Consider the following 71,799-nt stretch of genomic DNA (forward strand, 5'->3'; position numbering starts at 1 on the left):
ATAAAATAATAATAGTGGAGCCGGGCGTGGTGGCGCACGCCTTTAATCCCAGCACTCGGGAGGCAGAGGCAGGCGGATTTCTGAGTTCGAGGCCAGCCTGGTCTACAAAGTGAGTTCCAGGACAGCCAGGGCTACACAGAGAAACCCTGTCTCAAAAACCAAAAAAAATAAAAAAAATAAAAAATAATAATAATAATAATAGTGTCTCCTGGTTCCTTGAGAACACAGCCAAGGGGGTGTCTATATCTTACCGCAGCTGTGCACTATAATATCAATAATTAAATTAACCATGTGTTCTATTTTTCTCTTTGTTGCTGTGATAAAACATTCTAACCAAAAGCAACTTAGGGGAGAAAAGTATTTATTTCATCTTATGCTTCCAGGTCATCTACAAGGGAAAGCAGGATAGGAACTTGAGGGAGAACTCCTGGAGCGATGCTGCTTCCTGGCTTCTGCCTTCCCATGTAGCCTAAGACCACCTACCGAGACATGGTACCACCCACAGTGGGCTTGGCCTCCCACATCAATTAACAATTAAGACAATCCCCACACATGCCCACAGGCCAATCTAATCTAGGCAATTTCCCAATCAAGGCTTTATTCTCAGATGCCTCAGGCTGTGTCAAACTGACAAGTAAGGCTAAGGTGGGCACCATAGGTAGCAAGAACCTATTTGTTGTTTGACTGCTAAGACTGTTGGCCCAAGTATCATTAGATGACAGCTTCATGAACAAATAGAACAAGCAAGGGCAGCATGTGTAACCCCAGCCAAGAAGCAACAGTGAGGTACTAAGAAGCCGTGCACCTTTGATTTTCCCATTACACTTTATATAACTCATCTAAATTTAAACCAAGATGCTCAGACATGTCTGGTCACCATATTGGGCTGTCCTGAATTTCACCTTCTGATCGCTCTCTAGACTGAGATCCCAAACTTGGCTTTTAATCTAGTGTTGTCGAGTTCTTGCTTGTCAGCATCTTACAATGAAACCAGTGTCTCATCCTTCCTTTTGGAAAGAACAAGGACAGCAGAAATCTCATGACCAACCCAGAGAGTCTCGTTCCAATGCCAGGCAACAGAGCCATCACTGAAGATATATATGAGAAGCTCTGAGACCAAAAATAAATAAATAAATAATTTCCTGATTGATCCCCAAGGATCAGATTCTCTGAAGTGTTGGTAAATAGAACAGGGAAATGGAATAGGTTCAAAATCCAAATAGGTCACAGACTACCATGATTGTTCTTGAAGTCATGATAGTTAGGTCAGGCTGCATTAGGAAGGGGCACATATACAAAAATCCCAACAGAGGCAGCTGAGTCCAGAAGCTCAGAATATTGGTTTTAGATATTCCCGTGTATTCCACTCTTCTCTTCTGGCTCTGTAGTTAAGGTCCTCAATTTTTCTTTCCTATTATATTTTATCTATCTATCTATATCTATCTATTTATCTATCTATCTATAATTGTTGACTTTTCCAATTCATTCCCCACACTTCTGGGGCTCTTTCTACAGCACAGATATAACTACATCATTTCCTTAAACATGAAAACTAGGCAGGTTGATGTGCACCTGCAACCCCAGGTCAGGAGGCCAGGGGGAAACCGTGCAAGGCCAACATAGACATAGAGATCTTATCTCAATTTCTTCTGAAAAAGGGAGCAAGGCCTCCTGATGTCTCTCAGTTAGCAGAGTCCTTTCATAGTATGTAAATGCACAGCACAAAAAGTATCAGTACTAATAATACTAATATCAATAAAGCAGTTAGTTCAATGCCCTTCCTGTGCCCTCAGGAAAAGGCCCCAAATCTGCATCACCTACAAAGGCCCTTTTCTAGACCCTGATAGACCTTTAAATCTGATCTCTCCTCACCCTCACTTCCTCCACATTTCCATTGGCACTACTGTACCCAACATCCCCAGAGGCAAAGGAGACTTTGATCTTAGAGCCTAACTCAAGTGCTGGCTCATCAATTAAATTCAGTCTCACTTGCTCATTTCCCCTCTGGAAGGCAAACTTAGTCTCTCCTGTGCTACAAAAAGTGCATTCGCATTTCATTTATTACTACAGCTTATATTTAGAGACTTGGGACACCACTGTAGCTGGGGAAAGGAGGGGTTTTTTCCTTTATGTAACCCTTCTACCCTTAGCACAATGAACTGAAGGTGATTTTAAGAAAAGAGAAAAAAAGAGTTAATGTCCTTCCTTCACGGAAGCAGTAAGCTCCTGGCAGAGCCCAAGTAAGAAAGGGAACTCCTTTCTAGGTAGCTGTCTAACCGCGTGGCCCTCGCTGCTCTGCACTCTGACCCACCTGAATAGGGACCCAAGCTGCTATCTCTAAGGAGAGCCTTCTCTGTCTCTCTAGAGAACTGTTTTGACTCCCAAGTGCTTTGAGCCGAACTGTAGGCGGTGACAAAAGCAGGTGACTCACCCCAGCCCACACCCATTCTCTGCCGACGGGGCCCAGAATCTATCTGTCTTGGGAATTGGATAGTCTGAACTGACTCAGGCCCCAGAGAAGGAGAGGTGCAGTTATGGGCAAGGCCTACCTCACCCTCAGTGATAAAATCAAGAGAGATGCTTTTGCTATCTTTACAAACATAAAGGAGATTGCCTCAGAAAAGCTAGTGTGTACCTTAGGGTGAAAGGTTACAACTACCGCACTGTTGCCCTATCTGCAGAGGAAACAAGCAATCTGTTCCTCTTGCTGGCCCACTGGTGTCTCTTCATCCCTCCAAATCTAAAGCTCTCAATAAAAGTACAAGGGTCTTCTTCCCTTCTCTCACCCTAGTCGCTACCAAGGCATTCAGTTTACAGTTGACTGTTGTTTTAAGCAAAGTTACCACATTAAAGGAAACTCTTCACTTGGTAAGTTCTCCTGAATTAAAAAAGAAGAGGAGGAGAAGGAGGAGGAGGAAGAGGAGGAGGAAGAGGAGGAGGAAGAGGAGGAGGAGGAGGAAGAGGAGGAGGAGGAAGAAGAGGAAGAGGAGGAGGAGGAGGAAGAAGAGGAGGAGGAAGAGGAGGAGGAGGAGGAAGAGGAGGAGGAAGAGGAGGAGGAGGAAGAAGAGGAAGAGGAGGAGGAGGAAGAGGAGGAGGAGGTTGCTGTCCCCAGAGGTCCCGAGTACAATTCCAGCAACCACATGGTGGCTCACAACCATCTGTAATGGGATCTGATGCCTTCTTCTGGGTATATATGAAGACAGAGTACTCATATAAATACAAATAAATAAATATATTTTTAAAAAATGATTCAGATTTAGAAAGAAAGACAGAGAGAGAGAAAGGAAGGAAGGAAGGAAAGAAGGAAGGAAGGGCAGACACAACCCTTAGGTATGGTGGAGGAGAAAGTTTATTATAGACATGGGAGAACATAGCCAGATGGAGACATCTGAGAGAGTCCAGAGTGAATATGCCACGTGAGGAAAGGGGGAGGGGATGGAAGGGGGAGAGAGGGGACATTGGCTAGAAGGGCAAAGGCACAAAAGGGGCAGGTGAGCAAAATGGCTGGATTACTTAGGGAAGAGCATCCCAGCCCCGTAGGCCAGAGAGTTCGGGGTAGGGGGTGGAGTATGCCAGTCATGGACATGGCACAAGGAAAGAGTTCTGAGTAGCCAGAGTACAAAATGATGAAAGACACACACTGCTCTGAATTCAGATCCCTGTCATGGAGCTTGTTCCAAACCGAGTCTAATAATTTTATTTTCTGATGAGGATGTTTGTGCATGGGCATGCAGGGACTGAGGGATGCTGGAGGAACCTGATGGCCAGGTCCGCTTTGATATGTTAAGTAGGCACCTCAGCGCTTTGTCCCAGGTTTGAAACTTAACACTGTCCACTACAAAAAGCTGAATGCATTTATTCTCCAGTGCTTACAAAGTGTAAGATCCTCTTTTAGGAACTGGAGAGATCCACTAACAGTACATTCCCTACTTCAGCCCAACAAAGGAAGTAAGTTGCATATTCAAATTGCTGTAACAAAAGGAAACTGCAGTAAATGCAGAGACGGCCCACAAAGCCGAACTCTCGACATTGGAAGCACATTGTCTTGTGCAAGGGGTCAACTGTGCTCAGTTTTGGAGAACTAGTTGGATGTCAGCATTATAAATAGGTGAGATGGCCTGTAAACTAAGAAGACACTGCCAAGAACGGTACATAGTAGGATATACAACATACAGACCACAGACGGAGTCAAACATTAGGCAAACCCACAAATAAGGTTCAACAGCACATGCACTGTGCCCAAGACTTAAGGACACAGGCAACGGCACATGGCATAAGGAAAGAGTTCTGAGTAGCCAGAGTACAAAATGAAACCAAACTCAAGTGTGCAACAGGGTTTATTCTGAATGAGAAGTGTGCCAGGCTGCGCCTTGAAGTAGCATGAGATCAATGCTGACTGTATTAACATCTGTGGTTTTCAAATATTTCTATAACGAACTCAATAGGGTGTGCCTGAGGGGTGTGTGTGTGTGTGTGTGTGTGTGTGTGTGTGTGTGTGTGTGTAAAAAGTGGGGAAGAGGCAGAGGAGCAGAAAGAGGAGGAGGAGGAAGGAGGAAGAGATAGTCATTATCAGTCAGGTATCCCAGTAGGAGAGAGAGCAGGAAACAGGAGTTAAAGGGAGGGAGGGGGGGGTAATGTAAGTACAGTACACTCATGAATGAAATTCTCAAAATCATTTTTAAAAAATTAAATTTAACAGTCTTAAATTTAGCCGTGTGGCGGTGGTGGTGAACACCTTTAATCCCAGCACTTGGAAAGCAGAGGCAGGTGGATTTCTGAGTTCGAGGCCAGCCTGGTCTACAGAGTGAGTTCCAGGACAGCCAGGGCTACACGGAGAAACCCTGTCTCGAAAAAACAAAACAAAAAAAAGTCTTAAATTTAAATTAAAAAAAAAAAATGTTCTATAGGCAGAGGCTGGCAAGGTAGACAACTTAGCAGTTAGAGCAATTACTGCTCCTGTTGGGCAACTCCCAGCTCCTTGTAATTCCACATCTAAAGGATCCAATACCCTCTCTTGACCTCTCTGGGCACCCACACATGCATATGCACATATACTCACACAAATATGTACAAAGGGGACACAAGTAAATAAAAATGTTTAAATATAAATCATTTGTAATTATTTATATTTAAACATTTGCTCTCTAGGCAAAGTCCCTACTTTCTGCATAATGGACTGCTGTGGAATTAAATAAGTAATAGACATGAAGCATCTAGCACAGGGTGAGGCTTGAAGTACACAAACTGTAACTTCCTTTGGTGAGGGGCTTAGATGGGGGGAAGGTTAGTGAACCCTCTAGGAAAGAAGCAGTCAATAAAGATTCTGAAGAAGCCTGGGGGAAAGGGCCCAATGATTTTAAAGCTCTTGACTCTACAACACGCCATTTTAGGGGTGTTGGTAAAACTACCCACCAAACTGGTTGTTGCTTATCCCTGAGGAACTCAGTGTTCCTCCAGCAGCACCAGAAATGCAATTAGCAGAACTGAGCTCGTGGGTGGAACAGGGAGTCAGAGCTGAGCTGAGAGGAGAGGCAGCACCCTGGGCCCCTGCCCAGAGTGTGAAGGATCTCGGGAATGAGGAGGTGGGGAAAGATGGCTCCAGACAGAAGCACTTCAATTCCAAAAGCTCTCTTACACTAGGAAAACCAAACAGAACTCCAAGATACCTTTTCAGCTTCCCAAACTTACTCTTTTAACCTAAAGATGGCCTATTCAAGCCAGCAGGGGAAATGCCAACCCACGTGGGGCTTCATGCAGATGTCCTGTAGCTGCCCCTAGACAAGTCCCACGAGTAAATAAAAAGAAAAGCAAAAGTCCTTTGGTGAGCGCTGCCATGTAATGTGGCTCTTCTGTTCTGCACAGAGCTGCACAGGGACGCCACACTTGTCTCTGTGCTGGGGAATCTCTGCCTTTTAGAGCTGAATGAGCTACTGAACCCTGATGGAAGACACACACGGCTCTCAATTCAGATCCCTGTCACAGGGCTTCTTCCAAACACAATCTAATTAATTTTATTTTCTGATGAGGATGTCTGAAGGAGAGGTACCTCACACATGGTAATCAAGTGCTCTGCCTATATTCCAAGGCTATGACTGTTTGATTTGTTTTTGGTTTACCTACTTATTTTGAAACAGGGTCTCTATGTAGTCCAGCTGTCTTGGAACTCGCTATATATACTAGGCTGGCCTCAAATTCACAAAACTCGGCCTGATTCTGCCTTCTCTTTCTTTAATTCTACTGCTAAAGGCATGGGCTACCACAGCCAGTGCTGGCTTCTTGAGGAAACTACTACAGAATCTCTATGTCCTTTCAGATCCTAAAATTGATGATTTGGGGAACAGCTCAAAGAATTCCAATGCAACCACAGTATTACCCCTGTATATATATCATATTACGGTATCCACAGTATTGCCCCTGTATATATATCATATTATGGTATCCACAGTATTACCCCTGTATATATATATCATATTATGGTATCCACAGTATTACCCCTGTATATATAGCATATTATGGTATCCACAGTATTGCCCCTGTATATATAGCATATTATGGTATCCTATAGCTGCCATTTCCATCTGTCTCACTGGGGGCAGGAGGGGCGGTGATCCTCTCATACTAAAGTGGAGGAAAATAGCAGAGTTAGGGCAGAGCTTCATTGTTTTTTTATTTGGTTTGGTTTTTTGAGATAAGAGCTTCTCTGTCCTGGAACCCTGTCTTAGTCAGGGTTTCTATTCCTGCACAAACCTCATGGCCACGAAGCAAATTGGGGAGAAAGGGTTTATTCAGCTAACACTTCCACATTGCTGTTCATCACCAAAGGAAGTCAGGACTGGGACTCAAGCAGATCAGAAAGCAGGAGCTGATGCATAGGCCATGGAGGGATGTTCATTACTGGTTTGCTCTGCCTGCTTTCTCATAGAACCAAGACTACCAGACCAGAGATGGCACCACCCACAAGGGGACCTCCCCACTAGATCACTGATTGAGAAAATGCCTTGCAGCTGGATCTCGTGGAGGCATTTCCCCAACTGAAGCTCCTTTCTCTGTGATAACTCCAGCCTGTTGACACAAAACTAGCCAGTACAAACCCGATCTGTAGACCAGGCTGGCCCGAACTCACAAAGATCCACCTGCCTCTCAAGTGCTGGGGTTAAAGGCATGCGCCACCACTTTAGGCTAAAGCTTTGTGGCTGACAGAGGAGGTCAGCTTAAATTTCAAGCTCCTAGGATCATCTCTTAAAATCCTCACTTCCTGATTTAGCTGGGGGCTGGCCCAGGAGAAAATAGCCCTCTAAAAACAGCAAGCACCAAATTCTCTAGATGTACTGTCCACAGCATATAACTCTGAGCAAGTTCAAGGCCTCCCGGGTCCTAAATCAGAACTTTGCAGATCCTCTCAGGGCTTCAAAGTTGTCAGTACCACAGCTTCCGAAGGGCAGAGCCTCAGCAACATCAGCCTTCAGGACACAGCCTTGTCCCCTGGGTAACTCGGCTGGCTTCAGGCTCCTAGACGTCCTCCGGCTGGAGGGTGAGGAGGACTGCCTGGAAGGGCCAGGTGCATCGGCCTCTTTAGCCCCACGGCTTGGTCCGGGAGCTGCGAGGCGCCTGGCGCTGAGGTAATGGCGTGCAACTACCTCACGTCCCACTAGATCTCGGATACAAAGACAGAGCTCGACCGGCTGCCCAGTCACCGCCCTCTCGAGACTCAGTGTAGACTCAGGAAGCACGGCAACGAGGTTCCACGTCTGCGCATGCGCTGTGCCAGCACGGCAGCACCGAGAGAAGGCCGCTAGGGAGCGTGATGGAGCAGTGCCGTCGTGCGCATGCGCACCAAGACTGCTGCCTTGTGAACTGTTTCCTGTGCCTGAGACCCAGCTTGTACCCTCTCTGTGGCTGTGCCTGTAGGGCCACGGCCAGTGACTGCACCGTAGGTGGTGACCCCCCCACCACCACCTCAGGAAGACAAATTTGAGTGAATGAAAAGCCTGGCTTGAGAGACTGGCCACGTTCAGTGAGGAGCTCCACTCCCCCCACTTTCAGGACCCGGGTTCAGAACTGGCCTCACTTTCCTCATTAAGATCAGGAGCCGAACTGGGGAAGAAGGCCAAGGCCAGGTACAGCCACAGGGTTTCCGGCAGTTATAAAGGAACCAGATTTGGCCACAGAGAGGATGCCAGTTGCAACCCTTGCATTTCAGAAGTGCATCTCTCCACCTGTGGCCTTGCGGAGTGGGGAGGTGGAGGACCAACAGCAGTCCCATGTCCTCACAGGGCTGCAGGGGCAGAAACACATCATAACATCGCATCCTTGCTTTCGTAAACACTGCCAGCTGTTAACTGGCTTCGTGAGGTGAAATATGCCAAAATGTCACAGGGAACCAGAGATGGGGCGTGGACTGGGCTTTTGGGCTGCAGGGGCAGAAACACATCATAACATCGCATCCTTGCTTTCGTAAACACTGCCAGCTGTTAACTGGCTTCGTGAGGTGAAATATGCCAAAATGTCACAGGGAACCAGAGATGGGGCGTGGACTGGGCTTTTTTAGTGCCTATGTGGATGCAAGGTCCAACCAGGTCTTACAGACAGGGCCAGGCTGACAGACTAAGCTTCTCTTCCAGGTCCTTAGCTCGTAGGAATGGGACAGAGTTAAGGGAAGACAGCAGGCCCAGGGGCAGGCAGGAAACTCCTACTGGATCTTCGGCTTCTTCATGCTGTCCTCTGCCCAGGAACTTTAAGTGGCCTAGACTCCCTGGAGTTTTTCATCTGCCCTATTCATCACCCCCACCACACAAGCGTTCACCTTCCTCATCTCCCCCAGGACCCTGTCCTATACTCATGTCCAGCCTTCAACAAGTGAGTAGCTGAAGTAGCACTCCTCCCTAAGTCTGACCTCCTTTTCTGGTATTCTAGTGAAGAGTCCTGACTCTATGGAAATACCCTTTTCAACAAAGGTAATACATTACTGTTCAAACAAAAATTTAATGATTTCAGTTCATTGGTTCTTTACAAATGAGCAAGAGGAAAACTACTGGGGGCCTGCAGCAGAAAAACCACTTTAATCCAGGCATTCCAGATCAGCCTGGCGACATAGCAAGACTGCATCTCAAAACAAGTGGGTAAGAAAATCTTCTGTACTGATGATAATATGATTTGGAAAATATCATCTTATTCCTGGGGTCCTTCCTGATAACTGCCCCTCCTATGCCTTGAGTCCCCACTACATAGTTACTTCCCAGGTCAGAAATGATACCCTGTAAATCTGAAAAGTTCCAAATATTTTGAAATAGTACTGAGAAAGTCACTAGGACTAGAATTAATGGAAATATAACAGATATTTTCATACTCTTCACAAAATCATCTTTTGTTGGTTTGGGTTTCTGTTTTGTGATTTTTTGTTGTTGTTTTATTTTTCTTATGTGCTGTTTTTTTTTTGTTTGTTTGTTTTTTTTTGGTTGGTTGGTTGGTTTTTGTTTGGTTGGTTTTTGGTTTTTTGAGACAGGGTTCCCCTGGCTGTCCTGGAACTCACTCTGTAGAACAGGCTGGCCTCGAACTCAGAAATCCACCTGCCTCTGCCTCCCAAGTGCTGGGATTAAAGGCATGCACACCATGCCCAGCATTTATGTGCTGTTTTGTGTTTGTTTTTGAGGTAGTCTCAAACTATAGACTCCTGAGTGCTGGGCTTACAGACACAAGCCACCACACCAAGCTCAAAATCACCTTTACTAGTGTTTGCGAAATGCGTACTATGTACCATGGGGTAATGCTCCAGATGAGCACACATCAGCTACAGTAGAGTTAGACCTAGTGGTACACACCTGTAATCCTACCCCATGGGAAGCTGAGGCAGGGGGACAGACCATGCATTCGAGGACAGACTAGGCTACATAGCAAGTTCAAGGTCAGCTTGGGCTACATAGTGAGATTCTATCTCAAAAAGATCTTTTTCTAATGTACATGTTTCTTAAGAATTTTCTTTGGCTCTTTTTTTCCGTGTTTATCTGTTTTCTCATATTCTGGTTTGTTTTTACTTTATCTTATTATTTTAGATGCTTGTTTGTTTTCTAATGAGAGAGAGAAAAAAAGGTATATATTTGGGTGGGTTGAATATCTGGGAAGAGTTGGGGAGGGAGAACTATAATCAGAATATATTGTATAAAATCTATTTTTAATAATAACAATAGCAACAAGAATAAAAGAGTATAGTAGGGATGGCAAGCTGGCTCAGCTGGTAGAGATACTTTATGCTGGCCTAATAACCTGAAATCAATCCCTGGAACCTACTTGGTGGAAGGAAAGAACAGACTCTCAAAAGTTGTCCTCTAAACACACACACACACACACCAAATAAATACATAAAAAACTTAAAAAAAAAAAAAAGATTCGAAGTACTGAGTGACCACTTAAAAACTCAGTCAAATCTTCTCCAGTTTGAAAAAGGCTTGGAGTCAGAAAGTCAGCGTAACCTAATGTGACCCTGAGCAGATAACCCAGCCTGAGCCAAACAGGGAGCTGGGCATTGGGTAGAAGTTTAGCTCTGTCAGTACACATGCCTTCCTTCTGGCCACTCTGACAGTGACTCTCATCGGTGAGATTCGACTAACGATAGAAATGATGACTAAAGTTTACTGAGTACTGTCAGTTGGTTGGTCCTATGTCAAGTCAAGCACATTCCATGTCCGAGTCATTGATTCCCTACCACAATTTTGTAAGGGAGAGACTGACAGTGTCTCCATTTTATGAGTAAGGAAACTGAAATGCAGTTTAGTCATTTGCCCAAGGCCATCCTGTAGCAAGCCCAGAATCGATTCCAAGCAGTGTGACAACCGTCTGTTTTCTGAACTCTGCTGCCCAGCGACCTCCCTACAGAGAGTTGTGGGGATTAACTTAAACGGTGCACATAAAGCCTCAGGACACACAGATAGGAGGGTCAGCCCATCTTTGTTAGATGTGTGGTTTGTTTACAGGGCTGAAGCCCAGTTTCTGGCACAAAGGAAATACTCTATAAACACTCTTTTCTGCACGGTGGATCCTATACACAGTGTAGACAAACAGACTGCATGCCAGATTGCAAGCAGGTACAGGAAAAGTCCCTTTTTATGCCTGAGAATTTTCCTTTAAGACAAGACCTACTGATCGCACCTTCTCTGCATACAGTTCTAGGCCACTAGTCTCTTTCCTTTCTGTTGTCTCCTCCTTGTCGCCTTTATGATCTTCTAGAGAACAATTTCTTTTTATTAGAAAAATCCCAAGCTTTGTGTCATGTCACGGAGGGGGAACTGGCATTAAATATTGCCAATACCTGTGAGATTAAGGCTAAGACACACCTGCAAAGCCAGGAGCTGACAGGGCATTGCTCTTTGAATGCCTCTTCCTGGATCTCCATCCTAGGTGGGCCATCAAGGTACACACACACAGTCACACAATCACACACACATACATACACAGAGTTATAAACACATATACACACAGTCACATACACACACATACATACATGGAGTTATAAACACATATACACACAGTCACATACACAGTCTCATACACACACACACACACACACACAGAGTCACCAGTCACCTTCTCCTTCAGCATCTATTTATTCATTCCAGTAGCATACAAATGTGTGTCCAACACTGTCCTAGATACTTAGGCATCACACACAAAAAGCACACATCTCACCAGCTTCTCAGTTCCTTCAGACTTCGCTTGAATGCTTTTTTGAGTCCCGGGTGTGTGCATGTGTGTGCACATATATTTGTATATAATGTGTAACCACATTAGATAATATGTATATATGTCCTTACAACGATTTTCCACCTCCATCCCTCACATTTCCTGACTATGTTTAGAATGCCCTCTGGTTCTGCCTTCTTCACTTTCTGTTTCTTTCTCAACTCCCATAATGGCAACCCTGAGTTGTGAAAGAACAAATTTGAAGGAGAATTTAGCCTATTACATGTACTTCTCTTTGAAAAAGACCTTGTTACTTGCCTTCCATCTTCCAGGACAATGCTCTGTATTTCTGGCCTAGGCAAGAGAGAGAGAGGCCAGGTTGCAGCAAGTAAGCAGGTCAGGTTGTTCAATTGTTCAGAGCAGACCTACATAAGGTGAGCATGGGAGAACATGACCAACTTGTCCAGCCCTAGCATCAGCTGCTCCTAAGCCAGGGAACCCATTGATCTCAGCCACTGACTGGCACCCTTCCAGGGATAACTGTGTGGATGTGGCCTAGACTTTTGGGTCCTGATCTCCCTTTTGGGTTCTTTCTAACCATCTACCTCTTCCCCAGGGCCCACAACTTTCCCTTTCAAACTAGCTCTTAAACCAGGTTATAAAACCTCTCGGGAGGATCCTAGAGCAGAAAACTTCCAAATTAAGGAATTACTGCACCAGAAACTATAAAATGTGGTAAGTTGGATACTGGCTCAGGGAGTTAAGACATGTTCAAAATACACATGTCCATTCCTATAGAGGGAATGGTGACTTTCTGGGATAGCCAGAGGAAGGTGGCCATCCTTACCATCCCAACAGATCTTACTCCACAATAGCCACAGAGATCATGAGATAGCTGTATTATAAAGGGCATAAACCAACTGGTATCACTATCTGTGCTGCTTCTCTGAAGGATCTGGGGGATACAGAGATCTTGAGTTCAATTCTCAGCAACCACATGGTGGCTCACAACCATCTATAATGGGTTCTGATGCCCTCTTCTGGAATGCAGGTATACATGCTGACAGAGCACCCATGTACATAAAATAAATACGTCTTTTTAAAAGAAAGAAAGAAAGAAAGAAAGAAAGAAAGAAAGAAAGAAAGAAAGAAAGAAAGAAAGAAAGAAGAGAGAGAGAGAGAGAGAGAGACAGAGAAGGAAAATGAGTATACTCTACTTGATGAAAGGAAACTAAGAAATTCACTTGGCTGGAGTCAATCAAGAAGGCCAAGGCATTGTAGAGAGATTGGAACTTTATTGAGACGTTCTCCCTGATGAAAGCAGAATGGAGAGAACACTGGAAAGGTCAGCCACTGCTCAGGCACAGACATCTCTGAATCCCATGTTTCCCCTGGGATGAAACGCCCAGAGTCAGAATCTTGCTCAGAATCCATCTCTGCAGAGCTGGGCAAAGGATACGTGCTAAAAACCTGTACTGACAGTCAGTGGCCTGTGGGCAGGAGAGGAGCAAAATGGAGACAGAGAAGAAATAGATGGAGAAAAATCCAAAAGGAGGATACTGCTAGTAAGGTGCCTTCCCCCAAACGCAAATCCTGTAAGAATTCATTGGCCTTACGTCATCTGCTTTCCTCCAAGCATGCAGGCCCTGACAGCCAGGTCAAGGTCCATACAGTTCAGCCTTTTCCCTGGTTTCTGCAAAAACATTTGCCACACAAAACCCACAGGCATGAGGGGCATGAAGGAGAAGGGTGGGAAAAACAGTCTCTCCAGAGAACACATGATGGAGAGAAGAGGAGAGGAGTTTGGGAAGAAATATCCAAGACAGATTGCAGCTCATCTGCCCTAGTCATGAATAACTGTGACAGGAGGAACTCACTCCTTGGAAACGGTGTCCTGGCAGCTCTGGGGCTTTTGATTTGTCGAAGATCCTGGGCCCTACATAGAGCCAGAGCAGTAGCCTCCCTTAGGAGGGGGCGCCAGACTGCCAGGAATTCAGAGAAACACAAACTCCTAAATTGAAGTTCTCTATGTAGTCTCCACTGATTAGTGCTTATGCTACCTACTTGATCCTTAGGAAGAATGACTTTGGCTCAGCCTTCCAACCTACTTTCCTTCTGCTCTAGATGACACCCTGGTGCTGGTGGATCGCAACCCATGCCTCACAATTAAGGCCCCCAGGAGAACTTACTCCCAAAAAAGCAGCTGGCTGTGCTCAGAGAAAGCCCTCAAGGCAGGCTGAACTTCACCTTGCCTGCTCCATCAAAAATCTCTTCATCCTCCCAGAGCTTCTCACTCCCCTGCACTTCAAGGTGGCAATGTATGTGTGCCATGCAAGACCCTCTGGAGTCCTCTCTCTGTGCCTTCAAGTCTGACGCCCTCAAGTGCACATTCACTGGTGTTTGAAGGTCCTGACTGTCCTGACTGCATTCGTTGGGCATCTGCAGAAGTTCAGGTTGAACCTGAACCTCAGGTCTTATCTGGCACCAGTGCCAATGCCAAGGGCTGGTACTGGTTCTGATTCAGGGACTTTTTTTCAGTTGGAAGTATTAATGCGTCAGGGAATGGAGAAGAAAGGACAAGAGAAACCACGGCTCTGGGAACCAGAGGAGACATGTCCTCTCTCAAGTGCTCCCACAAAGAAGCTGTAGAAACAGCTTCCCCTGAAACTTGGGAGAATGTCTGTCCAGAGAAGCCTCCAAGGACTAGGAGCAAGATCTCCATTGTCCTCTCTGAAACCCAACACCTCTGTGATCTGAGCTTTCAAAGACATGCAACATACAAAGACACACTGCAAACCAATTAACCCCATGAGTGCTTCCAGGACCTTCATGTAAGTCACATAAGGAGGGAAAGTACCTGAGTACATCACCTGCTCACTCTCCTTTTAGGGACAACTAAGTGTCTAAGCTCTCCAACTGGGACATCAATGAAATTATACTTGGGGTGGCAGATCAGCATCCTAATTTGAAAACTCATGTTTTAGTTTTCTGGATGCCCCACCCCTTGGGAAAACAGGGAGAAGATTCCAAGGTTGGGCTCAAAATTTATGAAGATCAGACTCAAGAGTCTGTCCACTTCTGAAAATCAACCCAAGCTTAGGAGAGAGCCAAGGAGGGAAAGGGATCAAACAGAAGATGTATGTGTAAGGAGTTGACACAGACCTGAGAACCCTCTATTACTCAGGAATTTTTCCAGAGTTTAGCTTATTTGACCCTCGTTATCTTATTCATTAGAATTTAGCTGCTCTCTGTCTCTCTAAGACAGGACCCAGAAAAAGCAAAGGAAGCCTTGTGGACTGACTTGGCCTGTGTCAAGGCCTTCTAACTGAAGCAATAAGACAAGCACACTATAATTCACAGTTACCACTCTCCTCCCTAGAACCTTCCCTGATTCACCAGCCTCAATGAACTCCCAAATCTCCAATGCAGACTGATTGTCACCAGTATGGCTCAAAGGGTTAACAAACCAGGACTTCTCAGACAGTTAGGACACAAGCTTATTCACCATTGGGGACCCAAGAATAGCTACACAGAAACTAGTGCTTCTTGTAGCGATTCTTTGGGGTCTCACCACAGCCTGTTTTATCACAGTTAGGAGCACCTGGATTCTTCCCAAGCCCAATGCTACCCAGAAGGCTGGGAAGCTCTTGGGTGATGGCTCGTTCAATCTTCTCCAGGAAGCAACCCCCCATGTAGGAGCACTGCTGAGAGAGGAGTTTGAAATTGGAAATGGGGTTGATGCCAAAGAAGTCCTTATAAGCCTCACGGTTGGGAAGGTCAAACTTGCTGACGTTGGTCTTTGCCAGGATGGTCTTGAAAATATAGAATTTATCAGGATCTTCCACAATGTCCTTAAAGACCAGTTCCCCATCACTGAAGAAGGTCATTTTGTCCTTGTAAGTCTGCAGATAGCGGTCAACTAAAAGGGCATGAATTCGGACTCGGATGGCATGCTGTCGAATAAAAGCAATCTTGTTCTCTAGCCTGTTCTCAATCACCTGGTTCAGGTCTTCCAAGAGAGAGATCTCTTCTTTGAGGAACAGTTCCCGGTGGGTATCAGGCTTATAGTCCTGTGGCCAGAAGGAGCTGACGTAAACCCGTGGTGGTTCCGTGACATTGATGAGAGGGGCCAAGCTCCAAAAGAGAGCTCCATACACCCGCATGAGCATTTGCGTGGCCAGGTTGTCAGCCTTGTTCAAAATGATCCTTATCTGGGACTCACGGCCCTTCAGCTGGCGGAAGAGCATCTCCAACTCCAGCCCCACATCCAGCTTGGTGGGATCGAAGACAACGAAGATGAGGTCAGCTCTGTCGATGAACCACTGACACACATCGTTGAAGGGGTAACCTTGGGGAGACAGGAATGAGGAGTCAGGCTGAGTGGGGCACACACAAAGCCCTTTGCACCTCCCCTTTAATACCAAACCATTATATGGACGAAACAGAGCCATAGCACGGCTATTTTCTGGGTTTCTTTTTTTTTTTTTTTTTTGGTTTTTCGAGACAGGGTTTCTCTGTGTAGTCGTGGCTGTCCTGGAACTCACTCTGTAGCCCAGGCTGGCCTCGAACTCAGAAATCCGCCTGCCTCTGCCTCCCAAGTGCTGGGATTAAAGGCGTGCGCCACCACGCCCGGCCCATTTTCTGGGTTTCTAAAGATCAGTGAACATTAATTATCTCTTGCTTTTTTTTTTTTTTTTTTGGTCAACCTTCAGTCAAGAACAGTCTGACCCATGCTTTAATACACAGCGGCTTCTGAATCCCTAGAAAAGGGAAGGTTTTATCCACAGTGGACATTTTTATGCAGTGTGTGGTAGTATACTCCTGTAATCCCAGCACTCAGGAAGGCAGAGAGAGGAAGATCTTCAGTTTAAGGCTAGGCTGAGCCACATAATGAAACTATGCTTCAAAAACAAAAACAGCAACAAAAAGGGGGGGTGGAAATGAGACTAGAGAGATGTCTAATGGATTAAGAATGCTGGCTGCCCTTTCTGGGAACCCATATTCAGTCCCTAGCACCCACATGCTGCTCCCAATTGTAACTTGAGTCTCAGAGGAGCCAGCTCCCTTTTCTGGCTCCTCTGCACACCAGGCATGCATGTGGTGCAAACATACATCTGTTAGCCAGGCTGGCCTCAGATATGTGAGTGATCTTCCTGCTTCTACCTCCCAAGGTTAAAGGTGTGCACTGCTACCACCCAGCTAGGAAATAATAAAATTTTTAAAGGAAAAAAGCAAGTGATTTTCTAAAAGTGTGAAAGATCTAGGATAATGGCAAAGATATTTAAAGGAGGATATCAGGAAGCCAGAAGAGAGAGGATGTGTGTTTAAGGGGGAAAATTGTGGGGAGAGTGTTGAGTGTCTGCCATGACCTTCATTTTAGTTTTTGCTATAGACTAGCCAGATGGTACCTGCTCTTAATTTCTTGTTCATCAGCTGTAAAATTACAAAAAGAACAATAATGCCAAAGCCGACTTAGAGACTACTGTGCTAGGCTGGCTGTGGTGGTGCCTAACTATTGTTCCAGCACTCAAGATAATCCCAGTACTCAGAGGCAGAGGCAGGAGGATCTTTGTGAGTGTGAGGCCAACCTGCTCATAATGGTAAGTTCCAGGGGTGGGAGGGAGTTACTGTGTTGTGAGACAGTAAAACTCCCAGCTAAGTCTGCAGTCACATGGATGCTCATCATATATTAATTCTTCTCACCTGTTTCCTTGACTTTCTTACTTTCTAACAAGAAGACACAGGCTACCACTCTGATGGCTATTCTTGGTTGTCTCCTTGACTGCATATGGAATTAACTAAAACCTGAGCTGCTGGATTCACCTGAGGGACTTTTCTTAATTCAATTATTTGAAGTGGGAAGACCTGCTTCTTCAGGATTCCAGTGTATAATGAATACCAACTGAGACAGACAGCCTTGTAGACTAAATTACTGGATTCTTAGCCTTTCTGTTGGTAGACAGCTATCATCTGTAATCCACTCTAATAAATCCCTGGTAGATAGGTAGGTAGGTAGATAGATGGATAGATACATACATACATAGGTTCATTCTATAATTTCTGTTCCTCTACAGAACCCTGACTAATACAACAGTTTTGAGAACACTGATTTTTTTTATAATTACCAAATAATGTATAAAGTTATCTGATTGATAATAGGGCATAATAAGGTTATCATTAACTGTAAATTACATTGTTATTACTAAACCAGGTCTAGTTGTAACCCAAATGCAAGGCATAACCATACATTGAGATTTGCCATTTAGTTATATGTTACTATGACTGCCCTGTTTAGGACACATGAGTGCAGATATCCCTGTGCCATGGCAGTATATCAATGACCTATGATAGGCTTCATGCTTGCCAGGCCTAGGATAGCAATCACCTGCCATCTAAAGGTAAGCAGGGTTCTGGGACGACTAATAAAGGTTTAGGCTAAAAGGCCCAACAAAACAAATATTAGGAGTAAGAAGAGATGTAGGCCATGTTCAATGGAGAGTAAGCCCAAGCCCAAGCCCCAGATTAGCCAGAATTCAAATATAATTCACAATTAGTGCAGGCCTCCACTATGCAGGAAAGACTTGGAACCCAAAGACAACTTTTCCACAGCTTGGACATCTCTGAGATCTTACAAGAGAATACCAGTACTCCCTCTAGGAAAATACTGGCTATCTCCAAATTTAGTCAGCCCTTTAGGAGGCAGAGAACAAGACACTCCAAACCCCAAAGTGTCACCACAACCACAGTGAGAAGCAGTGGAAAAGAGAATGCATCTCTCTGTCTAGACCAATGGTCTAACCATCTTTTTTTCTCTGCTGGCCTACCACCCTCTGTTGATCACAGTGTCCAAAAACAGAGCTCTTGCTATTCAGAAATGGCTGTGTGCGCTCTCTCTCTCCCCCTGCCCCCGTGTGTTTGTGTATGTGTGCATGTGTTATGGGAGGGTGAGTGTGTGCCCATAAGGAGGATGGCAGGTGTCTTGCTTTACTGCCTACTATCTTACTTCTTTACAACAGGCCTCTCATTTTGTTTGGCTAGGCTTCTTGGCCACAGAGCTCCAGGGATCCCTATAACATGAAGGTACGGACATGGGCAACCTTGCCTGGCTTTTTACATGGGTGCTAAGGATTTGAAGGGGGGTCCTCATGCTTGCAGAGCAAGTGGTCTTCCCCACTGAGCATATCCCCTGTCTCCTAAATTACCTCTTTCTTGTTGCTTGCGGTTCTCAATGATGCCTGGTGTATCCACGAATGTGACTCGTTCTAGAAGTTTGTGGGGAACCTCAATGCCAATCAGCTTCTCCAGAAAATTCTGGCCAAACTTTTCCAGTGGTGAGAAGGATCGGGCACTATCAGCAGCCATGACGATGCCCTCAATGGTTTTCAGCTTGGGCCCATGCATAAGGACAGTGAACTCAGAGGTGGTAGGTTCAGCACCTGCATGCATGGGAGGAAAACAGCAAGCACTGAGGAACACACTACTGGAAGGGGTGTGAGCAAGCAAGGTGTCTTGGGAAGGACCCCCACAAAGATAGGTTTGCTAGGCTCCTCTCACTTTTTAATTGTGCCAAATACACAGACCATAACATTTATCATTTTGATCATCTTTAAACCTATTGTCCAGAGCATTAAGTATATTCACGTTATCATGAACCAGTTATCCTCGCTCTCCATTTCCAGAACCATATCATCTTCCCACACTGAAACTGTCTCCACTAAGTAGCACCTCCCCACCCCCCTCCCCTGGCAACATCCCCCATCCCCACCCCCCTCCCTTGGCAACAGACTCTCTTTCTGTCTCTGAGTTTTGCACCTCATATGAGTAGAATCAAACCATATCAGCTTTACTGCTTGGCTTGTTTTGTTTAGCATATTGTTTTCAAGGTTTATCCTTGACAAGGATGTGTCTGATGTGTTCTGACAGCAGGCAAGGTTCACTCTTCTGTGTGTGTGTGTGTGTGTTGCATAGCACAGGGGTGGAAGTCAGAGGATAGACAACCGTGGGTATCCTCAGTGTCACTGCTGCTAAGCTTTCAGGGGTGCCCCGATCTCCCTATAGAAGTTCTGCAATCTCAGATGCATGTGCTACCACACCTGCCTTTTCTATGGGGACTAGGGAACCTGACTGCCAGCCCTCTCCTTTCCATTGTGTGTGCAGACTACTTCATCCAGCCGTGGACCCTTGAGGTGTTTCTACTTTGGGCTTTTATGACTAGTGCTGCCATGGGGGTGACAAAGTTTCCGGTTCTTACATGTTATCTCCACTAATATTATAAAGGCATACAAGTGCTTTAATTTCTCATCTGCTTTCACAATTTATAACCCCCAAATGTTCACCTGTATAAAGTTGGTATCGAGTATCTTCTAACCCAAGGAGGTAGTTTATCATGGTGGATTTGCCAACACTCCACGGTCCCAGGAACAGCACCATTGGCTTGGAAGTAATCTCCCCGTCTGCAGACAACAGGAATCAGAAACAGACGTGACCTAACATCAGTTCTTACTTGACAGGCACAGCACTGTTCTCCAAAGCACTCTGCGTCCCCCCCCCCCACTGTCATCCAGAGCTTGTGGGGTTCTGTGTGGATCAAACCCTGTCAGGGGCTTTATGAAAGCATTCACTCCAAAGACACCAGGAGCCATTGTTTTGACCTTTTCCAGATCTTTGGCACATCTGCCTGCACCAGAAGGAGGAGTTGGGTGGATTGATACATACAGGCTCTGTGCTCACGCTGGGAACAGTCTCCTGGCTTAATCTAGAGAATGTCTCACAAAAAGGACAAAACTTCCGCATTGCGAAGACTGAAGTTTGCTACCTGAATCAATAGTAAGAAAGGACATGGGAGAGACAGAGACAAGGTTGAGCCATCTGAGCTCCAGGCTCTGCCCATCTGCAGCTTGCAGCTCTCCTTCCTTATCTCTTCACTGGGGCTCTCCACATCCTCCCCTCAAGCTCAGATTAGTCTCTTTAGTCCATGACAAGTCTTCCAGGGTCTGAAACCAAACACTGAAAACTGGGAATCCTTAGATTCTTAGGCCCTGAGGCCAAGGTCCTCTAAGACACCCTGCTAGGAATCGTACCCTGTCAAGGCTACTGGAGAGGGGTGAGAGAGAGAGAGAAGCAGAATTCTCTAGTGTCTTCAAAAAAAGGATGGTGGTTTAGGAGGGTGCTCACTGGCGGAGCACTTGCATAGTATGTGCGAGGCCCGGGGTTCAGTCCCCACTACTGCAAAAATAAAAAACAAAACCAAATCTGGGCAAAGAAGCAGGTAGAGGCTGTAGACAGAGATGTGGTTTCTTATTGCTGCTTTCTGGTCCTCTAACTTCTTTTCTGAACTAGCTGCACTGAGCACCTGTGCTCTCCAGACTTTTGTCTTCCTGAGCCTGCAGATAGACCTCAAAATACAGTCTTCCTTCTTAAACTTTTTTTTATTTATTTCTTATAATTTTGTATACTGTCCTGACTCAAAAGTCTGAAGTACAAAAAGCCCCAGTCTGTCTAGGCCACAACACACTCTCTATTAGGTAACTAATGCTGGGCCAGTTGGGGTGGGTTTTTTTTTTCTATTTTCTTTTGAGATGAGGTTATATTTCCCAGGATGTTCTCAAAGTCCTGGGCTCAAGAATCAAGTGATTCTCTTGCCTCAGCCTCCAGGGTAGCTGGGACTACCTATATTTGTGTACCACTACCCTGGACACTAATGCTAATTTCTGGCATTTTTCAGCTGCCTTACTGTGTATACACCGTGTTGTACATACCAATGTTGTACATTCATTTTTGTATAGCATGAATCCCTTCTGCACCTGGCTTTTGGATATACTGGATTTGTTCCTTTGAGAGTAAAGCAAAGTCCTAAAAGATGATGGCTTCTATATGGTGAGCACAAGTCGTGGTCTGGCCCTTCCCTCTTGTGTGTGAACACACATGAGAGGCACTCAGCTTGGGAACAGGGTGATTAAACATCTCAAGAGGGTTATGCCAGTTATGGATTTTTCCAAAAAGCCAGCGCTGGTTATGTGAGACAGAGCTTCGAGTGTTGCTGTTCCAATTCTGCACAGCAGGGGGCATTGTGGGCATATGTGGGAGACCAATAATAAGCTTGAAGGATAGGGGGCATGCAGGAACTGGCAAGACATTAGGACAGAGAAGCCAAGTCCAGAAAGGGAAGCCAGAAAAGAGCCAATTGGCCTTTGCTGAGAGCCAATCCAGGGGCAGCTGGCAGCCTCTTGGCCACTGAGGCTTTAAGTTTGGAGTTTCCCTGGGAGGGTCATGCCACTCTTGGTGTCAGAGTAGGGAGAGAAGACAAGTACAGAGGACAGAAGAAAGCCAGCCATTGGCTTCTGTAACCTCATACCAGGTCTGCACATGCTCTAAGGTGCAGGAGAGGGTGACTGGCTCTTAGGCTTGTAAGAATGGTCTAGGAACTGACAGAACCGGATATTTATTCCCAGGGGAAAGAAATGGGATCATGATCCTGACAGTGGCCAGGGCAACCAGCACTGCCTGGGCATTAGGTTCCTCTTCTGTAGAGTAGGAATACATATGCCCTCAGATACCACAGCTACTCAGTAGGCATTAGGGTAATATGGAAATTTCCAGGTAACACAGGAAGAGATTTGTGATATGATTTACAATTAAAACAAGGGCTGGGGTTATAGCTCTGTAGTAGAGCACTTGCCTAGGATGCTCAGGGCCCTGGGTTCCATCCCCAGAACTGAAAAGAAAAAAATAACAATTATGAAAGCTTTAAACCAGGAGTTAGAGTAGCTGTGGATATAGCTCAGTGGCAGGGCACCTGCTTAGCATATCTAAAGTCTGGGGTTGTGTCCCCAGCACTGAAAAATGAGTCACACTTTTAAAGATGGCAAACCATGGTGGAACAAGAATTCTCTGGTATGTTCTTGTGAACATACCAGATTGGAGTATTTCAAGGCAATTTTCTAACAATGATTAAAGTACCTAATTCTAGTGTTCTATAATAATTTTTAAACATGTATTTGTGGGGCTGGGGTATGCCAGAAGATAAATGATGGGAGTTGGTTCTCTTTTCTTACCATACAGGTCCAGGGATTGAAGTAAGGCTGTCTGCGCTGCAGGTACATTTACCTACTATACCATCTTGTCAACCCCTTTGCTGTACTATCTTAAGGACAAACAAGCAAGCAAAACATGTCTTACAAATATCTGTACACAAAATATATGAATTATGCTAGTGTTTGGAATGGTTTAATTTCATTTTGTTTAGATAGCATCCCACTCTAAAGCCTATGGTGGCCTAAAATTCATTCTGTAGCCCAGGATGGCTCTAAATCCTTAGTCATTCTATTGCCTCAGCCTTACAAGTGCTGAGACTATAGGCATAGCCACCATGCCCAGCTTTGGAACATATATATGTGTATGTATGTATTGGGGGTGGTGCACAGCTTGGTATGTGTACAGAGGCCAGAAGGCAGCTTGTGGGGCCTGATTCTCTCCCACCATGTGGAGTTCAGGAACTGAACTCAGGCTCAGACGCAAGTGCTTCTATTTGCTGAGCCATCTCACTAGCCCCACTTGTTTGTTTGTTGTTGTTTTCAAGAGAAGATTTCTCTGTGTAGCCCTGGCCATCCTGGAAGTCACTCTGTGGACCAGGCTGGCCTTGAACTCACAGAGATCCACCTGCCTCTGCCTCCTGAGTACTGGGATTAAAGGTGTGTGCTACCACACCTAGCTTTTCTGCCCCCTCCCCCCAAAACAAAACAGTTGGTTTTTTTTTTTTCTTTTTGAGCTCTGGCTGCCCTCGTCTCACTATGTAGACCAGGCTGGCTTCAAACTCACAGATATTTGCCTTTATATTTTAAAATTTAGAAAGTGTACAGCACTTATTGTGCCTCAGAAATTAGATTCTGGTTGTATAGAACGTGCTGTATTCTTAGAAGACAGGCAAGAAGCTTCAATAAAGAATAATGGCGAGTCATGCATGCATGCACATACATCTATATGTACACACACACATGTACATATACATATGCACAGTTGGTATAATATGATCCCATGTATGTAAGAAGAAAAGGACATTTCTATATTCATAGATATAGAAGAAATGTCTAGAAGAATCTATTACATCCTATAGTTTTGAGCCAAAACTGTGATAGTGGGTGTCTCTGGGAGTGGAACTGGATAAATTGGAGATTAAGAAACAAATTGTGTGTGGGAGGTGGCAACATGGTGTGATGGTGTATTTTGGGGACAGGGCCTTGCCATGTAGTAGCCCAGAACTCACTGTGTAGCCTAATCTGTCCGCACAGCTACAACTCTCCTGCCTGTGCCTTCCAAAATCTAGGCTTACAGCTCTACACCGTCATGCCAGGCTTTATTATTCAATTTATATTTTTTATATTATTTGAATACAGTTGAAACAAGTATGGTTTTTGTTTGTTTGGTTGGGGTTGTTTTTTGGGGGGGGGGTTAATTAGGTATTTTCCCCATTTACATTTCCAATGCTATCCAAAAAGTCCCCAATACACTCCCCCCCACACACTCCCCTACCCACCCACTCCCACTTTTTGGCCCTGGCGTTCCCCTGTACTGGGGCATATAAAGTTTGCAAGTCCAATGGGCCTCTCTTTCCAGTGATGGCCGACTAGGCCATCTTTTGATACATATGCAGCTAGAGTCAAGAGCTCTGGGGTACTGGTTAGTTCATAATGTTGTTCCACCTATAGGGTTGCAGATCCCTTTAGCTCCTTGGGTACTTTCTCTAGCTCCTCCGTTGGGGGCCCTGTGATCCATCTAATAGCTGACTGTGAGCATCCACTTCTGTGTTTGCTAGGCCCGGGCATTGTCTCACAAGAGACAGCTATATCTGGGTCCTTTCAGCAAAATCTTGCTAGTGTATGCAATGGTGTCAGCATTTGGAAGCTGATTATGGGATGGATCCCTAGATATGGCAGTCTTTAGATGGTCCATCCTTTCTTCACAGCTCCAAACTTTATCTCTGTAACTCTTTCCATGGGTACCCAAGATATAAGATACAATTTGTTAAACGCATGAAACTCAAGAAGAATGAAGACCAAAGTGTGGACACTGTGCCCCTTCTTAGAATTGGGAACAAAACACCCATGGAAAGAGTTTTTTTGGTTTTTTGAGACAGGGTTTCTCTGTGTAGCCCTGGCTGTCCTAGAACTCACTCTGTATGTAGACCAGGCTGGCCTCGAACTCAGAAATCCACCTGCCTCTGCCTCCCAAGTGCTGGGATTAAAGGCGTGCGCCACCGCCGCCTGGCAACAAGTATGTTTTACTTTACTATTTTAAAACCAAGTTTTAAAAAGAATCCAGACCTTGTCTGGATCCAGTAGCATACACGAGTAAACCCAGCTCTCAGAAGCCAAGGCAGGAGGTTCTAAGGTTTAGGAAATTCAAGGCCAGTCTGAGCTACATGGTGACACTCTGCCTCAAAAATTATCATCATCTTCATCATCATAGTCATCATCATCACCACCATCATTGTGATCATTGTCATTATCAGCCAGGGCCACAGGAGGCCTTCCAGGAGGAACAATAAGGAGGCAAGGAAGACTCTAGGTCATATGGAAGCCAATGTAAACAGGGACCTGAGATGCTTGAGCTCAGGAGGGACCACACTGCCTTTCTACCCTGGAAATCAAAATGCCTACTGCTGACCCTGGAAATTAAAATGCCTACTGCTGAGACAAAGTGCTTAGCAATGAAATCACTCTGACAAACTCCTACAGTACTGAGCACTCGCTCCAGTAGGAGAGGCCACTTCCCGGACCTGAGTCCCAGTCCTCCACCCCTCAGGAAAGCCCAGCTCCTGGAGGCCAGGCACACAGGGTGGCGTGAGTGGGGCCATGATGCTGTACCTGTGATCTCATGCTGCCGAAGCTCATTGTACTTGTAAGACTGCTCCAGGGGCTTGATGGATGTATGATAGATCTTCCGAAGTCGCTGCAGCACCGCTGGGGGAGAGGGGCAAGGAGTAAGCTTCAGACAGGGCCATCCCAGGCTGCTCCTCTGCCCATACACAGAGAGAGTCTACCCCTCACTGGTGAGAAGAGCCACTGGCAGCCAAGACTGTGGAGTGATTGTGTTTGGGAAGCAGCTGGTCTACAGCCCACCCTTAGAAATCCTCAACTCAAAAGCGTTTTCCTACCCAATCTGAAAAACCTCCTGAGATACTTTTAAAACAAAACAAGAAAGTAATTCTTGCCCAGGCACTGTGTCATACACTTTCAATCCTAGTACTCAAGAGACAGAATAACTGGGTTTCTGTGACTCCACGGGTACTGTGGTCTACATAGCAAGTTCCAGGCCAGTCAGGCTACATAGTGGGACACTGTCAATAATAATAATGGTGATTATAATAATAATAACTATTAATAATAATAGTTATTAATATTATTATTGGGCAGGGATATGGCTCACTAGGTAAAGTACCTACCTAGCATGCACAAGCACAAAGCCCTGGGTTCAATCCCTAGCACCATAACAATACAGGTGTTGTGCTTCACACCTATAATCTCCACTAGGGGGATTAGGAGGTCAAGGTTATTTATTCCCTGCTACTTAGGGAGTCTGAGGACAACCTGAGACAGGTCTCAGGAAAAATTAAATTAGAACCTTATAACTTCCTCACTTCAATGCTGTATCCAGAAAAACAAGGCTGCCTTCAGCCTGACTGAAAGCTCTCTCCTTGGGAGATGAGAATCTTGTCTTTGCCTCTGTTTATGCTGCTGCCTATATCTAGAAGGTAAGGAGGCCAGGTGCCCAGCAGGCCCATGGCACAGTGATCCTGGGAGAATTCAGACATGCCCCATGTTCTGGGGGAGCAGAAACCCAGGGTGCTACTGAGAGCTTTGGGATGTCCTCCTTACAGGAGGACAGTGAAGGAGTGATAATCAGGTCAGTGCAGTTCCAATCCTTGCACTGCTATTCTCTGGCTGTGTGCCAAGAGCAATTTGCCATATTAATCTGAGCTTGGCTAGTTAATCAGTTAAGAAAGGATAACAAGCCCCCACAGAAATCCTTGGTTCATCATAGGGGCAAAACAGAATAGGAGACACAAAAGAGCTTTGTAAACTAAAATCCAAAGCAGTTAGGATGAATTCTTATTAACCATCCTCCCCGCCAAAAGGCGGTGGTGGGTGCGTCCTACAGGTGACGGTTCTGAAGTTCTCCTTCTGCTCTGATACTGTGCCCTCGGCTTGGTTATCTTCTTCCTCTCCCAGCCTGAGTCCCTTACCTCCACATTCTCTTCTTTGTGGTTCCCCTGGCCCTAGAAGTACAGAGCTCTGGTGCCCTGGATCCCAGCCCATCTCCCTTCCCCAGTTACCTGAGTAATCGTCAGCTGGCTTGTCCTCATTCAGCATCAGGGTTTTGTCAATGTGGGAGCGGTCCCTCAGGGGAGCTTCTTCACTCGCATCCTCCACCTCTTCTGGGAAGAGAAGCAGACAATGTGGAGTCAGCACAACTAAGCCAGTAGTGCCGCGAGCCTCACAGAGACAGGGTAGGGCTGGCCTCAAGGAGATGCAGAACAAAGTTGCCAAACTGAATGAACTTTAAAGGTATACATAACTTTTAAGACCCGTGATCTGTGTGTTTGTATACGTGCTAGTGTATGTGCGGAGGTCAGAGGTCAACCTGTGGTATCATTCTTCCAGATCTATCCACCTTGTGTACTTATCTGCCTTTTACTTTTGACAAAGTCTGTCACTGGCACCTAGGGCTCGCCAATTAGGCTTAAATAGAATAAATTAAAATTATTTAATTAAAATAAATTGTGAGTCTCTCCTCACCAGTGTTGGGATCACAAATGCACAACATCACACTCGGCTTTTTCTGTGGGTACTGGAGATCAAACTCGGGTCCTCACAGTTGTGAAGTGAGCATTTTACTGTCTGTGATGGTTGGTTTTAGTGTCAGCTTCATGTATCAGTGTCACCTGAGCCTCATTCATTCTCATTCCCTTAATTAATATAAGGGCACTGCCCACTGAGGGTGGTGTCATTCCTAGGCAGATGGGCCTGGGCGGTTCCTGCCTCAGCTTCCCTCAAGTAGATGGACTGTAACCTGTAAGCCAAGCAACTCTTTCTCCTCCAGTTGTTTTTGGTGTTCTATCACAACAGAAAGCAAACCAGGACGCTGATGACCTATCACCCCACCCCACTTACTATATTGAGCACAGAAAGTGGTGTCACACGCCTATGATCACTTCTCTTGCACCTGAGATGCAAGAGAAGTGAATTTTAAGGTCTGGGCTGACCCAAGCTGGATAGAAAGACATTGTTTCAAAAAAGAAAACAAATCAGACACCTGTCACATGCCAAGTCCCAAATGTCATGCTGGCAATGCAGTAATGCCTACACAGGCACAGCCCATGACCTTAGGGAATCGTCCTCCCGTCTAATGGGAATGAGCTGATGAACTGTCTTTAAAATATGTGGTCATTTTGAGTGGTAAGGAAGCTATAGTAGCTTGAGGGTCTAGGAAGAATATTTGCAGTTTTAGCAGGGGAAGCCAGAGAACACTTCTCTGACATCTGCTGTTGAGCTAGAGTTAGAAAAGAAAAGAAAGTAGTTTTCCATGATGGGCCGCATAGGTTGCCTGATAAGGAGAGGGCTAGGTGCTCCAGGAGCTGACAGACATCTTTAAAGACCAACACTGGGATTTGCACTTTATTCCAGGGCAAAGAAAGCTATTGGGAGATTCTGCTTACACACAAGACCAACTGGCTGAACACCTTATCAGAATAACACTGACTGGAAATAAGTGGAAGGAACCCTTGCAGGCAGGGTGTATGTGTATGTGTGTGTGCTGACAGTCACCAGCAGGTCAGCTGTCCCACTGACCAAGCAAATGAGAGACGCCCATAACTGATGAATCCTGGGAAGGATGTCATTCATGTTCCCTGGCTTCTGAGGTCACTTGTTTCTAGCAAAGCTGCCTTTTCAAGGATCTAAGATTAGTAGAGTGTAACAGGCTTGTGGATAGAGGGAGACCAGTGTGTCTGCATGTGCAGTGTTTAGGCAATCCCTGCTCGCAGATCCAGATATGATAAGGAAAGCTTACTGCTTGCTGTTCTACCTCCTTGTAGAAAGAATAAGTGTATAAAGAGTACACAAACATTAAGATCTGTAAGAAGCCAGGTATGTGGTAAATGCCTATAATCTCACAGCATTCTAGAGGCTTAGGCTGGAAGATCAGGAGCTCAAGGCCACCTTGACCATTATAATAATGAGTTCAAGCCCAGCCTGAAATATACAAGCTCCTATCTCAAGGGGGGAGGGAGTGGCTTTAAGGAAATCTGTAAGGAATCCATCTGGAAAAATGAACAAATGACCCAGTCTCTGTCCTGAAAGCCAGTTTCTTCTCTCCACACACATATCACATGAGCTCTGCAGGTCCTAACCACATCACCCCAGATGCTGACCAATGGCTCAGCCCCTCTCCTTCCCTGTCCTCAGAGGGCTGCTCCACTCTAAAGGAGCATTTGAGAGCAGTTGGAGGTTGCAGTCAGCCTGAGTTCTCACATCATGATCCTGGCCGCTTGAGTTCTGACTTTTACACTTCACGTAGGAAGTCTTCAAGAGCAGACTTGGCTTCTGGCACACAAGAGGAGTGCTATGGTTCCTAACCTGCCCTCCCACTCCCTACACTCCCCTCCACCAGCCAATCTCAGGACCATAAACCGACAATCAATCCCTTGTCCTTAAGACTGATCCACACCTAGCAGGCCTAAAGAAGAGTATCCTTGACCCTAACTCGCGGTCTTTCTGGAGCCTCGTGCTAGACCCATTTAAACTGAAGGTAAGCAGCTAAGGAATTGTCTCAGTGGACCATCTGGACTGATCTAAGAGCCAGAGCTAAGCAGGGGGTTTCTCCCGCCCACCCTGTTTGTCCCACAATGTGCAGGATTTACATAAAGAATGTATGAGCTGGACATGCTTTGCCCTGAGGAATTAATTCCTACCCCATTGAGCAATTACGGGATTCCCTCTCTCCTGTTGTCTCTCTTGGGATGCCTCTGCTTCTATGTCCTGGGTCTTGCCTCCTTCGAACCCTGTGTTCAAATCTTCCACATCAAGCTGGGGACCTTCCTCCTCATGTCCTGTGGCTCCTGGTGTTTTCTGGGGCTCTCCAGCCTCCCCAGAGGTGCTCCCCTCTTCTTCTGAGCTAGCTCCATCACCACTGTCTTCTCCAGACTCTTCTTTAAATGGAACTTCCCCATTCTCACTTCCATCTTCTTCACCACCCTCTTCTTCAGAGGAGGCCTCAGCCAGGCCCTCCTCCGACATCCCTGACACCTGGCCCTCAGGAGAGTCGTTCTCTGTCTCCCTTGCCTGGGTGTACTCAGACTTTTTATTGGCCTCTATAGCTGAACCAGCATCCAGGCTAGATCTAGGCTCCCCCTGGTCTTCAACTTTCTCCCCAGATTCTGTATCTACCTCAGCCTTTGATTCCTCTGCACCTTCTTCTGCCTCTACTCCAGAAGATGCCGTGTCAGAGACTGCATGTAGGTCTGTGGGCTGGTGATCAGGCCCTGGGGTGGCTGTATCCTTTGACTGCAGGGAGTAGTCCTGGGGCTTGTCCTCTGCTCCCTCCCTGGCTTCTGATTCATCTTCAGCAGGTATGGCATCCTGGGTTCCATCTAGCTCTGTGGATTGGTGATCAGAGCCTGTGTTGCCCTCACCTTCTGCCTCTTTACCCTCTATGGTGGGAGAGAACTGGGTGACTACAGACTCTGCTGTCCCTGCTGCTTCATTCATAGGCCCATCTCCTAAGAGTCTCTGTAATTCCTCAGGGACCCCACTACTTCCCTCTTGCACTTCTGCCTCCATACTGGCAGCCCCCTCTGTGGGAATCCCCACCCCAGCCTCCTCCTGCCCTGGTTCCTTCCCAGAACTGAACTCTGGCCTCTCTTCTTCTGGCCCTTCAATCCCTCCTGGAGGAAGGGTGCCTGCTGCATGTGGGCCCTCCTCTTCCTCCCCAGGCCCTTCAACATCCCCAGGCGGAGCTGACTCTGCAGCTGAGGTATTGGACAGGCTAGCTTCGGTTTCGGAGCCCTGGCCGGTGGCAGTAGAAGGGGCCCCTGCAGGAGTCTGCTCCAAGCTCTCAGCCTCCCTGCCGTCTGGGTAGTGAAGGAGTAGGTTCTTGTCTCCAGGGGCCGCATCTGCATAAAGCGCCCTTTCTTTCTCCTCTAGACTCGCGTCTCCAGCAGAGAAATGATTCTCCAACAAATTGCCAACATCTTCCGTGCCACCCGAAGCAGAGACTTGCAGTTCTAAATGATTAGAACATGATTGGTCAGTTCACAGGGTCGGCACTGCCCTGCTTCTCAAGAGTCTCTATCAGTATAGCTTCCACTGCAGGAAGCTCCGCCTGTGCCTGCTATCCAGGGCTATGCCTCCCAGCTAGGGTCCTCTGGATCACCTGCCTCCCTCCAAGCCTATAGGACCTGCAGAGTAGGGAGTTAACGGATTGACCTGCTGTCCACCACTGAGGGTGTTAGTTGCTGTCGTAACCCAAGAGCTGCCAAAGCTTGACCCTGACCTTCAAGTCTTCCCCTGGGTCCTAATGACCATATATGGATAGAAACTTGTGTGAGCCCTTCCAGTCCTTCCTCAACCTTGGAGCGGGCATGGCACGTGCCACCTGGCTCCTGAGGAGATATTCCAAGATAGGACAAAGGCGAGTGCATTCCTTTCCTTGTCGGTTCCTAGAGTCATTAACCAGCATGCTTTTTATACTACTATCAGCAAAGGAGTGAAAACAGGTGTTTGTAGGCCAGATAATCTTGGGTTACAAGGCAAAGTACTTAGGGATTACTCACGGCTCTCAGCTTTATTAAGTCACACATCTAACTCTGTCCCCTTAAGGGCAGGCATTTGCTGGCCTCCCTACCTCAGATTAAGAGGAAACAGGGCCTGAGGAGGAGACATCCAAAATGGGCAGGGCCTGGGCTTCCCAGTGGCCTCAGCCAACCCCTTCAGAGGGGATCCCCTTCTAAGGTCCTGCAACTGTACCCACAGAGCAGAGGGCACAGGGAGAACAGAACAAACAGGGGCCCAGTCTATGCCAGAGACTGCCACCAAGGGTCAAGTTAGGTGTTTTTGGAAAGGGATGTGAAGCAAAGTTTGGGCCTAGCCCTTCTGATCTTCTCTCCCAAACTGGGATGTGCCTAAAGAGGAGGCCTGCGGAAGAAACTGCAACCCCATGGGAAGGGGTGGGATATAGACTCCCCACTTCAGTGTGACTAAGACTTCTCCACCTCTGTGCTGGAAAAGGACACCCTCTCTTAGACAAAGACTAGTGCTTGCATTGCCTCCTTCATTGAAGTAAACAACCTTCATCTCCAGGTATCTCACCCCTTACCAGTTCTCAGAGGCAGAGGCAGTCTCCAGCCTTCGGGAATGAGCGTTTTCTCATTAGTTCCCATGATTAGTCAACTGTACCAGCTCCTGAAGGACCGGAAGCTCCTAAAGAGGAGCCCTATATACAAATGTATAAAACTTTACCCCAAGCACACCAGTATACACAGCTATGTTTGAGCTCACTCATCTTGTCTGGAAGATTCTAGACCTAAATTGGTGATGGTCTTTGCTTTGCCACAGACACATGGCCACCATGTGACTAGAACACAGCGCTGCCAACTCCTGGTCCATGATGTATTCAGGGGACACAGGAACCTTCTGATGGCAACCCCAGCCCCTGACTGCACTTATCCACTTTCCAGGACTATATACCTGGCTCGTGGGTAGCAGAATCAACATTTTAATTGTGTGTTTCCAGTGCGTATGACCCTTGGATTCCCTACAGAAAGTTCTAGAAGTCTACATTTACATGTAGGTACCAGTAAGAATTCCTGGTCCCTTGGTCACAGCAGGGGGAGCTAAATATTACTTGCCCCAATTCCTTCTCCTGCATTTCTAACTCCCTAGTCCCTGAGAAGAATCTGGGAAGGAATTTGGTTTAACCTAAGGAAACTGACAATCCTGTGGGCAACAAGATGTATAAATATATCTGAAAAACAGTCACATAATTATTTACCATGCCAGGCAATAGGAAACATCTCAGTCTCCCTTAAGACTTAGAGTTACTTGCTTCTGAAAAACAATTACTTAATGTCTCTTTCATAGGTGAGAAGACTTATATGCTGGGCCCTACCAGTGTCACATAGCTAGTAACAGACTGAGGGCCTTTGGAAAGGACATTGCCTGACCTCTGAGCAGGGTTATCACTACTCAAATTGTGGCCCAGAAACCAGCTTCTTCCTCAGCATTGCCTCAGAGTTCTCTGGAGACAGAGATCTCAGGCACCAGCCAGGACACATGGATCCATACAGATAACTCTGGATCAGGAGGCTCTGGTCTCCACCACTTCCTCTCCATTCCTTATGGTTCTCAACACATGGAACCACCTTGTTCTTCACTCTTAGTTCCTCCCCTTCACATGTAAATTATCCAGGGTGCAGCCCCAGCAACAACAAAAAATATCTTCAGGGCTGGTAAGATGGCTCAGTGGGTAAGAGCACCCGACTGCTCTTCCGAAGGTCCAGAGTTCAAATCCCAGCAACCACATGGTGGCTCACAACCATCCGTAACAAGATCTGGCGGCCTCTTCTGGAGCGTCTGAAGACAGCTACAGTGTACTTACAAATAATAAATAAATAAAATCTTAAAAAAAAAAAATCTTCAATAATCCCAGCACACAAAGTATGCAGCTCAAAGAAAAATAATTTTGACCCAAGGCTTCTGCTCCCAGCCCCTCTATATTGAGCGGATCCCCACTAGGAGCTCCGAACTTGGGGTAGGCCTCTGAAACCTAGCATCTTTCCTTGGAACAGCAGTAGTTACTAGTTGTCTCTCTGATGAGTATAGCCCTTTCCACAGGCTCCTGTTGCTCTATGATGATGAAGATGGTAATGACGGTGACAGTGGTGGTGGTGGTGATGATGATGATGGCTAGAGTGATGATACCGAGCTAAATAGATTCTAGGACTGGCTTTTTATTATATTTCAGAGAAACTCTGACTCCAGTGAGAGTGGCATTATCCAAAAGAGCATGAGAAGCCAGATGTTGTGGCATTACCTGAGGCCTTTAGACTGCTGTGTTTCCACTTTTAGATACCTTGATATCTCCCATATTTGGTTTTTACCTTAGAGCCAACCTGCTCCTGAATGTCTGCTCAACAGTTTGAAATGAGAGACTGATGCCCCCATGGCCTTCCTTCTCAGGCTAAAACTAACTGCTCTGGCAGAAAGACTTTCAATGAAGCCAGCTGTCCTGTTGGGGCTCCCGCATCTCACACTCAGAAAGCACTGGACCCGAGTCTGTTGGGGAAGCACATCTGATGCTCAGTTCCTTGAGACCCAAGGCCAGTGTCCTTCCTTTCCTCCCTCCCTGGCTTCTTGCCAGAGCCCCTGTTGGTGCCTAAGGGAAGAGAGATGAGAGGACACAAAGGATCCCAGGTGGGCTGAGTTCTACTGGAAAGAGTGTGATTCCCTCTCAGGATGTGAAGTATCATACTGTATGAACCACTGCCAACACAGCCATCTCAGCTCTGGCCAGGCCTGAGCACTGACGTCAAGGCACATGAATAGCAGGCCTCCAGCTCATCCCCCAGAGGCCCATGAGAGGACTAAGCACCTGATGTGCTGGGCCCCAGCTCACTCACACTCAGGCACAGCCTGGCACAAGCAGTACTACCTCCTTCTGGGCACCCCCCCATCAACCCTCTTGAGGAATCTAAGCTTTTTGCTGCTTTACCAACCCTCACGCCATCAGTTGCTCCCACATACTGCTGGGCCTTCTCTTTCCCCCCCTGAGGCACCCTCACTTTACTTCCTCTACCCCTCCCTGTTCCACAGCGCCTTCTATGGACTTGGAGAACTGATGAGTTTCCAAGGGCCTTATGAATCCAATTGGAAAGGGAGGGGCTTAAGGGCTGGCCAGAGGACAAGGTCAGGCCGGGACAGAGCGCTGGTCTGTGGCCTTATGTCTAGTGCTCCCACTGAATATCTGAGGTTCACCTGCTTGGGTTCCAGGAAGTAGCTAAGGGTAAAAGGAGACGAAATAGCTTAGAGATGAGGCCTCCTTCATGTTCCTTGCCTCCCTCAGATGTTTATAGAATGGGGGGTGGGGGGAGAAGAGTAACGATCACAACCCTCCCTTTCTGGTCCGGATAGCAGTCCTTCACTGGTCCGGATAGCAGTCCTTCACTTGTCCGATCCATGGGTGCAAAGTTCTGAGATAGATCCTGTCTTGCCCTCATGGCTCTGAGAGAATTGGGGGTCCTCACAGCCCTCTCAGGTAGAAAAGGCAAGGTTTATCAATCTCTCTTGAAAGGAGGAGGCAGACACAGGAAATATAAGATATCTGTTTCATAAGCCATCCATGCAGCCTTCTTCCTGAGAATGCTGTGACCATACCTGTAAAGCTTTTCAAACACTGAAGCCAGGCTCTGGGGTTGGGCCAGTAGATAGCTGTGTTTTATAAGATAATTCTACATAACACCAAGGCCTGAGACCCTCAATGTTAAATCTTCCTTTTGACCATGAAGTCAAAATACACATATGCAAATGAGCTATCAATAGTAATAAAGATGCCAAGGGAAAAGTCTTTCCTGGTTCTACACTTTATCAGGACGTGCTGGCCTTGGAGCATACAGGAGTTCCAAGTCCCACCAGCCGTCCTTGGCTCACATGTCAGCTTCTCATGGGTTGTAAATCCAAAGTGACCAGGGAAACATTAGAACTCACGATGCTGATGCTGTCCTCTTTCTTTCTATCTCCTGTCTCACACCCTCTGCCTTCCACTGACCCGTGTTCCACATCTTGTCTCTGGACACTGCTGGGCTGGGCAGACACAGACCAGCAGTCTCTTCTCCTGTCTTCATCAATGTATTCATTTTACTTATTTGTTTATTTATTCTACATTATTCTACAGAGTGACTGTTCACCATTCCAGGTAAAGACTTTATCAAACAATGTGGCTGCCAGCTGATGCCATTTACGGTTTCAACAGAGAAGTTTCTGCCAGAGGAAGGTTGTCCACATCCTCCCAGGACCCAGAACCAGTCTTTAGCCATCCTTTGGCCTTTAACCCTTCCTCCAGACAAAAGAGACGAGGTCTAGTAGAGGAGGCAGTGGGGGTTTTCTTTGGCTTCCTGGCCAAGTCTCTAAAGTCAAGGCTAATCCCACCAGTATGGCTCATCCCAGGCAGTACTCTGGTCCCTCAATGATTTGGTGAAGGAACAGGACATAGCAGCAAAGGCAGCTATTACAGAGAATCATCTGAGTGACCAACTACTTATTCTAACTTCACTAAGCAAAACTCTAAAAAGCACCTGCCTTGAGGCCACAGGAGTCATTGGCTTCTAGAACCCAGCTCCCTGCAGGGTCTAAATTGTCCCTGTCCAAGCCAAATCTTCACTCCTACCTCCACTTAGCCAATGACAGAGCTATGTTTGGCTTAAAACTTCTGCTGCTGCTGCTGCTCATTCTACTTCCTCTTCCTCCTCCTCTTCCTCTTCCTCCTCCTCTTCCTCTTCCTCCTCTCTCCCTCTCTTCCTCCCTCCCCCCTTTTTTTTTAATTTTTACTTTGTGAGACAGGCTTTTTCTGTGTAGTTGTGGGTTCTGGAACTCATTTTGTAGACCAGACTGGTTCAAACTCAGAGATCTACCACCTCTGCCTCAGAACAAGGAATTCTTAGCCCACCTACATCTCCTCCCTTTGAAAAAGATCAAAGACTTCAACACACTTGTTTTTTACCTATAAAGTACACAGAACTGACATAATATTTTGTTTTCCACCTCATACCTAGTTCCTATGAATATCTGGTTTGAGATATATACAGAGAAATTGCTATAAATCCTCTAACCATTGGCAGATATGTAGGGCTTATGGTAGATGCCAGGGGGATTCATAATGTAAATGATGTTTGTTTATTTTTGGTTTGTGGGTGATTAGTTGGCTAGTTGGGCTTCTTATTTTTGTTTATTTGTCTTTGAAATAAGCTCTCAGATAGTGTGGTGTGGCTTCAAACTCATTATGTGGCCAGGGGTGGTCTTAAGCTCCTAATCCTAAGCCCCCATCTCCCAAGTGCTAAGATCACAGGCATACATCACCTGGCCCAGACAATTGGTTTTTGAGGTTTTGTGTGGTTTTTTTGTTTTTGTTTGTTTGCTTTTTTGTTTGGAGTCTTTTGCAGCAGGGTTTCTTTATCACCCTGGATGTCCTGGAACTCACAGAGATCTTCCTGTACCTCCTAGGTACTGGGATCAAAGGCATTTGTCAGCACTGTCCAGCTAATTGATTTTTTAAGCCAAGGTCGTGCTATCTAGTTCTGAGTGGCTTGGTACTCTATAACCCAGCCTGGCCTCAAGTCACAGCAGTCTGGTGCTTCAGCCTAAGTGATGGTATTAAGAGGATGTGTTACCACACCTGACTTGCCCACTCATTTTGAAAGATGAGTATCTCTAGGGGAAGCACAACATCATCAGGTCCTTAGCTGGGAATGTAGCTCAGATGGTAGAGTGCTGGCCCAGCACACACAAAGTCCTAGGTTCAATCCCCAGGACTGCATAAACCAAATGTGGTGGCACATGCCTATCATTCAGGTACTTGGGAAGTGGAAACAAGAAGATCTAAAGTTCAAGGTCTTGGAGTTTGAGGCCAGCCTGGTCTACATAAAGACCCTGTAATAAATAAACAAAAAAAGATTAAGTCCTGCTGCCTAGAGTGAACTGATAGAAGAGATGCTCTATTGAAAGCTGCTTTTCCTGAGATCAGCATAAATATCCTCACGAGAGTCGGTGGGTAATAATGTCCTCACTTTGGAAGTACTAAGCCAGTAGTCCAGGACAAGGGAGGAAGAATGGATGCAGGGTGGAGTCTGAACAAGCCTGGGGCTGGAGTCTGGTTCCCCTGTCTCCCCACCTTCCAGCCTGAAGAAATTGCACCTCCCTGGGGTCAACATGGAAAGATCCTGATAGAATTGAGGATTTAATTCTTGAGTGCTAGGAGGAAAGACCAAGTGGGAGCCAAGGGAGTGCATTCCCTCCAGAGGCCTTGGGTTAGAGTCACTGGGGCTTCACGGTGAAGGAGGCAGTGAGACCAGACCCGTCTCTTTCCCAGTCTAAGGAGGCTAAAGGAACTCTGGTAGGTTCTCCAGCTTGGAACGTAGATCTAATACCTTCCTGATCTGGGCCTGAATCCTAGTGATGCCTTGCCACATTTCACAGGCTGGAAGTGAAAAGACGAATCTCTCATGGCAGTTGGGAATCTAGAGTCCTGTACTAGAGGAGGTTCTTGTCACCAGGGAGCTCTAATCTGTTACATATCTTGTTTTTGGCCAAACAGAGCCACAGATGGCCATATATTCCTTAATTCCTAAGGGGATCACTCTAGGGGAGAAAGGTCAAAGCCAAGGGCAGGGCTACAGTGAGTGCATGTTCTATACTTTCTGATCTAGTTCGACCCTCCCCAGTCAATCCTGAAGGCCGCAAAGCTGGATTTGAGGGGCTAAACAGGCTAAAACAACAGGTTATAGCTCAACCTGCTATTAGGGTCCTCTCAGTACATCCTGGACATCAGCCAAATCCCTGCACCAAAGCCTGAATACAATCCTGCAGTTGTTCCAAAGGTCACCAAAACAAGTACCACAAATTTAGCAGCTTCAGAAGGTAGAAATTCAGGCGGCAGTGACATCTCAGGGCCTTGTGCTTGCCTAGAATGCATGAAGTTCTAGACTTAATCCACAGCGCTACATAAAATCAGGGGTAGTGGCACATGTCTGTAATCCCAACGCTCAAGGCAGAGGCAGGAGGGTCAAATGTTCAAGGTCATCTTTAGCTGTATAGTGAGTTCCAGATCTGTAAGGGCAACATCAGACACTAACTCCAAGACAGAGAGAGAGAGGAAGAGAACTCCAGAGATGGCTGTGTGGTTAAGAGTGCTTGCTACTATTCCAGAGATAGCCTGAGTTGAGTTCCCAGCACCAGTACTGAGCAGCTTACAACTGCCTGCTACAGTTCTAGGGGATCTTACATCCCTTTCTCTCTCTTTAGATACCCACCTAGATGTGGAATACAATAACACACAGACACACATGAATAAAAATACACCTTTAAAAAAAAAAGAAAGCAAAGGAATAAAAATTCATTCTCTAACAGTTCCAAAAGTCAGAGTCTGAATCAAGGCACCAGATGGGCCCTGCTTCCTCTGAGCTCTATAGGAGAGAGCCTGTCTCACCTCCCCAGCTCCTTGCTCTGCAGGCAATCCCTGGCTTACAGCTGCCTCTTTCACCTTCTGTCTCCATCTTCACATAACCTCTCCTTCTCCTCCCAGAGGGAAGCCACCATATTGAACATAGAGCCTACCCTTCTCCAGTAGGAATGCAACTAGCAACAGCCACAGTGACCCCACTTTCAAAAAGACCAGTTACTTGTGTTAGGGCTTAAACATCCATCTCAAAACAGATGTTGTAACGACCTTTGTGCCTGGAACTCCTGTCTACTTTTCTATAGGTTCCAGCCTTACCTTTTCCTCTTGCTAGCCATATCTCCTACCACACCCCTCACAATGTCTTCAGGCCACATGGATGTCTGTCTCTGGCCTCAACTACTCATGTCTAGACTGCAATGAGGGACATGACAAGACATAAACCCTGCTCCCTATGGTAGTGTATTAGTTAGGGTTTTACTGCTGTGAACAGACACCATGACCAAGGCAAGTCTTATGTCTTATAAAAAACAACATTTAATTGGGGCTGGCTTACAGGTTCAGAGGTTCAGTCCATTATCTTCAAGGTGGGAGAATGGCAGTATCCAGGCAGGCATGGCGCAGGAGGAGCTGAGAGTTCTATGTCTTCATCCAAAGGCTGCTAGTGGAAGACTGACTTCCAGGCAACTAGGGTGAGGATCTTATACCCACACCCACAGTGACACACCCATTCCAACCAGGTCACACCTATTCCAACAAGGCCACACCTTCAGATGGTGCCACTCCCTGGTCCAAGGATATACAAACCATCACATTCCACTCCCTGGTCCCCATAGACTTGTTCAAAAACATGAGTCTATGGGGGCCATACTTAAACATAGCATAATGCAAAATGCATTTAGTCCAACTTTCAAAGTCCTCATAGTCTATAGCAGTCACAACAATGTTAAAAGTACAAAGTTCAAGGTCTCTTCTGAGATTCATCCAACTTAATTAACTGTAATCTCCAAAGCAAGGCAGGAAACCAGCTGGGCAAACTCCAAACTCTGCATCTCCATGGCTGATGTCAAAGCAGTCTTCAGATCTCCACTCCTTTTTCATCTTTGTTGACTGCAACAAACTGCTTTCTCCTGGGCTGGTTCCACTCCCTGTTAGCAGCTTTCCTCAGCATGTGTCCCATGGCTCTGGCATCTTTAACATCTTTGAGTCTCCAAGGCAATTTCAATGTTACAGCTTCTTCTTTCAATGTCTGGGATTCCACTTGATCTTTTGGACTCCTCCTAAGGTCTGGCATTACTTCTCCATCTCTGTCCTCTGTAGCACTCTATGCTCAGGTTGATCCACTCCATTACGGCTGCTGTTCTTGGTGATCATCCCATGGTACTGACATCTCCAATACACTGGGGTGTTCCACTCCAACTAGGCTTCACCAATAGCCTCTCATAGGCTCTCTTCAGGGTGCCAAGCCTCAAATCCTTTGCATGACCCCTTCAATCCTGGGCCATCAACTACAGCTGAGGCTTCACCTTCTCCAATGGGCTTCCCTGGCCTCTCACAGTGCTAAGCCTCAGCTTCTCTCCATGATCCTTTCATTCCTTCACAAGCAGTACCACCTGAGTGACTCTTACACATTACCAAGTCCAGCCGCAGCATGAGGCACAACCTTGGTTATCTCTGGAACACAGCTTTTTGTGCTCCCAGAAAACAACTTCCAGAAGATTTCACCTCAACGATGCTGGTCTCTTCTTAATCACCGCTAATTCCTTAGCTCCAGCTAACCAGCATCAATTTTCCCAGTAGTTCCTTCCATTCTTAACTCTAGAGCCAGAGGCACATGGCTGAAGCTGCCGAGTTCTGCTGCTTACAGGAACTAGAACATGATTCCCTTGTATTTTTACATTATCACTAGCTTTATGTTTTCTAAATCCTTCACTGCCTAAGCTTGGCTATCCTGGTTCTTGCTCTGTAGATTGAGCTTGAATGTAGAGATCAGCATGCTTGTCTCATGGGATTAAAGGTGTGTACCACCATGCCTGGATCTAATTTAGCTGGGTAGGATCTTGCCCCAAGGTCCCACTCCCTTAATCTTTATCTCCTAGAACACAAGATTTTGCTCCATTCACTTCCTGGTACTCCTTTAATACTCATATATTTTATATTTTTCCTTTCTAAGCTTGCTATGCTTGTTCAAACTTTTCTTCATAAGACTTAACCAGAGAACAAAGTCTTTGCTGGGCTTTTTTGAAACTTCTTTTGTCAATGCAATTAATCCAAGTCTCTTCACCTTAGCCTCAGGCAAACTTTTCAGACAAGGGCAAAAAGTAGCCACATTCTTCACCAAAATACCACAAAACCAGTCCTTATGCCACATTCTGAAATTCTTCTGCTTTGAAATCTCTTGGGCCAGGTCAACACAGTTCAAATCACTCCCAGCAACAAAATCTTCCATATTCCTACTAGGATGACCCATTAAGCCCCATTTAAAGCATTCCACTGCTTTCCAAATCCAAAGTCCCAAAATCCACATTCTTTCAAATAAAAGCATGGTCAGGCCTATCACAGCAATACCCCACTCCTGGTACCAATTTCTGTATTAGTTAGGGTTTTACTGCTGTGAACAGACACCATGACCAAGGCAAGTCTTATAAAAAACAACATTTAATTGGGGCTGGCTTACAGGTTCAGAGGTTCAGTCCATTATCTTCAAGGTGGGAGAATGGCAGTATCCAGGCAGGCATGGCGCAGGAGGAGCTGAGAGTTCTATGTCTTCATCCAAAGGCTGCTAGTGGAAGACTGACTTCCAGGCAACTAGGGTGAGGATCTTATACCCACACCCACAGTGACACACCCATTCCAACCAGGTCACACCTATTCCAACAAGGCCACACCTTCAGATGGTGCCACTCCCTGGTCCAAGGATATACAAACCATCACAGGTAGTGACCCATCTTCCAGGTTGATGTCCCCAGGAAAGTGTCCACATCCAGTATTTCTTTAGATTTTTGTCATCCATGCCTAAAGAGCTATTATTCAGATCACCTGCACTTCTAACCAGGCCCCTGTCTCACTGCCACTCCTTGTCCCAAGGCCAATTCCTGATCATACTTCAGAGTTCGGCTTTGAGGTTCATCTCTTAGGATTTTCCTCCCTGATCCTCAAACTTACTTAGGTGTATCTGTTCTGTGTTCCTGAAGTACCTGTCACCTATATCCTTAGGGAGATGACAGACGTTTAGGGGAGACTTAGCAGCTTTCCCCACACTATGAGAACACATGACAATAAGCCTTCTTCCCAGCCAGTGTTTCTCATGGGCCATCTAAAAAAGGATCACAGGAGGCAGAGGCAGGCGGATTTCTGAGTTCGAGGCCAGCCTGGTTTACAAAGGTGACAGTCAGGGCTATACAGAGAAACCCTGTCTCGAAAAACCAAAAACAAACAAACAAAAAGACCACACCCAGCCACCCCTTCCCATGCCCTGAGTGCCACATAGCCAGAGTGATGAGTGACGTCCATTCTCAGTACATCAACCCCCTGTCTTCCTATCTTATGCAAAGGAAAAGCCCAAGCCTTACAATGTGACCTAGAGGCCCATACCTGTCCTGCTTCCTGTGACCTCATCTCATCTCTGATGCCACCTTATCCACTCTGTTCAGATACTTGGGAACTCTTGTTCTTCTTGGACCACCCCTGTGTCCTCCTGGCTCACTATGCTCCACGTGCCCACTTCAGAGTATGCCCTTCCCAGACAATTTTGTTCTGATATTGCATCTCTGTAAGGCTTACTACAGCCACCTCGATGAAAACTGTCTCCCACTTAGCCTCTGTTTTTTTCACCCTAGTTTTATTTTATTTCACTATTTTCTAATATGTTGGGAGTTGGTCTGGTACTGTTTTGTACTGCTAAAAACTGGCCCCGAAGATTTGGTTACAGTCCTGACGAGTACATTCTCACATACATCAAAATAAGTTGTGTAAATTTTGTTTGCCAGTCTTCTCTGACAGCTGATTACTGTAGAGAATAGAGGTAGGCAGGGATTTGGTTACCCTGCTGGGGGTCACAGTTAGGGAGCAGGAGGAGAGAGAGGAGGAGAAAGAAGATGGAGAGAGCAGGAGGTTGGACCAGGAGCACATGGCAAAGGGAGAGAAATACATTGTGAGGACAGACTAGAGCAGAAATAACCCCAGGCGAAACTCAAACAGCAAGGAACTTGGGGAGCACAGCTGCGAAATAGCCATTCTGAGGTTGAAAAATAGTTTAGGGGTAATTGCCCAGCAACTGTACAACTAAATAAATTGATAAAACCGTGACTCAATTATTGACGGATGGCCAGGAATCAACAAAGTTATTAAGTATATTACAACAGCACTAATACACTGCATAATTTACATCGTTTCTTGCTGCTTGGGATTTGTTTCCTTGGTACCTAGAACAGCTATTTGTGTGGCTGGTTACAAAATGAATGGATAGAAACAGATAGTTGGATGGAAAATAGGAGAGATGGTGACAAAATGAAAGAGGTCTTTTGATCTCAGTATCAAATAGTTCCAGAAGACAAAAGAAGTGCCACTGAGCTGTGTCCTAACGCCAGTACTTAACCTCCACAGGCCTAGTTCTCATGTGACTAAAGGGCCCTAGGAGAATTGCATTCCTAACTTACCATGTAATAACCATTGAGCTGAATTGCTGAACAAAATCTTTTCCCCTTAAATACATTAAAATTTGATTAGAGGGGGAGATGAGTAGACAGGAGGCCAGAGCTAACCACCCAGCATCAGTTTCCATGCCTGAGAAGGGACTGGGGACAAACACAGGCTCTGAGTAGTTGCTCATGAGATGTGAGGTTATTTGGGGTCAGATGTTGCGGGGAGACAAGCCAAGTGTGTGAGGAGCCATGATGTGGTTAAAAGGGTAGGAGAGAGCTAGCTAAAGTGCAAGCCAGGCTTCAGAGTGTGATGCCAAGACTGTAAGGGTAAGAGCTGGGGCTTGGGACTGGTGAACTCACATCTGGCTTAGTGTGGGAGCATGTTTGGTAGGCTGACTAGGCCTTTGTGATCACTGATGAGTGTTTGTTGTTGTTGTTGTTGTTGTTCTTAAAAAAAAAAAAGACTTATTGCTGGGCATGGTGGAGCATGCCTTTAATCCCAGCACTTGGGAAATAGAGGCAGGCAAATCTTTATGAGTTCAAGGTCAGCTTGGTTTACAAAGAGAGTACCAGGACAACCAGTGCTATACAGAGAAACCCTATATTGAAAGACCAAATTTAAAAAAAAAAAAAAAGATTTATTTTTATTTATGTATATGTGTTCATGTGTGCATGTGCTATGTGTATGTGGGCACATGATTAAGCCAAAAAAGGGCATTGGATAACCTGGAGCTGGAATTACAGTCTGTTACAAACCATGTGAGTACTAGTACCCAAATTAAGGTCCTTGGAAAGAGCAGCAAGTGCTCTTAACTACTGAGCAATCTCTTCAGTACTCACTGAGGAATATTTATGAAAAGATCTGAAGGCCTAGACTGGACAAAGATTGAAAGTAATCCCCTTACCCCAGTTCCTCTAGAACCAGGATGTACCACAGTGCCTAGCTTCTCCAACTGCCCAGATACCCTAGACTTGGGCATTCCTGATACCTACTGTGAGGAGACCCAACTATTCTAATCTTCTATAGGGAACCTCTGCTACTTGGCAGGAGGCCTGTGAGCATGGCAACCTCACAGGGTGGCCAGCCATTCAGAAGTTTATTCTGAGCAGCTTCTGCAAAGGATCATAAGGATGTCCACATCCCATCTAGCCCTTGCTTGGCTCCTACAACACACAAGGGCTGAGATCAAGGGGACTGATACAGGGTCTCACACAGAGAGCAAGCTGTGCGTACATTTCCAACCTCTGGGTCCTTGCTCTCTATCACCAGCCATCCAGAAGCTAGTTCTCCTTCCCTAGGATCTTCCACCTTAGCTTGCTCCATGGCTGAGGCATAACCAGGCAGGAACCGTCCCCACAGCACCCTTGTAAGCTGGGCAGCTGCTCCAACCACAGCTATCTATACATTCATTTAACATCTTCCCTCCGGTGTATCTGCAGAGTTGCAAATTGGCCATCGGGTCATTGTAGGAGCCACCTACAGCAGGACCAAGACAAGAGGGGCCCCTCTTCCCAGCAGAAGACTATTGCTCAAGAGACATGAGAGATAAACACTTGGAGGTCACAGCTACCAGATACCTTGAGGTTCACAGTTAAGAAATTATAGTGGGTTGAAGGGTGTCCTTTCAACATCTGTGTCCACCATGACCTGAGAATGTGACCTTATTTGGAAATATAATTTTTAAAGATGTAATTAGTTAAGATGAGATCATGTAAATTAGGGTGAGTCCTAAACCCAATGTTTTTAATATCCTTATATAGTAAGGGAAAAAATATAGAAGCCCAGACTGGAGAGAAGACCATAGGAAGGCAGGGGTGAGATCTGAGTAGTGAGGCTGGAACCAGGAAAACCAGGGATTACTGGCAATTACAAAAAGTTGGGAAAAGCACAAAGCTTCCTCCACAAAAACCTTCAAAAGTATAGCCTTACCAGTGCCTTGATTTTAGACTTCTACACTCTATAACTGAGCAAGAATACTTTCATGGGATTTGTTTTGTTTTGTATTGTTTTGTTTTGTTTGAGATGAGGTCTAACTATGTGGACTAGGCTGGCCTTGAATACACACACACACACACACACACACACACACAGACACAGACACACATACACACACCTGCTTCTGTCTCCCAAGTGCTAGGTTTAAAGGCATGCACCACTACCCAGCCATTTTTTAATGTTTTAAGCCATCAAATTTGTGGTAACTTGTTATGGCAATGACAGGAAAATTATATAGGAACCAACACCTAAGCCTGGCCTTTGGAATCTGCCAAACATTCTCCCACACTCGGCCAGATGTGATTTCATTAGTCCCAAGTCCCAGTCCCTACCCTACCATCCTGGCATCACATGCTTGGAAGCCAAGTTTGAGCACCCCCTCCCAGCCACAGAGCCTGTCTGACAAATGTTCCCCTTTCACTGTTCTCTCTCTCTGGCTACTTATTTTTAGCCCCTGATTCCATCTACCTTATATGGTTCCCTGTTCATCTCATGAGTACAGGCTAACCCCTCTCCTGGTTTGTAAGCTCTTTGAGGACAGAGAATCCCAAAGATATTAACAGCCCTAGTGGGAGTGAAATGCTGATAGAGTCCCTCAGTTGTTCTTGTCCCATGATATTTGAGGAAACTGGCAGCATATATCAAGTGACAGCACATATGCTCAACAGAGAAAACGTGCTGCCACTGTCACAGCCCTGTTAACATTAAAAGAACTTATTTTTCTTTCTTTTTTTTTTTTTTGGTTTTTCGAGACAGGGTTTCTCTGTATAGCCCTGGCTGTCCTGGAACTCACTTTGTAGACCAGGCTGGCCTCGAACTCAGAAATCCGCCTGCCTCTGCCTCCCGAGTGCTGGGATTAAAGGCGTGCGCCACCACGCCCGGCTTGAACTTATTTTTCAAAAGGTTCTTGCTATGTAGCTTTGGCTGTCCTGGAATTAACTGTGTAGAGCATGCTGGCCTCGAACCCATGGACATCATCCTGCCTCATGGGTGCTGGAACTAAAGGCATGCACCACCGTGCCTAGCTCAAGGAATATTTGGTTATAAGATCTGATGGACATTTTTTGGAGACAGGGTCTTGTATATCCTAATCTGGCCTCCAACTCACTAAATATCCCAGGATATTGGGATGACCTTGAACTTCTTATCCTCCCAAGTGGCAGGATTATAGGCACCATGACCACTTACGTGGTGCTCGGGAGGAAGCCCAGCCTGCACATTACATTAGACAACACTTTACTAGCTGAGCTATCCCCACCCTAGCTCCCTTATTCTTTTTTTTTTTTTTTTTTTTTTTTTTTTTTTTTTTTTCGAGACAGGGTTTCTCTGTGTAGCCCTGGCTGTCCTGGAACTCACTTTGTAGACCAGGCTGGCCTTGAACTCAGAAATCTGCCTGCCTCTGCCTCCCAAGTGCTGGGATTAAAGGTGTGCACCACCACTGCCCGGCCCTTATTCTTACTTTAATTACATAGCCTCCATGTTCTCAATAGGTCAAGTATTATTATCCCTAGTTAATAGGTAAAGAAATGGGTACAGAATGATCGAGGTGGTGCACGTCTATAATCCCAGCATTTAGGGGGTTAAGGAAGGAGGGCTATAAGTTCAAGGCCAGCTACAGCTACATAGAGATACTGTTAACAGAAAGGAAACAGAAAGAGGAGCCAAGGGTCTGACTTTGTCAGTCAAACTTTTACCTATTGCCATCTAGGGAAAATTCTATTGGAGACAACTGGGCAGTGAGGTTCTAACCCAATGGCCACTTGGAAGAGGACCAGGGGCTGCAGCTTGGCAGTGGTCCGCTGGAGGAGGGAAGGAAGGAGGGGACTCCCAAGGCCCAGGGCTCTCCCCTGGCTGGGTTCTGGGCTGAGCTCCCAGCACAGCCCACTTCCTGTAAGCACCAAACTACGGGCCAGGCTTTGTGTGCACCTGTTTGAACTCAGAGTGCTGCCCCTGCTCTAGAAGGATCCAAAAATATCTGAGAGGGAGAAGTCCAGTCAAAAGGAAAGCAGGCTAGAGACAGTCTCTTAGCTTGGCCTTCAAGGCTCTTCCCAGCTGGCTCCCATCCATCAGGGTGGCCTTGTCTCCCCCTGAACATGAGCTGCCCCTTCTAACCAGTATGGCTCGCATCCTGTTCCTGCCAGGGCAAAACTTTGAGCTTCCCCATGCCTGTAGATCACCCTGCTTACACAAATCATCTGCTCATTCATTAGACGTTATTAAGTGCCTTCAGTGAGCCCCATTCCATGCTAAGTATTACTAATACAGTACAGTTGTCCCCTGGTCTTACAGGGGGTATGTTTCAAGTCCCATGTGGAAGGAGGCCTGAAACCACATAGTGCTGGATTCTATATAGGGTGTGGGTTTTTTCCTGTTCATATATACCTATGATAACCTCTTATGTTTTTATTTCTTTACATATTTGTTGGTGAGAAGGATGTGCACATGCCATGGCACATGTGTGGAGGTCAGAAGGCAATTTGCCAGAGTGAGTTCTCTCCTTCAACCACTGAGTTCTGAGGACGAAACTCAGGTTATCAAGCTTAGCAGCCAATGACTTTCCCTGCTGAACCATCTCTCTGACTCCACACAATTTTAATTTAAGCAGCCTTGGACGTGTAGCTCACTTGATAAAGTGCGTGCTTGCATGAGCAGAGCCCTGGGTTTCATCCTCAGTGTTGCATTAAACCAAGTATGGGACCTCTCACTCATAATCCCAGCACTTGGGAGGTGGAGGCAGGAAGATCGTCCTAGACTACAGAGTTTTCCCAGGCTGAGCTACCTGAGACCCTGCCTCAAGAAGACGGAGGTAGGATGGCAACCAGATGGCACAGTAGGAAAGAATGTGACCAAGCCTGGATAACCTGAGTTTGACTCCCAGAACTCTACATGGTAGAAGGGACCTGACTCCCACAAGTTGTCCTCTCACCTCCACACATGCACCAAGGCATGTATATACATGTGTGCATATACACACAGAATAAGTAAATAAAAAAGGTGATAACATTTTAAATTAGGCACAGTGAGCTGAGGATGTAGCTCAGTGGCAGAGCACATGCCCAGACTGGGTGAGAGACTGTAGAGGGGTGGGGAAGGCAGGAGAGAGTGACAACAAAACTAATGACTGAAACGATCAGGAGTGAGTGGCAGTGCTTCGCATCCTTACTCTTGGGAGACAGAAGCAGGCGCTCTCTGAGAGCAGAAGACCAGCCGACTCTACATAGTGAGGTCCAGGCCAACCAGGCCAAACCATATAGTGAGATGCTGTTTCAAAAAAAAGTTATTTAAAATTTATAAATTACTTATTTCTGGGATTTCCCTTTTAATCTTTTTGGGCCATGGTTGATTGTCAGAAATAAAAACAAACCATGAATTTTTTTAAAAGTCTACTTATTTATACATCTATAAGGGAAATAATAAAGGCGCAGCCTCTTGCCCTCCAGAAGCAGACGATCTGATGACTGTCCCCTCCAACAAGTGTGGCTGGCTCCCTCGGTGAAGCCCACCTTCCTACTCTCTTCTGAACTCCAACCAGAGTGCAGGCTGCAGGGGGTGTTAGTAACATTTTTTTACAGTGCATGTCATCTCTCCAAATAGAAGGTCAGCTCTCCGGGGCAAAGCACAGTCAGTCCATTCCTGCCTGTACCATGTGTCTCTGCCAGAACCTTGGAGGTCCCAAGAAGGGTCTCTAAAGACTCCACATCTGCCTCAGCTCTCACCCCTACTCCTTGGACTCATTCAACTTCCCAGAGAATTCAGTGAGTTTTCACACTTCCTTCTGATTATATCCTGACTGGATCCACCTCAATCTCCTTAGCTAAAAGGGGGTTCCCTAAGGAAGACCACACCCATATGCTGCAGGTCTCTCTGATAAGCCCTCTATTCCCAAAGGCTGGCATGTAGCCCACACTCATATGATACCTAGCATACTCCAAACTGAGGGCAGAAGTAAGAACTCTCCAGGAGACTGTGCGAAGAACCCGGGAGGGAGTGGATGGAGAAAAGCCTTTCCTGTCTCCTGAAGGCTGAAACCAGGTGGGGTAAGACTCCTTGTGACGCACACCTTTAATCCCAGCACTCAGGAGGTAGAGGCAGGTGGATCTCTGAGTCTAAGGTCAACTTGGTCTAAAGAGTGAGTTCCAGGACAGCCAAGGATACACAGAGAAACCCTGTCTCAGGAGCAGGGAGGGATGGGGGAGACTCCTCAATCCTACAGAAACACAACAGCAGATCAGTCGGGCCTCAGTAGGCAGGAAAGGGACTTTGCTGAACCTGACAGTCCCATTTGTCCCCTGAATTATGTTTGTCACAATTCTCCTCTGAGCATAGTGATCTGGGGTGGACCCAGGAGACTGAGACCTGGGGAACAATAAGCATATCCAGTTTGGCAGCCCTTCAAGCTGGGCTCCTTGTGCCTCTAATTCTTACACAGAACCAGGTAGAGGAGGCCCACTCTACAGAATTCAGGGACTACCTATTGCCTGTGTGTTGTAATTAAGGAGTTCCACAGGCCTTGCTCACCAAAGAAATAGGAAATTCTGCCTTAGAGATACATTTCTCCAGGTAAAAATGACAGTTCAAGCTATTGAGTCCTGGTCTTCCATTAACTTGGGTATAGCTTTTCCATAGTTCACGATGGTAGGTAGTGGAAATGAAGGACAGACACAGTGCTGGCAGGGAGATGGAGAAGTAAGTCAAGAAAGAATTGCATGGGCTGGAGAGATGTCTCAGCGGTTAAGAGCACGGACTGCTCTTCCAGAGGTCCTGAATTCAATTCCCAGCAACCACATGGTGGCTCACAACCATCTGTAATGAAATCCGATGCCCTTCCTTTTCTGGTGTGTCAGAAGACAGTGTCAGTGTACTCATACATAAAATAAAAATAAATCTTGAGAGAGGGAGAGAGAGAGAGAGAAGAGAAGAGGAGAGGAGAGGAGAGGAGAGGAGAGGAGAGGAGAGGAGAGGAGAGGAGAGGAGAGGAGAGGAGAGGAGAGGAGAGGAGAGGAGAGGAGAGGAGAGAAGAGAAGAAAGAGAAGAGAAGAAAGAGAAGAGAGCTATGGGGCCCTGCAGTGTGGATGTATTCTGAAGGCACAGCTTCAGCTCTAATGCCTTCATAAGAAGGCAGGTGAGGGTGGGAGATTCTGAGGAACCGGGGCTCCCAAAGTAGAAATGAAGGACACAGTCTTAACCACCTTGTCCATTTCCTTTCTCCAAGCCCAGATGAAAGAGAGGGGAGACACCCGAGCCTGGATGCCTGTCTTCATCTCTCATCAATAGTAAGATCATCATGCAGACGACCCAGGCCATGGGCCTCCCCGTCAGTTTCCACTTAGAAACAGGAGTCCAGAGGGGACCAGCACATCGTGCTTTATCCACAGTGGACTCAACAGGCACTTGTTAAGTACACATCCTAGATGATGGAGTCAGGGCAAGTTCAGTCACTCTGACTGAAGGTGGCAGCCCTCCGACATTCGCTCTAATGAAAATGCTGGTTTACTGTTTCACCTTCAGCCTTCTCTTCAAAGCATCTCACAGTTCTTCCTCAACAGTAGACACTGGCTTGGCTTCAACTCAAGCTCAGAGCAACAAGTCTCCCTAACTACACAGAGCTCTTGGAAGGTTTGTCAGGCTCTCCCTTCTGTGACCTTCCATAGCCTGTAAGTCACAGCCCCTTTGGCAAACCTCTACCTTCAAAAGTATTAACATTATGTTTGATTCAGTAGCAACATTTTTAAAAGATTTATTTATTTCATGTACATGAGTAGCTGTCTTCAGATACACCAGAGGAGGGCATCAGATCCCATTACAGATGTGGTTGCTGGGATTTGAACTCAGGACTTCTGGAAGAGCAGTCAGTGCTCTTAACTGCTGAGCCATCTCTCCAGCCCAACAGTATTAAAATTACAGTTATAAAGTAGCAATGAAAACAATTTTATGGTTGAGTTTCACCACATGCATTAAAGGGTTGCAGAATTAGAAAGGTTGAAATCCCCAAGGGACCCTACAGGTATACCTCTTAGTTCAGTTCCTTGGATAGCATGGGTCACTGAGACTGATTCTAACATGGTATCTACCCAAGGTCTCTTCAGCTCTTCTCATCAGAGTTCAGTATGCTCAGGCCTTTTGTGCCCAATTTGAGAATTCTGACATCTCAGACATCCCATTTGCCATCTTGTTCTTGTCCTCTTTTTTTTTTAAATCAGGGTCTCATGTAGTCCAGCCTCTCTCTGACTCACTCTATAGCCCAGAATGACCCTGAACTCCTGGTCCTCCTCTCTTTGCTGGCCAAGTGCTGGGATTACCAGAACATGTCACCATCCTCAGTTTTATGTGGTGCAGGGAATTGAACCCAGGGCCTTATGCATGCTATGTAATCACTCTGCTAACTGAGCCACAGCCACAGCCCTTCCCTGTGCTCTTCCTTTCCACAGGAGCCTTCCCTATTGGCTCAAAAATATACCCAGTGTTAAAGTTTCTCTCTGCCTGCAATGCCTCTGGCTTTTATCCACCCTACTTAATCTTTAACTCCCCACATCTAAATATGTTGCCTCGATGTGATCACTAAATCCTCCTAAACCCCTTATAATCTGCCAGTGGCCTCTGGGTTGTCGAAATCAACGCCTCATCGTCCTCCAGGTCTCTGTGACATTTAATCCCTTTGACAGCCCCTTCCTCTAGGAGACGTCCCTTCCCTTGGCCACCAGGCCACTCTCTCTCCTGGTATTCCGTTCCATCTTTCTGAAACTCATTTATTTATTATCTTCTTCCTCTTCCTAATCTTCAGTTCCAGTGTCCTTCAAAGACGAGTTCTTGATCTTATTTTTCTCCCTCGGCAATGGCTCCCTCCGTCCCAGCTTGCTGGTGTCTGTATAAGTGAACTGTGCCTCTGCACTTCTAGGCCTGGTTTACATCTAGTCCTAGGCTACAATCTCGTCTTTCCTCTAGTTTCATTTATTTGTTTAAAACAGAGACCCTCTATATAGATAGATAGCCCAGGATGACCTTGAACTCAGACTCCCTCTATATAGATAGCCCAGGATGACCTTGAACTCAGACTCCCTCTATATAGATAGCCCAGGATGACCTTGAACTCAGACTCCCTCTATATAGATAGCCCAGGATGACCTTGAACTCAGACTCCCTCTATATAGATAGCCCAGGATGACCTTGAACTCAGACTCCCTCTATATAGATAGCCCAGGATGACCTTGAACTCAGACTCCCTCTATATAGATAGCCCAGGATGACCTTGAACTCAGACTCCCTCTATATAGATAGCCCAGGATGACCTTGAACTCAGACTCCCTCTATATAGATAGCCCAGGATGACCTTGAACTCAGACTCCCTCTATATAGATAACCCAGGATGACCTTGAACTCAGACTCCTTTTCCCTATGTGTTAGAATTATGAGCATGTGCCACCATGCTCAGTCTGATCTCGTCTTTCTAATGACTTTTAATCCCCATCCAGATGTCCCATAGTCTAAGGCACTCAAAATGACCTAAACTGATCGTTGTGTATGTGTAACAGAATTTCACTCCTGGATGGCCTGGAACTTGTTAGGAAGACCAAGCTGGTCTCTAACTCACAGAATCTATCTGCCACCGTCTCCTGAGGGCTAAAATTAAAGTCATGTATCACCACACTTGCCCAAACCAAGCATTTAGCATGTGTTCTCTCCCGCAATAGCAATGTCTTGTTCTGACAGTTCCTCCAGTGATTTGCAAGGAAGCCTGTCAGGTCTTCCTGCAGCCTGCCCAGGTTGGGAAGTCTTGCCTGGGGTATCCTAACTCTGTTAGGGTTGCCTCTTCTGCCTACTCACAAGTTCTCTGGGACTATACTCTCTGACATAGCTGACTAATTTGTTTCCTCCAATCCTGCTCCTTCCTACCAACATAACTTAAGCACATCTCTCCAAGCCCTCCGTGGCTCCCACTGTCCACAGAAGAAAGCTTTCTTCTTCAGCCAGCACTGAAGGCCATTCACAGCTCACTCCATAAGGCTGGCTAGTTCTGTTCCCTTCCTGCTGTCTTCTCACAGCTGAACCCTCCTTCCCTCAAGGGCCAGTTTCATCTTCCTTAATCTAAAACCGCTCCTCAGGCAGCAAGTGGCTCAGCGGGTGAGTGCTCACTGCCAAGCCTGATGTCACTCATTAGATCACTGAGGCTCCTAAAGGCTGTCTGTGGCACATACAGGCCCCTCCCCAATCAATAAGTACAAACATTGTGTATTTTCATAAAAAAGACATTCTTCACTCCACTCCTACCTCAGCTTCTCGCTTTCTCAAATCTCCATTATGATAATATCTTATCAGCCCAGTGTATGTGTAAGAAGGAAGCTGTCTTTTTCCTTCCTTCTAGACGAAAAGTATGCCAAAAATTTCTTCCCTATTCCTCCAATATCATACTTTAAAAACAGCAGGCACAATAAATATAGGATGACTTTATAAAATGATGAATTATTTCAAGCTATGTGAATGAATGGCTTCAAGTCCTCGAGCAACACTCCACGATAGGCTTGGACTTGGGCTTAGGCTAGAGAATGTGCCCATCCCCAGAGCCACAGACCCTGTTCTGTACAGCACACTCTCCCAGTTGTCACCTTCATTCCAGCCAACAAGTACCTCACCCAGCCTCATCCCCCTCTTAGGCAAAGCCAGCAGCAAAAGCAGCCATCTTGTCTTCCATTTGTGTCCACAGGAGTTAGGTCCTTCTCAACCTACATTCACAAGCAGACACCAAAGGCCAGTTGCTTGCAACTGGCCTTCTCTTCACCTTTCCCAGGGGATAAGTGGACAAAGGCACAGAGAAAGAAGAAAAGAGATCTGAGCTCTGGTTCTGACTGGCCAGGAACTAGTTATTTGGCCTTCACTGTAACATATGGTATTCGCTGTAACATATAAGGGGTGAAAACAGAATTTCCCAAACTATGGTTTCCATGCCACTAGGGGAAGGGCTGAAGCCATAAGCACATCCTAGCACTGCACTTCACAGGCTCCCGATGGAAAGTGGGGAGACAAGATGTACCCTGTGAGCTTGTCCAGCTTTCACAAGCTAGACAAGGGGACATCACTTTGGGAACTAGAAAGGTTTCTAAAGTCGGCTCTCCCTGGAGCCCTGAATTCATTCCTCTTAAAGCCTCCCAACAGAAGACAGTAGCAGCTGGACTGCCCTGTGGAGGAGACAGAAAGGAAGTTTCCCTCTAGATATACAGCCTTAGAGTAAAGAGGAGGCAACCTGTGCCCTCAGGGAATGAAATGGACACATCACCCTGGGCCTGTAGAAGTGCACCCCCAGCACACACCAATTTCTTACATTGGAATGGGGGGGAGGGTCAAAGGATCTGAAGCAACAGTCTCAGAAACATCCTGGGTGGCCTTGTCCACTACCCCCTTTCATATGCATCCACAGTCCTCTGCCTATCAGAGGAAGGCAGGCAGGGGAGGGACACGGTTCCCAGAGAAGTGCTAACAGCAGTGGGACTTGTGCTTCTGTCCCTCCCTGACTGGGAAGGTCCTTGCACTTCACCAAATTTTTCTTTCCTTTACTATCCAATAAAAACATTCATTAAATCATCTCTGGAGTTCTTGATGAGACCTATCTCTCTTCCAGGTCCTTAGACCAGGGAGAGAACTCGGGTAATTATAAAGAACTAGGGGCAGCTGGACAATGGAAGGGACCAGAGGTGTCTGGTGACAGGAGCCTATGGCTGCTCCCAAGTTCTGGTGTAGGTACTTGTAACTAATGTCTAGGAAAACAGGGATGCTGGGTCTCCTAATGAGAAGAGGCAATTGGGACCTCACAGTCAACCGCCCAGTCTAGAGGAACTGTAGAAGCAATGTGGGAAAGATAAGATAGGATGTGTTCCAGGGTTCCTATCTTTGAAAGTGGGGGTAGAGCTAGAAAAGACATTGGCTTCTTCTAGCCCAGGGAGATAAATGACGGCTGGAGGAAGAATGAAGACAGGAGTTCAGCTAAAAGGTAGTGACCTTTAGCCAGGATGGCAAGTTCTGGGGGAAATTCAACCACTAGCAAAGATTGCTGTTCTAGGGGTGTGGGGAAAGCATCAGGTGTCTTGTAACCTCCCACTGAGGTGAAACAGCAGCCACCTCGGGGTACACAATCTACACCTGGGCAGAGTAGTGGTAACTGAAGTAGAACAAGCAGGCAGGGGGATTTGAGACAGGCAAGAGCAAGCTCACACTCCTGGGTACAAAAAGAAACAGCCTAGAAAAACTTTCATACGTATCACATGCCTCTTTCCCATAGCAAGAGCTCTGAACGTAGCCTTCAGAAGAGTCTGGAAATCCTGTCCCCTTTATACAAAGAAAGAAAAAAATTTAAATGTCCCTAAAAGGACAGAAATTCCTGGGGCTTTGCTGTGTGGTAGCTTCAAGGTGGCAGCTGGGGCTGGAGCAGCAGAGGAGGGGCTGGGAAGAGGAGAGGGTGGCAGTGGCTTCGGGCTCAGGATCCAATTACAGGACTGTTTCCATACTTAGCCACCTGACAGCCGCTTGGAATACTCACCACTCTAGCCACCACAGCCCCATGGAGACCAAATTAACTCAAGGGCAGACAAGGGCAGGGCCCAACAGCAAGCCCAATGGCCCAGAGCACCCAGCCTTACCTCTCACACCCCCAAAGAATGGCTTTTGTTCCTCATATGCCTATCCTCTCACTGGACTGCACCTCTGTCACTCCAGTCCCTGAGACAGAACCTTAAAGGTCTAGAACAAAGACCCAGAAATCCCACAAAGATGAAGTGCCAGCATAAGAGACAGACCAGGGTATCCTAGATCCCTAGGGGGAATCTTCGAGCACCTCCCCTAAGAATCCCCAAGGGGAAGCCAGCCTTGGGAGTCTTAAGAACAAGAGAGGTGGCAAAATGATCGGTGTCCCCTCCACAGCCTATAAATAACCCCCATGCTGCAACCCCAGCCACCACCTCTGCCACACAAAATGTTGGGATGCCAAAGGAGAGCCACGGTGTGCAGAGCTGAGCCCCTTCTGGGTGAAAGATCCTGCCCCTCGGAAGGCTCTCCTCCTTTCCCTCCACATTCTGTCCAGTTGCTTCCAACACAGTCACCAGTCCTCAGCTTTCCACTAAGTTCTACCCTATCCCAGTTCCAACTCTGTCTCACTGTTCATAAAATGATTCTCAGCTTTGTCTGCAGTGTCCCACTCTGTCCATGGACATGCAGACCTAAGTCACTAGCTAAAACAAAGTCTTCTGTCCTATCTCCCACCAAGACGGTAACTCAGACAACCTGCAGCTCCAAGAGTATGTATTTTTATCCATCTCAGAGATTCCTCTACACCTGACTCCGGAGGGTCCTCCCTCCAGCATGTTCCTCTCTGAACCTGGTCTAGACCTCAGAACCATTTGCTCTGATTTCTTCTTAGAGCCCCTCACTAGCTCCCACTTCTCTCTAGCACCTCATCCTCTGTGTCCCGGGCCCCTGAGAGAAGGGCAGTGATACGAGCTAGAAGCAAAGTTCTGCCATCAGCCCAGCCCCCCACTCGGATAAAAACTTGGGCACATTAGGGGCACAGTGGAAGCCATTTGTGCAGGGGGCGTACCTGCTTGTCCTGAAAGCAGCAGCGAGGCCAGGAAACAGCAGAGCAGGAGCAGCGCCTTCATGGTGACTGCCAAGAGAGCCCAGCTGCTCCTCGCCTCTATTTATATGGTGGGTGCAAGCAGGCACGGCAGGAGGTGGAGGGCGGGGGAGAAGGGTCACACAGTCACTAGGGCAACTGGGCAAACACGATGGGAAAGAAGCCCAGACCCCCAAGGGCTACTGTGGGTGTTGTCCTAGACTCCAAGCACGAGAAGCAGAGCCCAGTAGTGGCCTCTCCCAACATGCCCAGGATTATTTAGTTCAGGGTAGGGGAGAAGGGGCTAAAGATGGCCCTTGGGCTAAGGTCCAGGAGTTAGGAACTTGAGTCTTCCTAGAATATTTGCTACCTTGACCTAAAGTCTCAGATAGGTCAAGGACCTGGAAATGCCTCCAAATGAGGGACTATCGGCCAAATGGAAACCAATCCTAGTTGATAGTCCCTGATCTGCAATCTAGCAAATAGGAAAAGCCACGACATCTGACCTTTGAGGTCGACGACTGCGAGCTTGTCCTTCCAGGGCCTCTGTACAGAGAATGCTGAGCAGAGGGAAAAAGGGGACTCAGAGAATCGCCTGAATGACATGATGTCAGTTGGAGGTGGAGAGGCAGGTCCATTTCCAGCGGGCAGGGGCTCCTGAATGTTCAGTCACCTCTACAAAGTGCTTTTTGATGCATTCTTCCTCTGGGCTTGTGGTAGCCCTGAAAGCCAGCTGTAGGACAGCAGATGTCGGCTTGTCTGGCTAGGGGGATAGTGTCACCAGGAAGGGAGGAGGCAGCAACTGGCCATGGAGTAAATGAACTAAAAGCAAACTGGGCGCCTGTTCTGTGCTGGGAACTTTACAGTTCTCAAAGCTTGGTTTTATGGTACTGGAAATTAAACATAGGGCTTAGGCCAGAACACTCTGCCACAAAATCATGTCCCTAGCCCATGTGCTTCACATACTTAGTGCAGCTTTATTGATATACAATCAACAAAAATATGCTACATAGGGTTTCTTGTCTTTGTTTTTCTTGAGACAGGGTTTCTCTGTGTAGCCTGGCTGTCCTGGAACTCACTCTGTAGACCTGGCTGGCCTCAACTCAAGGATTCTCCTGCCTCTGCCTCCTGAGTGCTGGGACCAAAGGTGTGTGCCACCATGTCTTGTACACCACACCTATCTAAAGAGTACAATCTGGTAAAATGTAACCAATGTCTGCAATCTCTTATATACCAGCACAGTTAAGAAAATGAGCGGATCCCTCCCCTCACAGTCTGGCAACCTTTAATCTCCTTGCTGTCGATACACATTAGTTTGCATTTCACAACTATGGCTGCAAATGCTATCAATGACCTTTATCTGCATCTTTCACTTAGCACAATTATTTTCAGATTTACTCATTCTATCAATAGCCTATCCTTTTTTTTTTTTTTTTTTTTGGTTTTGGTCTTGGTTTTTTGGTTTTTTTGGTTTTTCGAGACAGAGTTTCTCTGTATAGCCCTGGCTGTCCTAGAACTCACTTTGTAGACCAGTCTGGCCTCGAACTCAGAAATCCACCTGCCTCTACCTCCAGAGTGCTGGTATTAAAGGTGTGCGCCACCAAGCCCGGCTGCCTATCCTTTTTTTTTTTTTTCCAATTTTCTTCATTTACATTTCAAATGCTATCCCGAAAGTCCCCCATACACTCCCCCCCACTCCCCTACCCCCCCACTCCCTCTTCTTGGCCCTGGCATTCCCCTGTACTGGGGCATATAAAGTTTGCAAGATCAAGGGGCCTCTCTTCCCAATGATGGCCGACTAGGCCATCTTCTGCTACATATGCAGCTAAAGACACGAGCTCTGGGGGTACTGGTTAGTTCATATTGTTGTTCCACCTATAGGGTTGCAGATCCCTTCAGCTCCTTGGGTACTTTCTCTAGCTCCTCCATTGGGGGCCCTGTGATCCATCCAATAGCTGACTGTGAGCATCCACTTCTGTGTTTGCCAGGCACCGGCATAGCCTCACAAGAGACAGCAATATCAGGGTCCTTTCAGCAAAATCTTGCTGGCGTATGCAATGGTATCTACGTTTGGAGGCTGATTATGGGATGGATGCCTATCCCTTTTTATCAGTGAATAGTCGTCCATTGTAGGAACAAACCACAGTTGGTTATCCACTCACCTGCTGATGGACATGTGGGTTGTTTCCAAAATTAAACCATTAAAAGTAAAGTTGTTATGAATATTTGAAGGTATAGCAATGTACAGACAGAAGCTTTTGTTTCTCTTGTGTAAATGCCTACTGAGAACGTTGAGTCATATGATATCTGCTTAAACTTTTCCCAAGGCAATTGTACTATTTTATGTTCCCAAAAGCTCACTTGTTTTAGTCCCCACCCAGCCTAACCTGATACAGTTGGTACATGCCATCCTGGGGATGGAACTCAAGGCCTTCCATGTGCTAGCCAAGAACTCCATCACTAAGTATGCCTCAGCCCTTACCTTCAGGCGTTATGGTGCACACAAAGGCCAGAAGAGACGTCTCTCCTTTTACCACCTCGCTTCTGGGAACTGCACTCAGGCCAACAGGCTTGGAGGCAAGCGCCTTTACCCTCTGGGCCATCCCATCTCATTCAGTCTTGACTTCCACTTCCCTAGCAGCTATTAATATCAATGTCTTCACTTATCTACTACCTATTTTTGGTATATTTTTTTATTAAATGCCTGCTTAAATCTTTTGTCCACTTATTATGAGATGTTCAGTTTTGATCCTTATATAAATCCTTTATCAGATATCTGACTTGCAAATGTCCTTTCCTAGTCTGTAGCTTGTCATTTCATTCCCTTAAATGCCTTTCAAGGAACAGAAGTTCTTGCTTTTTATCAAATACCATTTATCAGTTGTTCTTATATGTCTAGGTTTTTACCTAAAAATGGTGTCTGATCTAAAAACTGCCTCAAAGTCAGACTTTCATTGATATTTTCTTTCTCTCTGTGAGACAGGGCCTTATATGTAGCCCTGTCTGTACTAGAACTCTCTATATACACCATGCCAGCCTTGAACTCAGAGATCTACCCGTTTCTGCTTCCCAAGTGCCCAGTGATTTATTAATATTTTGTGTGTGAATGCTTTGCCTACATGCATGTTAAGTGTATAGCATGTGTACCTGGTGCCTATGGAAGCTAGAACGGGTATTGAATGCCTGGCAACTGGAGTTATAGATGCTTGGAACCACCATGTACACGCTAGAAACCAAACCAAAGCCTTCTGTAAAAGCAACTTTTAGTCATCTGATGTAATTGTCATCTCCAAGGCTTACTGCCTCAGCCTGCTAACTTAGGCCTAGTCTGCAATGCTGTTGTCTGTGGAAATCAGAGGTCAGATGGCAATTTATGGTAGGTGGTTCTCTTCATCCATCATGTAAGTTTCAGAGATCAAAATCAAGGTGTGAGGCAACTAACACCCCTGGAACATCTTACTGGCTCCCAATTCAAGGTTCAATATAATAAACTATAAAATCAAAATTTTAATTTTGTATAATATATCAACAAAATTAATTGGGAAACTGGATTATCATGATCATAGTTATTACAGAGGGCATACAGTTCTGACAGGGCAATAATGAAGAAGTATTTATTTAAGAAGCAGTCCTCTTAAAATAACATGGGACTACAATAATTTAATATGTTCAGGATACATTAAATGCACAATTGTGACTGACTGCAAACTGACACTTAGTGTGCTTTCTATTACAGGATATAAAACGACCCCTGCAATGGAATATTAAATTAATACACAGCAGCAAGTGGAGCCTATCCATTAAGTCCAAGGGAATAAGAATTTTACCTTCCCTTCAACATGGTCAGCAGTTCACTTCACCAATCTAAAAGAAAGCAGCTCATCTGCACAGACATATTGTAGATTTCAGGTCAGTACTAATGCTTTAAGAAGTATTCTTGAATTTTAATGGGAATTATAATGAATCTATAGTTCAACGTCAAGAAAACAAACTGGGTTTCTAGCTGTGGTAGTTAGGTTTTGTTTTCTTGGCTCGGCTATGGTTACCAGTTGCTTGGTCTCACACTAATCTGGATACTATAAGGAAGATATTTTTAACATTTGAAGTAAAGATCTCCAATTGGGGGAGTAGTAGCTTGCCATGCTGGAAGACCCTGGCTTAATCCCTCCCTCTGGCTTTAAAAAGAAAAAGAGAGAGACTGTGATTAAAAGAAATCACCTTTAATATGAATATGCCTTGTTCAAGTCAGCTAAGAAGGAATTATGACTTACAACTTGTTGGAGACCATACCATGAGAAAGTGAGCTTTTCACAGTCTCCCACCCTGACAAGCCAAATGGCCTTGTGCTAAGGAGCGGGTTGTCACTCCCTTCTCCCTGCTGTTCCCTTCCTGGCACCTGAGGCTGTAAAAGCTGAATTATAGTCCCCTCTTCCTTATCTCTTCCTGACTCCCAAAACATCCAAGGACATGAGTTATGTGCTGAGCCCGGCCTGACACCCAAGGCTGTTAAGGAGGATCCAAATTCCGGAGATAAGACGCAGTGTGCCCACAGCCTGGAGCCTGACTTCGACCCTAATGTCCCCTGATGCCCACTTCTTTGTTCTTTGTTAATTCCCCCTCAACCCCTCCCTATTCCCCTCGATGTATGCTTTAAAAACCCGACATTTCAGCCTAATAAACTGAGACTTTGACAGGATTTCCCTCCTTGGTCTTCACTCTTTCTTTCCCTCCCATCCCATTTTCTCCCAGGTTTGCAGTCCCCCTTGCACCCACAAATAACAGAGTCCTGCTGGATGGGACAACAACTGGCTTCATACTAAAGACCATGACTTCCTCTGTTGCCAGAATTTCCATCTACAAATTGTAAGCTAACTGTGGTTTCCCTTCCCCCACCTGCTTGAACCTGCTTGCTCAAGGGTGGAGTTTCCCCGCTCATTCGTTCTGCCACGCCCACTGCTGGACCCTGTCGGCTTTGCTGCTTGGAGGCATACACGTGTTCGTCCTGCTACTGGATCCCAAGTTACTTGGCAGAAAATTGGGATCCCTCCCCCTTCCTTTATAACTGAATGTTAGAATTAGTAAAGGTGGGCCTTGAACATGGAATCGTCTTGGTCCCATTCTTTCTTCCGCCCCGTCTAGCTTCCTCTCTTTTCAGCTCGAACTGCCATTCTCAGTTGAACCGTTCGTGTTGTGGACTGCGGGCGGGCCGCAACAGTTTGGCGCCCGAACAGGGACCTGAAGAATGGCAGAGGGATGCTAAGAGAAACGGCTGCTGTGTGGAGCTCCACAAGAAAGGAAAGGATCTTCGTATTGGAGCATCGGAGCAACTGACAGGTACACATGCTAGCGCTAGCTTAAAATTTCAGTTTTGTAAAGTGTTGCTGAGGATGCGGTAGAATACGAATTAAGTTTGAATCAGTGCTAACCCAACACTGGTTCTGCTTGGGTCAGCAGCGTGTTAATCAGAACTAGATACGGAAACAGGTGGTGTGCCGCAGCTTTTTAGAAAGCTGCTTAGGTGGAAGAAGGAAGGGTTTAAAGTCATGGATCAGGCGGTTGTTTTTAGTTTTCAGGAGTTGTTTCAGGCCAGAGGAGTAAGGCTTGAAGTACAATTAGTAAGAAATTTTTTAGATAAGATAGATAGCTGTTGTCCATGGTTCAAGGAAGAAGAAATGATAGATTGTGGAACCTGGGAGAAAGTTGGTGAGGCCTTGAATATCGCTCAGACAGATAATTTTACCCTAGGCCTCTGGGCGCTTGTAAATGATGCTATAAAAGATGCAACTTCTCCAGGGCTAAATTGCCCTCAGGCGGAGCTTGTAGTATCTCAGGAGGAGTGCCTATCAGAGAAGGCCTCCTCAGAAAAAGATCTTCTTAACTCAAAAATTGATAAATGTGGAAACTCTGATGATGGACTGAATTTTAACAAAAATCACTCAGATAGAGGAATTGCCCATTACCTTAATGAGAATTGGTCCTCTTGTGAATCTCCCGCTTCACCTATAGTCACCACTTCGGGAGGTGCTACTCATAGGGACACACGGCTAAGCGAGTTAGAGTTTGAGATTAAGCTTCAGAGGCTGACTAATGAGCTTCGGGAACTAAAAAAAGATCTCAGAAGCAGAGAATAGTAACTCTTCTATAGTTCACCAGGTGCCGCTAGAAAGAGTTGTGAGTCAGGCTCGTGGGAAAGGACAAAATTCGTCTAATACGCTAGCCTTTCCTGTGGTCGAGGTAGTTGATCAGCAAGATACTAGGGCCAGACATTACCAGACCTTGGATTTCAAGTTGATAAAAGAGTTAAAGGCGGCTGTTGTGCAATATGGTCCTTCAGCCCCATTCACTCAAACATTACTGGACACAGTTGTGGAGTCACACTTAACCCCCTCAGATTGGAAGACTCTTTCCAAGGCTACCCTGTCAGGAGGAGATTTTTTGCTTTGGGATTCTAAATGGCGAGACGCCAGTAAGAAAACTGCTGCTTCTAATGCTCAGGCTGGTAACTCAGACTGGGATAGCAACATGCTTTTAGGAGAGGGTCCATATGAGGGACAGACAAATCAGATTGATTTTCCCGTTGCAGTGTACGCGCAAATTGCGACAGCCGCACGCCGTGCTTGGGGAAGGTTGCCAGTTAAAGGAGATATTGGTGGAAGTTTAGCTAGCATTCGGCAGGGTTCTGATGAACCATATCAGAACTTTGTGGACAGGCTATTGATTTCAGCTAGTAGAATCCTTGGAAGTCCAGACATGGGTAGTCCCTTTGTTATGCAACTGGCTTATGAGAATGCTAACGCAACTTGCCGAGCTGCAATTCAACCGCATAAGGGACAGACAGATTTGGCGGGATATGTCCGTCTTTGCGCAGACATCGGGCCTTCCTGTGAGTTCTCGCAGGGAACCCACGCGCAAGCAATGTTCTTGAGGAAACGAGGGAATAATGCATGCTTTAATTGTGGAAGTTTGGATCATTTTAGAAGTAATTGTCCTAAGAACAAGGGCGCCAAGGGTAGACAAACAGGCCGTACCCCAGGAATATGTCCCCAGTGTGGGAAGGGCTGCCACTGGGCAAAAGATTGTAAGCATAAACCAAGGGTTTTGAGCCGCCCGGTGCCGGGAAACGAGGAAAGGGGTCAGCCCCAGGCCCCGAGTTACTCAAAGAAGACAGCTTATGGGGCTATAAATCTGCTGCCCAGCCAACAAGATCAGTTCTTGAGCTTGTCAGGTCAAACCCAGGAAATGCAAGACTGGACCTCTGTTCCACTGTCCACACAGTATTAACCCCAGAAGTGGGAGTCCAAACTCTGCCTACCGGAGTCTTTGGACCACTGCCCGTAGAAACCTGTGGCTTTCTCTTAGGACGAAGCAGTTCTATTGTAAAAGGCCTGCAGATTTATCCAGGTGTTATTATAAATAATGATTATGAGAGAGAACTTAAAATCATAGCCGCTTGCCCTCGTGGTGTTATAACTATACCCGCTAATCAGAAAATTGCTCAACTTACTTTAATCCCTTTACGCCAGTCACTGTATAGATTTCTTGAAAATGAGGAAGGACAAAATAATTTTGACTCCTCGGGTGTAAATTGGGTGAAATCTATCACTAATCAGAGACCTAACCTTAAATTGACTCTTTTTTTTTTTTTTTTTTTTTTTGGTTTTTCGAGACAGGGTTTCTCTTTATAGCCCTGGCTGTCCTGGAGCTCACTTTGTAGACCAGGCTGGCCTCGAACTCAGAAATCCGCCTGCCTCTGCCTCCCGAGTGCTGGGATTAAAGGCGTGCGCCACCACCCCCGGCTTAAATTGACTCTTGATGGAAAAGGCTTTGAAGGATTAATAGATACCGGGGCCGATGTAACGATTATAAGAGGGCAGGACTGGCCCTCAAACTGGCCCTTGACTGTTTCCTTAACTCACCTTCAAAGAATTGGGTATGCCAGTAACCCAAAACGTAGTTCCAAATTGCTAACCTGAAGAGATGAAGAAGGGAAATCAGGAAAGATTCAGCCGTATGTTATGTCAAATTTGCCTGTGACCCTGTGGGGAAGAGATCTGTTGTCACAGATGGGTGTTATTCTGTGCAGTTCTAAGGAGATGGTGACTGAGCAGACATTCAGGCAGGGACCCCTGCCTGGTCGTGAACTAGTAAAGAAAGGACAGGGAATTAAGACCTTTGAGGATCTTAAACCCCACTCTAACATGAGAGGTTTAAAGTATTTTCAATAGCGACCACTATCTTGCCTGCATCCCGCGCCAAAAAAATTCAATGGCGTAATGATATTCCAGTGTGAGTGGATCAGTGGTCTTTACCTAAAGAGAAAATAGAGGCCGCTTCTTTGCTAGTGCAGGAGCAGTTAAAAGCAGGACATTTGGTGGAGTCTCATTCTCCCTGGAATACACCCATTTTCATTATCAGGAAGAAATCTGGAAAATGGAGACTGTTACAAGATTTAAGAAAGGTTAATGAAACCATGGTACTTATGGGAACCTTACAACTGGGGCTCCCCTCCCCAGTAGCCATTCCTAAGGGATATTATAAGATTGTTATAGATTTGAAAGATTGTTTCTTTACCATCCCTTTGCATCCAAAGGATTGTGAGAGATTTGCTTTTAGTGTTCCTTCTGTAAATTTCAAAGAACCCATGAAAAGATATCAGTCCTCCCGCAGGAGATGGCTAATAGTCCCACATTATGTCAAAGGTTTGTGGCGAAAGCAATTCAGCCTGTTAGACAACAATGGCCAAATATTTACATCATTCATTTCACAGATGATGTCTTGATGGCGGGAAAGGACCCCCAAGAATTGCTTTTGTGTTATAAAGGTTTACAAAAAGCCATAGCTGATAAGGGATTGCAAATTGCTTCTGAAAAGGTACAAACTCAAGATCCTTATAATTATTTGGGTTTTAGACTCACTGATCAAGCTGTTTTTCCCCAGAAGATCGTTATTCGTAGAGATAACTTAAGGACCTTAAATGATTTTCAAAAATTGTTAGGTGATATTAACTGGCTTCGCCCCTATTTAAAGCTTACTACAGGAGAGTTGAAACCTTTATTTGATATTCTTAAAGGGAGTTCTGATCCCACTTCCCCTAGATCCCTAACCTCAGAAGAATTTCTGGCCTTACAGCTAGTGGAAAAGTCTATTGAAGAGCAATTCGTTACCTATATAAATTACTCCTTGCCCCTGCACCTGTTAATTTTTAATACGACTCATGTGCCTACGGGACTGCTATGGCAAAAATTTCCTATAATGTGGATACATTCGAGGATTTCTCCCAAACGTAATATCTTGCCATATCACGAAGCAGTGGCTCAGATGATTATCACTGAAAGAAGGCAGGCATTGACTTATTTCAAAAAAGAGCCAGATATCATTGTTCAGCCTTACAGCGTAAGTCAGGACACTTGGCTGAAACAGCATAGTACAGATTGGTTGCTTGCACAAATAGGGTTTAATGGAACTATAGACAGCCACTACCCTCAAGATAGGTTGATAAAATTTTTAAATGTACATGATATGATATTTCCTAAGATGACTTCTTTACAGCCTTTAAATAATGCTCTATTGATTTTTACTGATGGCTCCTCTAAAGGGCGAGCTAGATATCTTATTAATAATCAACAGGTTACCGTAGAAACTCCTGGTCTCTCGGCTCAGCTAGCCGAATTAACAGCAGTACTAAAGGTCTTTCAGTCTGTACATGAGGCTTTTAATATCTTTACTGACAGTTTATACATTGCTCAGTCAGTACCCTTATTGAAAACCTGTGGTACGTTTAACTTCAATACGCTGTCAGGATCCTTATTTTCAGAATTACAAAACATCATTCTTGCCCGGAAAAATCCGTTTTATATTGGCCATATACGGTCTCACTCTGGTCTTCCTGGGCCTCTGGCCGAGGGTAATGATCGCATTGACAGAGCTCTAATAAAAGAAGCTTTAGTTTCGGATCCTGTTGCTCTGGCCCAACGTGATCATGAAAGGTTTCATCTCTCTAGCCATACCCTAAGGCTCCGACATAAGATCACTAAGGAGCAAGCAAAAATGATTGTAAAACAATGTCCTAAATGTATTACATTATCTCCAGTGCCACATCTAGGAGTCAATCCTAGAGGCCTTATGCCTAATCATATTTGGCAAATGGATATAACCCATTATGCAAAATTTGGAAAACTAAAATATATACATGTTTACATTGATACCTGTTCAGGATTTCTCTTTACTTCTCTGCATACAGGGGAGGCTTCAAAAAACGTAATTGATCATTGCCTACAAGCCTTTAATGCCATGGGGTTGCCTAAACTTATTAAGACAGATAACGGGCCATCTTATTCTAGTAAAAACTTTATTGCATTCTGTAAAGAATTCGGTATCAAACGTAAAACTGGGATTCCTTACAACCCCATGGAACAAAGAATAGTTGAACGTGCTCATAGCACCTTAAAGAATTGGCTTTTTAAAACAAAAGAGGGGCAGCTATATCCCCCAAGGTCACCAAAGGCTCATCTTGCCTTCACCTTATTTATCCTAAACTTTTTGCAAACTGACATTAAAGGTCAGTCTGCAGCGGACCGCCATTGGCATCCAGTTACTTCTAATTCTTATGCATTGGTAAAATAGAAGGACGCCCTGACTAATAAATGAAAGGGTCCGGATCCGGTTCTAATCTGGGGAAGAGGCTCGGTTTGTGTTTTTTCACGAGATGAAGATGGAGCAAGGTGGCTACCAGAGAGATTAATTCGTCAGGTAAACACAGATCCTGTCTCTTCTCGTGTAAGTATCATTCTAAAGACTAAAATTCCTCTTGTGCTTAGAATTCAGCTGGGAATGGAAGCTCCCAGAAACGCTGTTTTCCTCTGAGCCAAATCCCCTACAAGAGGCCGGAGACTAGCTTTAACTTTACAATTTGCATCTGAATAAGTACCTGGATTTCTCCCAAAAAAAAATTGCATTGCTACTCTCTCATTGTCTAGATCTCTTTCTTTTCTCTTTTTTTTTTTTTTTTTTTTTTTTTTTTTTTTTTTTTTTGGTTTTTCGAGACAGGGTTTCTCTGTGTAGCCCTGGCTGTCCTGGAACTCACTTTGTAGACCAGGCTGGCCTCGAACTCAGAAATCCGCCTGCCTCTGCCTCCCGAGTGCTGGGATTAAAGGCATGCGCCACCATGCCCGGCTCTCTTTCTTTTCTCAAGCAGGTCAATCTACATTCTCCGGCTGGACCTACAGGCGTGCCTTCCCCTCCCCCAAGAGCAAACAGGTGGTACTGCTATCTCCCTTCCAAGGACATTCCAGCATGTGGCTTTCAGTCTGAGATAGAATTTAGATTTACCAAGAGAGCTAGGAAAGTAGAAATTTCATATATTTACAGAGATTAGTTCTTATTTTGATAGAGATGGGCTTAGTCCCTTAGCTGGCCTCTGGCTTTTCACCCTTGCTGTTACTGCAAGGTGTCCTTAGTTCCTCAGGCTAGGAAATAACAGAGATGAGGAGAAAAGACTTCCAGCTCCTATTTTAACCACAATTCATGGTGTTAATACTGACATAATTCTTGTCTAGGCCTTGCTAAATCTGAGGTTAACAAGTCTCCACTAGAGACCACGCAGGACTCAGACCTGCGCGTACTGATTCGTAATCAGACGAATACAGTATGGCTACCGCTTGGCGCAGGAGATTACTGCGGGGGAAGGTCCAGCTTGACCGTTTCTGAGTTCCCTGTGCGACACACCTGATTTAAAGGAGGTTGGTATCTGATTCCAGCTAAAAACCAAAAATACCTAAGGCTCTGCCTCCCCTCCCCAAAAGATACCAAGAGCCACAGATGTGGGTCCTGACAACACCCACGGGAGAAATCGGGTCAATGTCCACCCAAGCCAAGGTTAAAGGCCCACTCATCTACAGATGAGAAAATCATTTGGTCACCTCAGTTAAGCGTTGCCTATTTAAACTTAATTAATAGGGGAGAGAGAGGTTGGAGACCTTACTGTCGAAAGGGCAAGCCCTTCACTGCCTCCCACCCAAATAAAAAAGCCAATTGGCCTTGTACTAAGGAGCCGGTCTTGCCCCTTCTCCCTGTTTCCCCGCCTGTCATCCAAAATTGCGGAGGATTATCAACTCAGTGTTATTCTAAATTTGTTCAGTCAAACTTAGCCAGGGTTCCAACGCCCTACTTAAAATGCAACCAGGTAGTTACCTATTCAGCACTAATTAGCATTATAAAGTCAGAGCCTACAGCTCAACGCTATTCCATTAGTGCTTTAAAGACAGTCTTAGCCAGATACAGTTTACCATTAAAAAAGATAGGGAATCCCACAAAAACAGGGTTTTTTTTTAGCCCTAAGAACTCAGGCAGAACTATTTAGCATAGACAATTTTTCTGCCTCAGGCCAGCCTTTTCTTTTTTTATTTTTTTGTTAACTAATGGGAGGAGATGTGGTTTCCCTTCCCCCACCTGCTTGAACCTGCTTGCTCAAGGGTGGAGTTTCCCCGCTCATTCGTTCTGCCACGCCCACTGCTGGACCCTGTCGGCTTTGCTGCTTGGAGGCACACACGTGTTCGTCCTGCTACTGGATCCCAAGTTACTTGGCAGAAAATTGGGATCCCTCCCCCTTCCTTTATAACTGAATGTTAGAATTAGTAAAGGTGGGCCTTGAACATGGAATCGTCTTGGCCCCATTCTTTCTTCCGCCCCGTCTAGCTTCCTCTCTTTTCAGCTCGAACTGCCATTCTCAGTTGAACCGTTTGTGTTGTGGACTGCGGGCGGGTCGCAACAGCTAACAATCTTTTTTCTTTTAACTTACAACTGTGTGCACGTGTATATGCATGTATGTTACATATCAGTTACCATCAGAAGAAGGCATTGCATCCCCCAGAGCTGGAGTTATCGGAGGTTGTGAACCAAACCTTGGGGGGAGGGAGTACTAGAAGCCAAACTCAGGGCCTCTAGAAAAGCAGCAAGCATTCCTAATCACTAAGCCATCTCTCCAGCCTTCATGTTCTCATTCTAAAGCATCAACTCGTTTTGTTCATCTAACACACCACTAAGGATTGTCACAATCACATACGTGGCTGAGGAGTCACTGCAGCAGAGGAGAGAACAGTTGGCTGCAGGAGAAAAAGCATCTTCTCTGTGCTGAGTGCCTCACATGAAGTGAGAAGCAGGCATGTCCTCACCACCTCATACAAGTTCAAGGGTCAGGGAAGACAAGCAACTGGCTTAGCTACCACAACCAAAACACTGTTGTGTGAATTTGACCCCAGCGGTTTTCCTAATATACCTGTGACTCCCTCCATCAGTCAATGTGAACACCATCATAGAAAGAAAGATTACAGTGTCAGTGAAAAGGAGCTGAGGAACATGGGGACCTCAGGAAGGACAGAAGTGTCAAGACAGAATTGAAAAGCCGGGGCGTGGTGGCGCACGCCTTTAATCCCAGCAGGCGGAGGCAGGTGGATTTCTGAGTTCGAGAGCAGCCTGGTCTATAGAATGAGTTCCAGGACAGCAAGGGCAACACAGAGAAACCCTGTCTTGAAAACAAACAAACAAACAAACAAACAAATCAGAAAAAAAAAAAAAAGAATTGAAACCTGGGCAAGAAGAAGAGCAAGTTCCCATAAGCCCAGTGCTTCTGAGATGAGGAGATACTTGTTTGGAGTGTCAAACAAATACTTCACACCACATTCATAACAGCATAGTTGACAGTAGCCAAAGGCTGGAAACAATTCATGTGTCTCTGCAAATAAACAGAGAAGCAAAATACAGCCTTTCACACAATGAAATATCACTTAGCCATACAAGGATATGAGACTATAATATAGGTTTCCACACATGTCACCCTTCCAGTAAATGTTTCATTGAGTAAAATAAGGAGAGTGTATTATTTTTCTAGGGCTACTAGAAAAGAAAATCACAGACCACAGAAATTTATTGTCTCATAATTCTGGAGGCTGGAAAGCTTTGCCTGAGGTTTGGTTTCTTCTGAAATTTCTGTCCTTGGCTTGCAAGTTGCGCCTTCTCTCTGTGTCCTCACATGGTCTGTGTGTGTGTGTGTGTGTGTGTGTGTGTGTGTCTGTGCCTAATCTCCTCTTATGAGGACACCAGTTAGATTGGATTAGGACCCACTCCATTTACCTCATTTTACCTTAACTACTTCTTTATCTGCTCTATCTTTAAATATAAACACATGCTAAGGTGCTATATATCAACACGTGATATAAAGGTGTGAGACAACAGACAAGTCCTAACAGAGGACATCCTGTGACTCCATTTATATGAGGGTGCCTTCAATAACCAACCATATAGGTGAGAATTAAGTAGATGTATACAAGGGGATGCATGCAAGATGAGACTGTAGCTCAGCGTTAAGCACTTGTGTGAGTACTTGGGAGGCCCAGACTTCAATCAACACTGGGAAAAGAAGGCAGTCAAACACTGTGAGCACACTTACTGCCACAGAACTGGGTAGTATTTAAAATGAGAGGGCACGTACCTGTAATTCTATCACAAAAGGGTAGAAGGAAGGAGGAATAAAAGACCAAGGTCATTCTCAACTACATAGTGAGATCCAGGCTAGCCTCAGCTCAAAGACCCTGTTTCAAAAAAATCTGGGAAAGCAGATAAGATGGTACAGTGGTTAGGGGTACTTGCTGCCAAGCCTAATGAGCTAAGTTTGAGCCCCA

General features: G+C 45.9%; 1 protein-coding gene across 5 annotated transcripts; it reads right to left on the reverse strand.

The window, feature by feature from the left end:
* Window positions 1–13,403: 13,403 nt before the first annotated feature.
* Window positions 13,404–57,217, reverse strand: Srl (sarcalumenin). Of its 5 annotated transcripts, none has more exons than XM_029470735.2 (8): window positions 57,110–57,211; window positions 29,642–30,952; window positions 27,005–27,103; window positions 25,536–25,631; window positions 22,352–22,387; window positions 20,010–20,126; window positions 18,876–19,109; window positions 13,404–16,021 (listed from the first exon to the last, which is right to left on the reverse strand). In XM_029470735.2, the coding sequence occupies exons 1-8, from the start codon at window positions 57,168–57,170 to the stop codon at window positions 15,210–15,212; spliced, it is 2,766 nt and encodes a 921-aa protein (XP_029326595.1). In that variant the 5' UTR covers window positions 57,171–57,211; the 3' UTR covers window positions 13,404–15,209. The 5 variants fall into 5 exon arrangements, with proteins under 5 accessions (XP_029326595.1, XP_029326594.1, XP_085688246.1 ...); XM_029470734.2 differs by having other exon boundaries at window positions 27,005–27,106; XM_085832120.1 differs by lacking the exon at window positions 29,642–30,952 and having other exon boundaries at window positions 27,005–27,106; window positions 57,110–57,217.
* Window positions 57,218–71,799: the final 14,582 nt, after the last annotated feature.

The sequence above is a fragment of the Mus caroli genome, unplaced genomic scaffold (assembly GCF_978045245.1).
Source record: "Mus caroli unplaced genomic scaffold, Mus_caroli_1 scaffold_17, whole genome shotgun sequence".
Lineage (NCBI taxonomy): Eukaryota > Metazoa > Chordata > Mammalia > Rodentia > Muridae > Mus > Mus caroli.

Bases quoted from the DNA above. Each gene is read 5' to 3' on its own strand.
- Srl (XM_029470734.2), bottom strand. From the start codon at position 57,170: ATGAAGGCGCTGCTCCTGCTCTGCTGTTTCCTGGCCTCGCTGCTGCTT. The intron at 27,107-29,641 runs GTAGGAATTAAT...TTCTCTTCCCAG, and splicing joins TCCCGTAATTGCTCAATGGG to AAGAGGTGGAGGATGCGAGT. The intron at 16,022-18,875 runs GTAATTTAGGAG...TGTCTCCCCAAG, and splicing joins CCGCAAGCAACAAGAAAGAG to GTTACCCCTTCAACGATGTG.